The sequence below is a fragment of the Astyanax mexicanus genome, chromosome 13 (genome assembly GCF_023375975.1).
Source record: "Astyanax mexicanus isolate ESR-SI-001 chromosome 13, AstMex3_surface, whole genome shotgun sequence".
NCBI lineage: Eukaryota > Metazoa > Chordata > Actinopteri > Characiformes > Acestrorhamphidae > Astyanax > Astyanax mexicanus.
Window position 1 is genome coordinate 2510875 of NC_064420.1, and position 72089 is coordinate 2582963.

The following is a 72089-nucleotide window of genomic DNA, read 5'->3' on the forward strand; positions in this document are numbered from 1 at the left end:
ATGGTTTGGAGAGACATGTCCATCATCTGCTGGCAGCTTTTATGGAGATGCGGATTTCATTTTCCAGCAGGACTTGGCACACTGCCAAAAGTACCAACTGATCTTATATAATATTCTAATATAATTTTCTAAGATACTGATTTTTGGGTTTTTTATTGGCTGTAAAACATACTCTGTGTGTAATAAATCTATATAATATATGAGTTTTGAACATTTTGAACTGAATTACTGAAATAAAGTAACTTTTCAATGATAATCTATTTTTTTGAGATGCACTAGTACTAGTAGCACCGACATATATGCTGTAGCATAAATGCCTCCATATGCAACACATTAGAAACAGTGTTAATATCATTCCCATTTATTCTGAGGTACTTACAATATAAAGAGAAAACAAAACGCAGAGTGTTTCAGTGAGCAGAAAGCTTTAACTCAACATGGACTATATAAATATTGTTAATTATGTAACATACACTGGAAAGTATAGGATGAAATGTAGTACAGAAACGCACTCTATTGACCTCGGGGAATTTTAGGAAATAAATAGTCTTTCCTTTAATCCGTTCTTACTGTTCAAAAAACGAAACAAAAGCAAAAAAAAAATAGTAATAATAATAATAAATCCTCAGGAAGTGAGTCAGTCTTCAGCGTGGGTCCGACAGGTTTTCATTTGGTACTTGGTAACAGTTCCAGGATGAAGAGTTGTAGCGTTTCTGATGTAAAGGTATAAAAGGTCTGTGCTTCCTCTCTGCGGGGAGGATCTGCGGTAGTGCTTCTGTGGAGGGGCATCTCTGGGGACGAGTCTCTGAGCGGCTGCTGGAGGCAGTCTGAGGAGAGTCTGTGACGGAGGAGCAGGTGGTGCAGCCGGGTCGGGTGCAGCGTGGCTCCTCCGTCCTCGGCTTCGTCTTAAGATGCTCCGTCTTTGCTCTGCTCCGGCTCCTGGCTCCCCGACGCCTCGGCTTCAGGGGCCGGAGCCCCGGCGGCATCCGCCTCTAAAAACACAACAGAACAAAAAACTTACTCTTCAGATCAGTTTCTTCACAAAATTATATTTAAAAAATTAAAAAACTTTCAGTAAAGTCTTTCAGGGTTCATACAGTTTATAACCGAGAAATTTACATGACTTTTATTATGGCGTTGTTAAAACATCAGTAGACAAAAAAAAGGACAAAAAATCAAAAGTCAACTAAAACTATAAACAAAATTACAAGATTACAAGTAGGCCTAAAATTCGTTTGATTAAAAAAAAAATAATAATCTTTAAGCAATGTTCAATAATAAATAAATTGTGTGTCAGATCCTAAAGAGCTCCATTGTGTAGAGATTAAATTACTGAATTAACTGAATTAATGAGCTGATTGATGTATTTGTTGCTTAAAATAGATTTCCTCTATCGAAAAACGTTCCAAAAACACAAAGTTTTTCCAAAAGTTTCTGGGTATTTTTATTTTGCCAAAACTTATCCAGGCCTTGAAATTGCTATTTTCAAATTGGAAATACACTGGTCTTTGTTTCTTTTGTTTCTGTTAAAATAATTCAATCAAAAAATAAATAAATAAATAAATATATTTAAAAAAATTATATATATATACATATATAAAATATGATGTAATATGTATGTATAACACTGTGATAAAAAAAAAGGTTGTAAATGCTTGTATTGCGTCAGTTACTTAGAAACTATATATATATATATATATATATATATATATATATATATATATATATATATATATATATATATATATATATATATATTAAAATAGAAGTTTAGAATAGAATAGCTGTTTAACACACTCATCAGCTATAAAAATCACTATATAAATTTTATTTGACTGGATAAAATCTGACTTGATGGCAGGATTAAGAAAGAACATTAACATGTAACACAGTCTGTCATGTTCCTCCTTATGAAACCTCTTGGCCGAGGGGAATTCCCAGCTCTATATAATGCCAAATGTTGTGGGATATTTTCCTGTTTTTTTCCTCAAGAACACAATAAAAGAGTCCAGCTGAGGCAGTCGAGGCTTTCTGCTCAGCCATTCATCATTCTCACGAGTGCATCTGTTCCCACGTGGTTCGGAAACGCTTAAGGAAGTGGGAATTGTTCCGAGTGCTGATGACAGAGCTGTGTGTGCTGGTGGTGACAGCATCTATTCAACCTCTCCTTCAACTCGCTTTGTGTTTAAAACACACTGACAAACACATTTGACCTCAAGAGAGTGAAGAGGGAAATGCACTCTTAGGTATGAGCTTGTGGTTATTAGTACAGGAACTCTTAACTCTCCCAGATTGTCCCCCCTACCCAATTGGACTTACTTTATATGTATTGCTTCATTACTCCACATGGTGGCGCTATAATCTAATGAATAGGGTTAATAAACCTGCATTAAAGAATAATAACCAATTAATCTATAATAATAATACATCAAGTATCTTACAGCACTTCATGCTTCCCTCTGTTGACAACAACAGATTTCATTTTCCAGCAGGACTTGGCACACTGCCAAAAGTACAAATTGGTTATTATATAATGTAATTTTCTAAGATGTTGATTTTTGGGTTTTTATTGGCTGTAATCATAATCATCAACAATAAAAGATAAAATAAATGCTTAAAATTGATCACTCCATGTGTAATACATCTATATAATATATGAGTTTCACATTTTTCACAACTGAATTACTGAAAAAAAGTAACTTTTCAAAGATATTCTAATTTTTTTAGATGCATCTCTTTACTACAAGCCCTGTACAATAGTGAGAGGAGCTGCTGCTGCTGCTGCTGTCAGATCAGGTAAGATCACGCTACAACTTCACACACACTTCATTCTCAGAGACGTATCTACCTCCAGCTTTCAGGTCCATCTGCGCCATGTCTTTGGTCAGTTCGCTGGTGCCCACCCCTTTTTCTTCACCTTTAATGTCGGGCACTGCATTCCTGCGGCCTGTGCGATCACAGTTAATAAAATCCGAGTATGATGACTCAACGTCCATCATCTGCCCATGACCTGTCTTCTCATTCCACCTATAAAAAGACAGAGAGAGAGAGAGAGAGAGAGAGAGAGAGAGAGAGAGAGAGAGAGAGAGAGAGAGCAAAGGGGTTAGGGCTGGACGATATGGACAGAATGCTGCAGTGCAATTATATTATTATCTACACACTCTGACAGCGATAGGCCTCGCAACGTACTAAAACATTGATGAACACTTGATGTCCATCAATATTTGAACACTTGAGACATGATCCTCGCTTGTGTTCAGCTGCTGATAGTGGTGGCACCATCACAACTCCAGTGTAAATGTAGTAAAACATGGTGAACTCTGTATAACAGGCGCTTCAGCATCAATCGATGCAGAGTCTATGTATATATATGTCTATGATCATGACTTAACTTTAAGACGGCGGCGCCTGGAGCTGATTCTAGCGTTTAATAAGCTTCTTGTGCACTATTAAAGTTAATATTGCCGGGTAGGGGTGGGCAATATGGCCCTCAAATAAGATCACGATATTTTATGGTATTTTTGTGTTAACGATAGTTTTTTTTTTAGTATATGACACAACATTGAATTAAATTGAATTATTTTTAATAACACTACTGCAACAAAATAAAAATTACATTTTATTATTGCATATTATGATATGATATGGCACACCCCTAAATGAGATATCAAAAAAATATAAGAATTTTATATCGTTCATGATATTCAAAAATGTTGGCAATGGCACGTACAATACTCCGGATTCTACCAATGAGGTGTGGAGCTACTTTGAGCCTGAATATATCAGTGTAGAAAAGTGATTTATCATGTTTTTCTACACCAAAAGTCAATTTTACACCAGATTTCTCCTTTAAAAAGGCAATGTAAACTACTGAACCGCTGTTTCAGTAGGCTACTGGCCCTGCTTTTCTTATTTTACCATTTCCCCATCCAAGCAATCACTTAACCATCTTACTGCCACTCCATCTGTCCGTCAGACCTGCAGCTCTGAGCCAGCCGAGCTCTATACAAATGAAAGTGAGACGAGCCAGAGCCCAGAGTTCAGCTGAGCTACAAGCTGCTGTCCTGTGAGCCACGTCTCTCACACAAGCTGCTGTCTCTCCGAAACTTGTGTTCTGATGCTGGTGTGGATTTGAGTCTGTCATGCCTCGTCCTGTACCAGACCTTCCAGTTTTTATTTTCCAGTTTCCAGAGTCTTTAGATTCTTTAGGTGGTTTATGAAGCTGTATTCAGCACACTATACACTTTAGAAGGGAGATTTAATGCTGCATTAATGTGTTTGTGTTGCTACTGCGATGTCAATTGCAGTGTTCTCTAAATACTATGTTAAAGAGTGCAGTAACAACACTGTCTGTTCCAAGATTGTACAATTTTAACCATTTATCTGTATGAAAGCTTTTAGTTTTTAGCATCTTTTTAGCATTTTAGGGCATTTTCACATCTGTAATTGGATTCTCTGATCTAAATCAGTTGATGAGTCCTTGGAGTGTTTTCTCCCTCTGTTTGGTTTGGTTTCACACAGGCATTAACATGAACAGCTGTTTTAGCGCACATGTCTGTGCAGTGTGAAGCTGCTTTAAAATCGTATCGCTGAAAATTTGCTGCTGCGCTTTTTTTAAACAGTGTTTTCAATGACAAGGCAGTGCAGCACAGATGTACACATAGTAAACGCCAGAGTCACTCGGTTACAAGCAGTGAATGCTGCACATACTCCATGTGTAAACAGCATGGAGCAGCAGAGACAGCGTTTGTTCATAGCTGTGGTAATTAGCATCGTCTAATATATGAGATTAAACTGCACTTCATCAACAGTTTATCTCAAATGTAGAATATAAAATGTTATCGCCAGATTAATCGACTAGGTTGCAGCCTTAATACTAAAGGAGCATGACCAAGGATTTGAACTGCGTTGTGCATCACTATGCCCTTAATAAAGTATAGGCTAATGCTTTCAAATATTGGCCCAATCCCTTGGTTAGGAAAAGAGATAGAGCTTGTTCGCCCTTCAAACTGAGATTTTTCAGATTCAGCACACTTCAAACGAAGGGAAATGAGAATCACTAATAAGAAATCCAAAAATTGTATTTATTTTTGTATTTTTTTTCCTTGTTAAAAGTGACAATTAGCACTATATCACCATCGTTTATTAAGTAGTTTTAATGTTTTATGGCTGAATTTTTCATAACAAGCATAAAAAAAAGATCGCTAGCTAGTTAGCTAACTTTCCCGTTCCACCTTAAATGGTGCAACAGATGGCAGGGGCTGCAGCATTTAAGGTGGAACGGAAAAAATAAAGTAACCATAATAAAAGATACCCAAAGCTCATTTCAGCTCCTCATCACAGAGAAATTAAGAAACAGACAATAATAATTAATTTCTAATTAAAATCTTTCCCCTTTCTGAAGACAAACAATAAAATTCGCCCTAAAGTTAACTTTAAACTAGTTAACCAGCAGCTGCAGCTAGGTTACTGAACTTTAGTGCTTCTGATGACGTATCAGGTGCTTGTTGAAGGGTTTCCCAATTCTTAAGGGGAGAATTTCACCCCTTCGAAAACAAAGGGGTAGGGGTAAGTGGTTGGGCCAAGGGGTGACATAGGATTGGGCCATACTACTTTAAGAAGGTCCCAACAATTACAAAGTTCAATGAAGCGGCTAGCTGAGGCATTTTGCACTTTGCTAATTGAATATTTGGCTACGAGACTTTCAGTTCTTTAATATCTGTGACAGGACATGTTAGCTGATGAATTAGAGTAATTATTGCTCCGGAGGTTCTATTTCTATACTTAAGTTAATAGAGCCAGCTCCTGAACTCATTTCATGGCCTAATTATAACAGAGAGGCGGAAGCACTCATCTGAGACCATCGACTGTCACGAAACATTCGCCGAGCGTTGTCTTCTCCCGTCAGCCGGGCTCTCGCTGAGGCCTGGCGAGTACGCATGCCGGGGAGCGGCCGCAGCTTTACTGGCAGCAGAGGAGGAGATAAAAACTTAAGCGATCGACAGAGAGACACTTTCAGAGTGCTCTGCAGCACCATGTCTGTTGGCACGGTGCGTCGAAGTGCTTTCAAGAAGATGGAGGGAGGGAGGGAAGGAGGGAGGGATGGGGGCGGAGGAGGGTCAGAGCGCATTCCCAGAGAAGAATGCACAGCGCTCTCACAAACACACACACAAGCTATTCAACCCCCTTTGTGCCTCCTCTTCTCAGTCCATATTTAAGTGGGTCATGGATCCTGCCAGCCAGTACGGCTCTACGGAGCAGCCCGAGCTGAAGAGCCGAAGAGCTGAAGAGCCGAGGAGAAGAGAACCGCGGGAACGGGAAAAGAAAACGTGGATATGAAAGAAAAGAATAGAATATTAAATTTTTTTTACATTGCGATATTATGTATATCGCTATATTAAACAATGCAGGTCCCATGACATCACCAGCCCCGCCCCCTTCCGCATGCTCGCGTCCGGACAGATCAAGAGCTGAGTCAGCACCGAAAACACCGAAAACAGCAAAACAACAGTAATCTGCCCTTTAATCAGGCATTTAAATGACTTTTTATAAAAGGTAAATAAGAGCTAGTGAATTCAGCTGTAACTGGAAATATCTGCACTGCACCTCAGTGCTGGACTGAGGTGGGTTTACAAGCACGTGCCCAACCATGTGGATGATGGAGGCCATGCGTGAGGTTACCTCGAGTTTACTCTTGCCCCTCCCCCTCGCGCTTCTCAGGCAGCAGCAGGCTGTCACTCATACAGACACAGAGACAGCGCTGTGTATCTACTTCTTGTGTCAAGAATCAAAACAATTGCAACATGGCGTGTTTGATTTAACTCCCTTAAGTGACATTACACGTCCTGTGATGTGACGATTCCACATGTGCATATCATGATGATGCTGATGATGCTTAAACGATATATCGTGCAACCCTACTGTGGAGTTCCAGAAAAAAAAAAAAAAAAACCACACACACACACACACACACACACAGAAACATTAAGCTGCATCTGCGGCTCTAAAGCAGAAGATATGCATCCCATTAACAGCACTCGCGCCTCCACTCTCATTCTCATTAGGACTGAACTAATTGCAGCTAATAAAGCAACAGGAGACCCAATACCGCTGACTCTCATTTAATCAGCTTAACGAGAACATGCACACCGAGTCCACGCTGCCATAAGCCACACCATATGGGCTGCAGAACTGCAAAGATTTTTTTAAAGCAAAAATAAGGAGTGGCTGCAAAAGAGCCTCTTGTTAATGTGTGTTAATGAGTTGACATTTAAAAACTGCAGTTTAAAAAAAAAAAAAGAAATGTATCTATGCAGATTTCTCTCCTGAAAACCATTTATTTGGGTGAGTTAAACACTTCAGTTTATTTACAGTAAGCTTAGATTTCCGAAATTTTGTCTTAGGGTGAGTTTTCAGTGAAGTTTCTCCAGCATTAAGGCTGGGAGCAGCAGCATTAGCATTAGCCACTCACTGCACAGCTAGTGGGATGTAAATGCCGTCCAATAGCACTAGACTGAGGAGTCCTGAGTGTTTATTCCCGCCCGAAAAGACTATGTACGTGTTTTTCTTCTCTTGTCTCGTCCTCTGAGAAAATTGCAGGCTGAACTATCTACTGTTTTTAGCTGAACTCCGTGCTCCTCCAGTAATTTTAGTCCCGTTCGGACGCACATCTCTGAGTTTCGTCTCCTCGTGTTTAATTAATAAGCTATTTGTTCACTGCCGTGCACCGTAATTACTCTTGGGGCACACGTTTCCACGGAGATCCATGTAAAAAAAAAAACACAACAGTGAGTGGAAATGGAGGAGCTACTGAACGTGATTATGCCATGTAAATGAGAAAGCCAAGAAAAAACTCACTGGTCCTTCTGTTTTTTTAACTGCAGTCCGGATGCATAAGTTATATTACTGAGTAGAAGTGTGAAATATTTTTCGCAGCCTAGGCTTTGGAATAGTATGATTCTTGCACAACTATTTAAGAATCATCTTTGTACCAAGATGCACTCAGAAAACCCAGCCCAGTGCAGTTAATTTAATCACTATAGTGAGTTTGGTCAGGCCACAGCGTGACTAATAACAATACGCTCTTCTCAGAAATCCTCTCTGATACAAAGGAATCAAAAAGCAGTGATTCATCAATGTTCTAGCGAATCACAGACGTTTCTGCTGAGTAAGTGTTCTGTGTAAGCAGCGTGGCTAATCCCAGGCGTTCCACAGCGATGAACTGAAACACACAGCCTCTGTTCAGCACAGTTAATGACTGCAATTAAAATTATCTGTCACAACATCCACAATTATTAGGGGTGTGAATCACTTGTTTAACTGAATTGAATTCCTTTCATGATTCAATGGCTGGTGCTGAGATTCAAAAGGCAGTTTAGTTTTGTTTGGATTGATTCCGTACAGTTTGATTAAATAAACTGGAGTCTGATTCAGTGAATTTCCCGGTCCTGCTGGGTCTGTACTCGAGACTGAGACTGAATGAGAGGCAGAAAAACATCTGTAGAGGCAGAAACACTGGTCCTGGGAATAGAAGGGTCTCCAGCAGCCAAGTCTGCGCTGGCCTAGCCACACTGGAGAGGCTTCAGAAAGCAGTATGAGTGTTACTGTGGATCAAATTAATAGAACCCAAACTCAATGGGGGGTTGCCAGTGGAATACATAACCCTCACTGAAGGGATTGTGACAATAGTTGTTTAAAAAGGTATAAAGAGGCTTATTTAAGATGATACAGGAGTAAAGTTTTTGAGTTTTTGAGCCAGCTGCAGTATTTAGATACTGTTCTGTATTTTACTGCATATGATAAATCATGCATAATTCATAATAATAATCAGATATTTTCTATCATATATTTATAAAAATTATAATCCATCAAATCTACCAGATTACAGAACATTACAGCATCTACCCAATATGATCTATGGTATCGTATTTATGGACTGTAAGGCGCACCAGCAACGAACCTCTATTTTAACGTCTAACGAACCTAAGGCGCATTAGATTATAAGGTGCATTTTAGGCGACAATAGTAAGGAACAAGGGTGTCTTCATGTAAACAAAACTGTAATTCTTAAAAAAAAATATTTCAAAGTCAACCAAGGGCGCTTTCACCTAGCAGTTCGTCCAACGTAGCTTGTTTTAACACGGTAATAACGCAGACTACAGTCCGATACATATTCCCCTCTGAACTGCAAGAGAGCTATTGCTGCAATTAGCAGCTAATGCTGATGCACCCTGCCTTAGTTTTGGATTAGCTTCAATAAAAACCCTTATAATGGTGTGCTTCAGCAGAGGGGCTTTACTGCTCCTTCATATCTGACTGATAGACTTATAAGGATATAATGATTTTTGGGAAAATTGAAGGATTATTAGTGTGCCTGCCAATTTTTTATGCATTTTTTATGCTTTTTCCAATATCATGAAGCCCTAATATGTAGTAGTGATTACATTTAAGGCTCCAGATATACATTCTGTTAATTATGCGTTCTAATTTGTTCGAAAAAGAGTGGAAAATGCTGGAGAAACGTAGTGAGGCCCGAGACAACAGGGTGTTAAATCCAGCAGTCCTCATCAGATGCCAGAGCTGCCGCTGCCCTCTAATGGAAGCCTCCAGTATCACAGGTAGCACACAGGCAAGTATATCAACAGTTACGTACATTTACAATGCAGCCATTCGTCTACACGAAAACGTGGCCAAACAGTAAGCACATCTCCAGCCTAACACAACCCCTCCATCTGCCATCTCTACATCTCTACACTATCACATAACAGCTTCTGGAGTCAGATCTACAGCAGGATCCACTGGCTGCTCTACTGGACACCTGTTCTATCAAATGCTACCTTTACAAAACCTAATGCCAGTATCAGCACGCGAGTTACCCGACACTCGCCAAACAGAAACCGGACACGTACAACACTTCCACTTTATCGCTGAGGAAGACCTCCTGACCAGCGCTCAATAGACTCGACAGGCTCGCTCACGTTTCTGAACACAGCGCTGTGTCCACACTGAAGCAGCGGAGAGCTTTTGTGTGGGTTTGGGAAGCAGAGAAAGCAGAAACAGCCCGGTTCAGAGCGGGTCAGTCACAAAGCACAGCAGCAGCCGGTGGGGAACGCTGTGGCCTGCAGAAATCCAGCACTCAACCTCGGGAAATGTCAAGCGCAGTGCAGGACTCCTTGACCCATTTTAAAACCAGCTCCCATATTTATGTTTAAGGAAAAAATATAAAAATATTTAAAACTACATTTTAAAAGGCTAAAGAAACTTGTATTAAAAATGTATTAGTGCTTTAACTAGGGCCAATAGTCTTCCATGTGCAATTTGACTGTTAAAATATCTGATGCAAATGCCAGGAGGAGTGAACCAGGATTTGCATGACTCTTTGTTGTCTAAATCCCTTTTTTGCAAATGCAATTCATTAACATTTAAAAGCAGGAAACGCCTGAAAGTACATTAAATGAGGGAGAGAAAACTAAAAAAAAAATGTTAACAAAATGCAGAAGCACTGCATGGTACTGTGTGTGCAACACTTTCTAGGTAACTAGGAGCAGCATATGTTTAAGTTAGTGTTATATTTAATAGTATTTTACTCTGTCTTCAGATTGCAGGTAAAATTTGATTTTGCATACAAAAAAAAGTTTCCTACAATTCCTTAAAAAATAGTCACAATTTTTGGAACTGTTTACAGAGCTGCATCTGACTGGTGGTATTGCGTCTCAATCATCTGCCTCTCCTCTGCTATTGTTAATTTTTTTTTTTTGTGAGTGTGAAACTGACCAATAGACACTCAGGAAATGATAAAGGACACGCCCATCTCATCAGAAACCCGTCAATCTTCATCAGAGAGAGGTGTGTTTAAACAGTTTACAGCTGCTGGAGTTTCTGCAGTGGTTTAGGAAGGCAGATGTAGTCTGCTGCTAACCCCGGCTAGCACTGCTGGAGCAGTATTAGCATTAGCCATTAACCGTGCTAAGCGCTAACTCTTTCGCCATTCAGAGGCAAGTATATCAGTAGAATGTAGTCTGCGCAACTACAGTGTTAAAACAAGCTTTCAGGAGAAAAATCTGTGTAGATTAGCATCCAGCACTGATTTGACTTTAAAAGAATTTAGTTTTTCAAGAATCACAATTTTGTTTACTTCATTTAGCTTAGCTTTACAGGTGTTGTCACCCAGCGGTGAGACCTGCTGAAGTAGATGGAAAACATGGCGACACCCCTTTTCCTTACTAGTGTCTCATAAAATGTGTCTTATAATCTGGTTCGCCTTATTTATGAAAATAGACCAGAAAACAGACGTTTATTGACAATGCACCTTATAATATAGTGCCTTATAGTTCTATCTACCTACCTATCTACCTACCTACCCATCCATCCATCCATCTATCCATCTATACTGTTTTCTGCAATTAACCTACAATAACTGATGCAAATGCCAGAAGGAGTGGATAAGCGTTTTTCTAAAGCAATTATAATGTTTTAACAGTAAAAAGCAGGAAATGCACAAAAGTACATAAAATGGTGAAAAACAAAACCTAAAATACATGTTCTGTCCCTTTAAAAGTTGTCTGCCCACAGGCATTCCCTGTTGGCCTGCTTTATGTTGCAGTACTCTCCAGGGAACAGCCATGCATCTTGTTTATTTGGTTTCTTGCCATCAGCTCTGATTATTCTGCGGCTGTGGTAAAGATTTTGGTCGAGCTTTTAAAATAACTACATTACTGACATGCTGTAATTTATATATATGGATATGACCTCAGTCATATTTGATGACCTCAATTTTTTTGTATATTCTATGTCTACTTTTGTCCGTAAAACAGTGCTTTATATTTTATTATAATTAATTTATTTGCTTATTCATGTATATTTAAATGTTACATATACCACTTTCAATATGTGTACACGCAGCTTGCCATCAGCTGCCAGAGCGCTGAGAGAGCACAACTGGCTTTGATTTCTCTGGATGGGTACAGTAGATGGCGCTCTTTCCTCTCATCACTCCTAGGGTGATGTCGATCAGCACAAGGCTGCATCTGTGAGCTGTTGTATCAGAACCGAGTCGTTGTGCTTTCCACCGAGGGCACTGGCTACAAAACCAAATCAAATTCGCGATATGATACAATATCGATATTTTTTTATATCCCTAGTTACTTCAAAATATACAGCTCTGAAAAAAAATTAGAAAGCATCTAAAAATTATGAGTTTCCTTGATTTTACCAAATTAAAAACCTCTGGAATATAATCAAGAGGAAGATGAATGATCACAAACCATCAAACCACCAAACTGAACTGCTTGAATTTTTGCAACAGGAGTAAAGCAGCATAAAGTTATCCAAAAGCAGTGTGTAAGACTGGTGGAGGAGAACATGATGCCAAGATGCATGAAAAAAAACTGTGATTAAAACCAGGGTTATTCCACCAAATATTGATTTCTCATTTTCTGCAAATAAATGCTCTAAATGACACTATTTTAATTTGGAATTTGGGAGAAATATTGTCTGTAGTTTATAGAATAAAACAAAAATGTTAATTTTATTCAAACATAAACATAAGCATAGCAAAATCAGAGAAACTGAAGTGATGTCTTAGTTTTTCCAGAGCTGTATCTACTCATCCATGTGAAACATCTCAACCAGAGTTTTCTGAAACCTTAAGCATGCGAAAGCAAACAGGCTGGCTAAACACAACAGGGCAGGCCTGTTGTTTTGTTTGGCTCAGATGTCCAGCATTCGAGTCCTGTGTGTTTACTCTCTGAATTTCAGTTCAGTGCAGCTACAGTAGTCACTTCTGTAATCTGATGCTTCTTAATGAAATGGAGCCGGCCTGTGTGATGAGGAGACGTGGAAACAAGAGTCTAATGGCACAGGTGTGTACTCAGTGCTGACAATAACACCCCACACAACACTCAACCCAACACACCCACCCACCCGAGGGAGCATGGTGGAGACCAGGGACTCAGGAGTTCAAAACTCGCCCACAAGAAAACAAGAATATTACCAATAGAAAAACATTAGTTACCACAAACCCTGCACCATTCAGACTTCAGAACACACAGCATTCTACAGGGGTTTTGATTCAATATATTGTGATTAGGGCTGCAACGATTAGTCGATATAATCGACAATGTTGATTATCTAAATTTGTCGACTAAAAATGTCATTGTCGATTAATTGTTCATTTGTAAAAGTATTGCATTACACAAAGTGCTGGGAACAGTAAATGGCTCACTCAAACATTTTAAATTCAACTCAGACACAACAGATTACAAATTTACTTACTAAATTTAGTACTTCCCATGTTTAAACAAAATCTAGACAATTAAAACGTCTTTTAAATCTCATGTTCAGCTGTTTCTGTTGTTTTTAGAGATTGAGGACATGGCAGAAATAATCGTTGACTAATCAACTTATTGAAAAAATAATCATCAGATTAGTCGACTATCAAAAAAATAATCATTAGTTGCAGCCCTAATTGTGATACAAGATAATATGATTTTTTTTTACACACAGAGTGATCTATTTTAAGTGTTTATTATAAGGTTTACAGCCAATGAAAACCCAATTATCAGTGTCTCAGAAAATTAGAATATCATATAAGGCGAATTGTTACTTTTGGCAATGTGGGCAGTGTGCCAAGTCCTGCTGGAAAATGAAATCCGCATAAAATTTCATAAAAGTTGTCAGTAGCAGAGGGAAGCATGAAACGCTTCCTGTAAGATTTTGTGGGAAAACAAAACTGCACTGACTTAAGACTTGATAATAAAACACAGTGGATCAACACCAGCAGATGATGGACATGTCTCTCCACCAAACCATCACTGATTGGTGGAAACTGCACACTAGACCTCAAAGAAGTTTAGACTGTGTGTCTCTCCACTCTTTCCTCAGAAGTCACATTACAAGTAACAGTCTTGCTTTTCAGGGTTTCTACACTAAATATCTCCTAACGAATAAATCAGATTATTCAGCTAATTAAGCTACAGTGAACCCTTCAGTTAAATCAGCAGGTTTAAACATCATGTAAACGCCTCAGTTCATCTCCTTTACTGTCACTGAGCGTTTGGATATGGACACAGAGAGTCTAAACAGACTGATCCAGTGCAGTGAGAGCAGTAGAGCAGTATGTATGGCAGACTCTGAGCCATCAGTTATCTCCTTAAAAGGGCAAATGAGATCCTCCATCATCAGACCGAAATACAGCAGCCCGGCGCACTCCCCGGGGCGCCACTCCGTCAAAACCTCAACAGATGAATTCTCATTTTCACTGGAGAAAAAGAAACCCAGATGCAGTGGAATAGTGAAATAGTGAAAACAGAGGCTCCTATAACACACAGAGCCTGGATGACTGATGTTCAGACAGTATTTGTAGGGATTAAACAAAAAGAAACAACCGAAAACCTTATTTTGCAGGTTTTCATTAACATTCCCACTTTTTTATTCATTGAATAAATACAATATGTATTAAATGTATTAGGACTGCACAATAAATCTATTTTTGTACAGCAGCTGTTTTGTGCACGCTTGTCACCAACACTGAACGAAGCATTCAGATATCAGGTATGTGGGCGCTGAGTGGTCCTGCGTCCTAAAGCGCCGTCACTATGATCGGGAGATCGCTGGTTTTGCCATTAGCTGCCAGAGCCCTGAGAGAGCACAATTGCTCTTGCCTTGCTCTCTCTGGGTGGGTACAATAGATGGCGCTCTCTCTTTCCCCTCATCACTCCTAGGGTGATGTGGATCAGCAGAAAATGTGGCCTACTTATCAGATATGTTGTTCAAACAGTCAAATATAAAATACTGGATTTGGGTAAAAAATATAAATAAATCTAAAAAATAAATACAATTATGTTTTATAAATTTTACTTGCTGTGTGAACTGTGTGCCAACCAGGCCTGCACTGAACCTGGTTAAAGATCACACAGATATATTGTGCACATTTAGCCTATAAACAGCTTCCCCTTTAAGCCAGACTGGGCTAGTTTAAACCAGAGATGTCAAAACCCAGTACTTCCCATTTAACATTTTAATGATTCAAATTTAACACTGTGTGTTTCTGGTCCGCACCATCTAAACACATTGCTGGCAGCACAGGAAACTGTCTCTCCTACTCGAGGAGATATTGGACGAGAAGGACGAATCCCCTGGGACAGGAACTCCCATAGTTTCCAGCAGACTTGAGATTTATTGAATCATAAAGACATGAGAGCTGAGTCATTCAAAGAGACAGAGGCCTTGGAGCTCGGCGACTCATGCTAGAATGTCAGACATGCATGAATTTCCACACATTCAGACTGAAAGCTCCTGAGGCCGGACGGAGGCGACCTACCAATATTCCTTCCTGGTCATTAATTATGTTCAGTTGGTTAAAACTAATATAATAGGTGGTCACTGTCTGCTCCAATTGTCTCTTTTAGGTAGGCCTGTCGTGATAACTACGTTATCGACTTATCGTACAATATTTTTTTAAATCGCGATCATTTTTTAAATGCCGATGTCAATAACAGCCATTGTGTGTGTGTGTGGAGATGTTTAAGCATGCAAAATTAGTCGAGGCTAATAGGACTTTCTCAAAACTAAACAGCTTTAGAGAAGGTTTAGTAGGTTTAGAGTAGTCCAGTAGTCTGTTTTAAAGCCGCGTTCCAAACAACTACAGACAACATTTCTCCCAAATTCCAAATCAAAATATTGTCATTTATTTGCAGAAAATGAGAAATGTCTGAAATAACAACAAAAAAGATGCAGAACTTTCAGACCTCAAATAAGGCAAAGAAAACAAGTTTATATCCATAAAGTTTTAAGAGTTCAGAAATCAATATTTGGTGGAATAACCCTGGTTTTTAATTAATTAATGCATCTTGGCATCATGTTCTCCTCCACCAGTCTTACACACTGCTTTTGGATAACTTAATGCCATAAAGTTGGCTCCGGGAGATCTTATTTAAAGCACAAACATCCAGCCCAATTTTCCAAGCTGAATATTAAATATGAATATTGTTTCTCCAGAGAGATCCTGCCTTAAGCTCCACACTCTACACATGTTGGTGTTTGTTGCTCTGTATTTGTTTTACATTAAAAAATACATTTATAGCAAGAGCTATAGCTGAGCCATCTGTGTCTTTGATCATATGGACACTTGATTTTGAGCTAGTTTGCATTTTGTGTTGATCAGAACAAGGAATCTGCAAGTGTCTGTGTGTTATGAACAGAGTTACAAAAGTTAAATTAATGTAAATGTTACTTTAATCTATTTGTTGTATTTTTTTTAAAGGTTGTTTAATATTTAGTGCAGTTTTCTCAGAACGGGTGTGCTTGTACTTTTTTATTTATTATTAAATATATATTCAAATATTTTTAAATTGGAAGCCCAATGTCTTTTCTTAAGAATAAAAAGTTAGTTTAACTGTAAAATGGTGTAATAGTATTATAATGCTGGTATATTATTACTGTGGCACATTGTAAAGCTCCTTAAAGAAGCAGGAAAACAGCATTTTCTATAGTGGCGCCTTAAAATGACATTAAAATGAAATTTTGAGACAATATATTGTCCTAAAAGTGTTGTTATCGTGACAGGCCTACTCTTAGGGAAACATTGGTCAATCTGATGCTTAAATCATATCCCAAAACGCGACAGCAACAGCAGTAACTCATTAGAACAGCAATCGCAGATCTGCTATTGTTGTCCCTCCATCCTGAAGCTCATTGTCGGCTTGTGAATGGAGAGGATTCTGAATAATACGTAACAGGAGCTCTCAGCAACCTTCTGAACAAAGGCCAGAGAGCTTGTGGAGGAATATGACTCAGCGGCTGTCCTTTTATTGGGTCATTAGAAGAGGACTAAAGTGGGGCTAGTGCTGTATCAGTCCCATTGGGACACTTGGTGCTTTTCTAAACGTAATGAAAACATATCATCTACAGTTCTACAGTGATGCTCCGTACAGGGGTTCATTAGGGTAGACTTCAGTCCAATTAAAATCAGAAGAGAGCCAGGGTCTTTTATCTAAACTGTTGTAAAAAACGAAGTTTGCTGGATGAAGAGACTTTAAATCACAATCTGTTTAAAATAATATGTTTTTTTACACATTAGCTAACTTTTAATGCATTGATCAACCAGTCCTTCATTAGATATTGACTAATCATAAAGAGATTGAGAATCAAGCATATGATTCTCTTTATGATTTGAAAAAAAGAGATGTACTCTTGACAGTGATATCTGGTTAGTGGTCTGTGTAAATTACTTTGTTTCTCCCAGTTCTGGTTAAAATTAAAAGAAAGGTAAACACTACTCAGTCTGGTTACACAAAAAATAGAATGAAAAAGAAACCAATCCTTGATTAGAAGTTAACTGATCAGAGGTTTTGGGGCAGATATTGACTGCCAATCATCTTTTAGTACGATCGGTCAATCAATAGCAGATACTGATTAACGGTGGGATCAAATGCAATATTAACCTCTCCAAGCAAGCTTGTTTCTGTAAAGTTCAATTTCTCAATTTCTCTCACAATGAAACATACTTCGGATGTATTTTTGGTATCAATCACATATAAAACACTGTGCAACTCTAAGCACTAGCAGGGAGAACCCATAAATTCCCATGCAGAAATGTGCTGGGTAGCTTTGAGTTTGGTTAATGGTGTTTGTAGCAGACCCTGATGTTTACTAAAAGCCGCTGTACTAAAAAAAAAAAAAAAAAGAGAGATGCACTCTTGAGAGTGGTATCTGGTTAATGGTGTGGGAACTGGATCAGGCATCATAAAACAGTGGACACCAACTGCATTAAAAATGGTTGTAAAACAGACAACTGATTGCGCTTCTTTGTCGCCTTGGCTGTATGTTTTAGGTCATTGTCATGCTGGAAGACCCAGCCACAATCCATTTTACGCTACATGGCTCCATCTTCAGTTCCTCCAAACTTGATGAGTTGTTTTGCCTTTTTAAGTAGGGGGACCTTGCGGGCACTGCTGGATTTTAATCCATTGTTTTAATCATAATGTGTTACCAATGGTTTTCTTGGTGAATGTGGTCCTAGCAGTAATTTTTCTTTTTAATTTAACAAAATGGGAATACACCGAACAGATGATATTCGATTTTTGATATTTGAAACAACTGGACTTATTCCTTGAGCATACTTATTCTCTTCTATGGATGCCAGGCTGGATGAGTTTTTTTTATATCATTTTTATTATTATTGTGTGATGTTCCAGACTATTCTGTTTAGTAGTTTTAAATGGATATATATATATATATCCTGTGTGTTTATATAAACCTTTTAATACGTCTGCAGCAGCGGCGGCGGCTCCACTTTCATACACTGTGAGCCATTATATAAAAAATAAAGTATAAGCAGAAACACAGACCTCTTTCTGCTAAGAGCGTATAAGCTAAAATAAGACACAACCCTTTCGTAATGTTCCCATTAGACGACAATGAGCATCTCTGGTGACTACAGGCATTTAAACCACACGCATTCAACAAAAATAAAAAGCCCAAAAAGAAAGCAAGCAAGCAGCACCATCCACAGCACATTTACTACTGGCTGAATCAACGATGCCACAGTATAGCTAGAGATAGAGTAATAGAGTACAGGATTAAAGGACGTGAAGGTCCAGAAAAAAAAGAGAGAAAGAGAGAGAAAGAAAAGGGAGACATAAAGCTTGATTCACTTGCCAAGAAAGATATGGGCGAGCTGCTCCTAATCAAGTTGAATAGACTCCAGCCAGTCTAAAGACAGAAGTCCATTTAGCTGCTCTGGAGATAAGTGCACAGGGCCCGGCTTTACCCTATTCAACCCTCCATATGCAGCAGCTCTTCTGAAAGAACCGACACATTCAGCCCTCCTCTTCTCCTCCAACAGCACTGAGAGCGCTGCCGGCTCTACGGCTACAGGCTGGCGTCCTTCTTTGGTCAAACCGGCCCTGCTGTTGTTTTTCAGCTTTACTGGCTTTGCTTTGGAGATACGAGTTAAGCAGCAGCAGCAGCAGTGGTGGTGGTTTAAAGCTTGTGCCCCATGCATATCCTTCCTCTTTCTAAAGGGACTGACCTCAAGACGTTAGCACGCACTTCTCACGCGGCATAAGAGTGAAAGAATAAGAGAGAAAGAGAAGACTAGCTTGATGTTTAAGAGGCTTCAGGTTTCAACACCTCCCTCCCTCCCTCTTGACCACTTTTTAAAACCCTAGGCAACTTCTTGGCATCTCTGGAGCATAAAAAAAAAAAATAATAATAATAATAATATATAAAGTGACTCCACCCTCCAGCAGACATTTCCAAACTCATAACTTTGCATACTCCCCATTATTAATAATCCACACAAATTGAAAAGTTACTTTATTTCAGTAATTCAGTTCAAAATGTGAAGCTCATATATTATATAGATGTGTTACACACACAGAGTGATCTATTTTAAGTGCTTACAGCCAATAAAAAATAAAAAAAAATCTGTGTCTCAGAAAATTATAATATTATATACTGTAAGACCAATTGGTACTTTTAGCACTTTTTGGGCAGTGTGCCAAGTCCTGCTGGAACATGAAATCCTCCAAACCATCACTGATTGGTGGAAACTTCACACTAGACCTCGAGCAGTTTGGACTGTGTGTCTCTCCACTCTTCCTCCAGACTCTGCTCCCTTGATTTACTTTAAATGAAATGTAAAATTTACTGATGATCAGTGATGGTTTGGATAAAGAGACAAGTCATCTGCTGGTGTTGATCCACTGTGTTTTTTTTTTTATCAAGTCTAAAGTCAGAGTAGTTTAGTTTTCCCACAAAATCTTACAGCACTTCATATCTTACAGCTTCCCTCTGCTCTAATTGCTCCAAAAGTACCAATTGGTCTTATATAATATTCTTATTTTCTGAGACACTGATTTTTGGGTTTTTATTGGTTGTAAGCTTCATAATCATCAACAATAAAACACTTAAAATAGATCACTCTGTGTTTAATACATCTATATAATATATGAGTTTCACATTTTGAACTTAATTACTGAAATAAAGAACATTGGTAATAAATAAACTGGTGCTGTAAGGAGGTAAAGCAGGATGAAGGACAGTGGCTGCCAGGCTCACGGTCACGCCTTGAGCAGGATGGGATTACTGAGGTTTCGCCCACATATGACTCACTCGTGTGCCGTGGACTCGAGTGCTTGGAAAGGTAAAAATGTTCCATTCAAACTTTTTATAAAAAATAATATAATTACTTCTTGTTAAGCATTGAATACACCATGACAAGAAGACCCGGAGCGGAGAAGACGAGGTTTAGGCTTACATCTATTAATTATTAATGATTATTTTTCCATTAGTTGATTAATCCAATGACTAATTTATTTAAGATTGTAGGAGAGTTGTGTGTGAGCACTGGTTTTGTTTGTTCTGTGTTGGTTAATATATTGCCGTATCAAAAAATACAGAAATTAACACCAAATTTTGCTGAAAAAAGTCAATGATTCAACATATTGTGATTTTAAATCAACCTGTGTATTCATGATTATATAATTGGATTAACATGAATGGTATTGGGTATTTATCATCTGTACATCAGTAGATGTCTAAAATATATATTTCATGTAAAAAATACACAATGAATTTTTCATTGTGATAAAAAGCCTTAAGCCAGATAGGCAGAAAGTTAGATAGATAGAAAGATAGACGGCCAAAGTGTGCACTTTATGCTTTAGCCTACTTACTACATTATTAAAAACACATATAAATGGTGGTCCACTATTTTAACAATCTATCTAGTGGTAAGTTTGGGACACAGCCCATAAAAAGGTTTTTAAATTGGTTTAAGGAAGATTAAAATCACTGAACTGTAATTTTTTACCTATAAAAAGCAGCTTAAACCAATGCCTACATTACAAATCTTGGTTCTTTATTAGAACAAAACTCAATTTAAGTGCTCAGAGCTCAGGATATGATGTTTCTGCCTCTGGCATTTAAGTGGGTACAGTATTTCAGGTGCCTAGCCGCGATTAGCAGCAGCGCTAGCTGTGGTTAGCAGCGCTTAGCACTAGTAAATGTAACGGAAGCATGTTCTAGTAAGCCAGAGAGTTATCAGCTACCACTTTGTCCCACGTAACTTGTTTTAAAACGGCAAACATGCAGACTACAGCCTTATATACTCATCTCTGAACTGCAAAAGGCTAGGGCTGTAGCTAGTGGCTAATGCTAATGCTGCTGCACCCAGCCTTAGTCGAATTCATACATAAGACACACTGGATTATAAAGGCACCCTGCTGATTTTTGGGAAAATTAAATACAGTAAGAGATCTGTAACTATCTGTAGTAAAAACAAGCCCAGATCTAAATGAATAAAACATACCCGCACCACGTGCAAAAACATCAAACCACAGATCCAACAGAGAGCAAAAATCACAAATTCAACCCCGAAGAGTTTACTGTGTATCCAGCTGTATCTGTGCACATGAACTGAATCACAAACAGCTCTTTGTTCGACACAGAGTACTGTGTGAAAGTTTTAGGCATCTGTAAATATGTGAATGAAAAAGCTCTTTATCTGTGCAGGGAGTGCTGATTTAAATCAGTAAAACAGTAAGATAAGAATAAATACAAGCAACAATCATACAGAAAGACACTGTTCATTAAAACATCCCCAAAGCTCCCCTCAGGGGAGACAAGTATTATTTATATTTATCAGCATATTAATCACCACTGCTGGAGCAGCTTTAGCATTAGCCGCTAATTGTGCTACGCGCCAGCTCTTTCTCCTTGTAGAGGTGAGTATAGCAAACTGTAGCCTGCTGCTTATCCTGGCTAGCACTGCTGGAGCAGTATTAGCATTAGCTGCTAACCACAGTGCTAGCTCTTTCGCCGTTCAGAAGTGAGTATATATATCAGACTGTAGTCTGTGTGTTTACTGTGTTAAAACAAGCTACGTGGGACGCATCGCTAGATAATATCGCCCTGGCTTACCAAAACACTCAGGGTTCATCTGTGTAGCTCTGTCGGGCAGCATTAGCCGCTAACTGTGGCTAAGCTAAGCTTACTGTAAATAAAAGGAAGCGCTTTACTCATCCAAATAAAGGGTTTACAGGAGAAATCTGTTTAGATTAACATCCAGCACTAGTTTGAAAGAATCTGTATTTTTGTTTAATTAATTTGCTAAGTTTTAAAACTGAATTTAAAGGAAAACATGGTGACACCCCTGTTCCTTACTAGTTTCTTATAACATGCCTTATACTCCAGTGAAATGAAATAGACGAGAAAAGCCAGATAGACAGATATCCAGCCAAATTGTGCAGAAAAGAGTGCAGACCAGAAAATAGACTTTCATTGATAATGCAAAAAATACAGTTTTTAGATTGGCACCTCTTTAAGCTGGTAATGTAAACTTAGGCTACAAAACCTGAGAATATGGTCTTTAAATGGCAATAAGTCAAAAAATACATAACTTACAATAGTAAGAGGATTACTGCAGGTAACACTAGAAGGTAATTACTCATGGTAGTAGCAAACCTGCCAAACTTGTAGCACGAACACTTGTTAAGGATAAAGACCATGTGGTTTTGGGGTCAATCCAAAAGATACAAAAGAAAAGTTCACTAGCGGACAAATATTACACAGCGTTTCAGATACAGAGGGCCCATTTATTGTGCATTAAACTTCTATGGTCTATTAGAGCCTGTGAATCCCCATCACTCTCCCACCCACCCATCATCTCCCTAGTGAAAATGCTGCTTCTTCACAAGCAGAATCTTCTTAAAGCCAATGAAAGCAATTATCAGACACTCTACAGCAAACCAGAACGTATCTGTGAAACTCAAAATATTCATCAGTCGATCAATCTGACGCACTGTTAAGCCTTTTAGCTCATAAGGCCATTAACACAGCAGGACAGAGGCACTACCTCATACAACAAAGCCTCGACATATTAAAAAAACGGAGACGGAGATCAAGGCCCGCCAGAGCTGCCCTTTTACTAATGCACGAGCTGATAGTTCACACAGGAAAACTGGAGCCCATCAGACCTTTTGATATCGGATCAAGTATTAAATAGTAATGAGGATGCTACTGGGAACGCCAGCCCCGCGAGAGCCAGGATTTAGCATGCTTAACCCATTCGCAGGGCCAGAAGCCACGCTTTCATGGATGTTGGGTTCATTTCGTCAACATCCAACGTGTGAAACGTCAACGTCTGGCATCCTAAGGCCTGTTTCAGGTCGCTCCCCTCAAACAACATCAAACATCCAGCCCAGCCAGTTCACCAGACTCATCAGAAACATATACAGCACTGCTGGAAAAAGACTTCAGACAGAAAGAGAGATGAAAAGAGTGCATTGTTCCCTCCTGCATATATATGCAGTGAGGTAATGGGAAAACAGAAAGGGTGTTGTCCTAAGCTCATCTACAGCATGCCGGAAGGACAACAAACCTAAAGGAAGTTCATTCAAAAGCCCATTTACGATACATTATCCAGCGACTGCCCTCTCAGCACTGGCTTTCCATAAAACGAGCCCGTAGCGAGATTAGCTTCCAAGTAAGCAGAACACAAAAAGGCCACTTGTTGTAATGCACAGTTCATCAAAAAAGCAATTTACAACAGCCACAGTCTGACAGTGAATAAATCACAGCTCTGATCTGTTGACAGACATTTAGTATACGTAATCATACCAGGCTGAAGTGACTCAAATCTTGTTTTTTCTTTTTTTTGGCTCTGTGTGACAAAAATCAAGATTTGCTTCAGTGCTGTGTTGATGCCAGTTCCCATTTATTAAAACCATATTTAAGATTTCATGCATCTTTTTGCCTGTATGCATTTGCTTAGCATTAATGGCATCAGAGGCCTAAATAAAAAATAAAAAAGACTGATTCCTCGACTGCCATCTTTAAAAGTATCCAGGCAATTTGGACACTTCCTCATCACTCCCTTAAACAGCTAAACTGTGTTTAAAACTCAATAAAAAACATAAACTGAGCGTTAGTGAAGCTCTGAGCTGATTATGGAGTAAACAATAGTAAGTGGTAATCCCTCTGACTGTTACTTTTACCCTTATTAAAAACATAATCCTCACATTAATGAACTACACAGAGAAACATCTAAAAATTACATCAGAAGTGTACACCAGCTTGCGATGTTGCCAGATTGGGTGGTTTTATGCCAAATGTGGAGTTCTGTCTGAAATTTTCTGGAGGAAATGATGTTCTGGAGGAAGCTTCCAGAGCCCTGAGAGAGCACAGTTGTCCTTGCTCTTTTTGGGTGGGTACAGTAGATGGCGCTCTCTCTTTCCCCTCATCACTCCAAAGGGTGATGTAGATCAGCACAAGGCTGCGTCTGTGAGCTGATGTATAGGAACCGAGTCGCTGCGCTTGAGACTAATGATTCCTAGTGAGTGGGTTGGGTAATAGGCCTTGTTAATTGGGGAGAAAATGAGATAAAAATTGAAGAGTTTTTCATTTCTAATGTGTTTTGTCACATCGCCAGGTACATTGCTATTTGAAAAAAATACCCAGACACATTGTGATATTATTTTATGGCCATATCGCCCACCCCCAGTGGGTACGGTCAATTAGATACTCAATAATTAAATCAGTTCATCCCAATCCAATTGTTTTTCTGTTTTTTTTGGAACAAACCCACTCTCTGAACATTCAATTTATGTTGGACATTCCCCCAACTCTATGCTTTGGCTCTGTATTTATACTGTGTGATTGAAGACATTTGTAACAACAGAGCGTATAAATAAATCATATCCACATATTTAAGCTGAGGAAAACTTGAACCGGTGGCGGTAAAAACTGTTCCACATTATTTTTCAAGAATAAATGACTTTGAAAAACTTCCACAGGAAATGCCAAAGAAATGAAACCACGCGCCAAAAAACTGTGCATCTGTCCAACTGCTTAATGCACTATAGAAATTTGTAAAAAAACAGCATTAGGATCAAGTATTTGTACCCAAACCCATTTTACTTCTTATCCCTATTTTCTGGCACATTATGTGACACCAGTAAGGAACAGGGGTGTCGACATGTTTTTCTTCTAATTCAGCAGGTCTCACCACTGGCTAAGCTAAGTAAACAAAACTGTAATTGTAAATAAATCTAAAAAAAAAAAATAAGATTTCTCTCCAGAAAACTGTTTATTTGGGTGAGTTAAGCACTCCCATTTCTTTACAGCACGCTTATATTTCCAGATTTCCACTAAGACTGGGTGCAGCAGCATTAGCAATAGTGGTTAACCGCTAATAAATGCCGCCCGATGCAGCACTACACTGAGGAACCCTGAGTGTTCCAGTAAGTCAGGGTAATATTAGCTAGCGGTTCGTCCCATGTAGCTTGTTTTAGCATCAGGTTACAGGCCGATAATACTCACCTCTGAGCAGCGAAAGAGCTAGCGCTTAGCGTGGTTAGTGGCTGCTCCTTAGAATCTGAATAGTAAAATTCATACACCGGATTATAAGGCGCACTGACGAATTTTGGGAAAATGTAAGGATTTTAAGTGCACCTTATAGTAGGAAAAATATGGTAGTTAACATAATTGACGAGGTCAATTGAATTCTTGAATTTCTGTGTTGATTAATCGTTAATTATGGCTAATCATGGCGCCTTTTTAAGGAAAAAATCCCGCCCTTCAACAAAAACAGCCAATTAGCTTGCTGATTGTGCCGAGAGCAGAGGAGTGTCAGAGTGCTAGTGGGAAACACCCTTCACTCTGTGGAGATCTGCGCAGGCGCAGCAGTAATATCAATCCAGAAAAAATCATATATTTATGCATTTCTGAGTCAAAAGCTGGTAATGTAAGATATGATGATTTAGAAGTGATTTAAAATCTGTTTCTTTAGTTTTCAGTATTTTAGTCTCTCCCCTTTTAAACAGATAAATAGCTGGTTTGAAGAGTTGTCCTATTTTGTTCCACTTTTTTATTCCGGCAACTCTGGCCACACCATGGACACACTCCCATTTTTGCAGACACACTCTCAGAGATGCCCTGTTACCTATTTTTGCACAAGCTTGCACTGCAAATTTAAATTATTTTATTATTATTATTATTATTATTATTATTATATAACTGTGTATTTGCACTTCCTGTCTGGCATCAGTTACCCTCACAATATGCACATTAATCCATCCATCCGTCCATCTTTCAGGGGGACGATTTCAACCAAACAGAAGGTGACACTCGAAAACAAGGGGTAAGGGTACATATGAGAAACTTCCAAACAAATGCCATGCCATTAGTACCATCCTGACACTGAGTTTACAAATATGGATATACCCAGGCACTTGCTGAGCACAAGCTGGTGGGAACACATTCTAAATACATTAATGCTAAAATATGTTCACCATCTCCCAGTAATATATTAGGGCCTGTAGTTTATACCAGGCGCAAGAGGCTCTGGAAGTCTTTGAGTTTGTTTAACACAGTTACTCCGTGACATCCGCAAATATTTAAAGTCTTCTTGGACTTCTCCGCGGCTACAGAGGGAAGGACGGGAGTCTGGTGTAGTTAGACCTCGTTACTCTTGTCCGTTTCTGTGTTTCTGCTTTTCCAGCAGACGACACGCTGCCTTAACAGGAAGCAGGTGGGCCGTCTGTCTGCACTGTTTGCGTGTCTGTCCAGAGGCTGCAGTGAGACAGGGGAAAAGAAGGAAGACCACCGTGGGCCCGGTCGGAAAAACAGGGTGTGGAACAGCGAGTGCAGGGCTTATGGATGGGTACTGAAATATGGATTAACAAAACTTACTATCACCAACGTCGAGAAATATTTATAATACAGACTGTTAAACTAGTCACTTTAAATGACATTTCCTTATTTTACAATACAGTTTTTTTTATTTATTATGACATAAAGGCCAGTGAATGCACCCAGAAAAACACTATATACACCAAGAGACATAAACCCAAACTAAACATACAAAAAGAAAGGCTTTCTTGTTAATTTAGACACTGGATGCCAATACAGGCCTACTAATCACCAATTTAAAGTACTATTTATGAGCTAACAATAAGCCTTGGTTTGGTAGTTTGTTCCAAAGTTTTTGTAATTTATTTCATTTTTTTCCATTTCTCTATTTTTCTGCCAATTTAGCTAGGCCAATTGTCCCATCCATTCAGCTGTCTCCTCCAATACATGTGAAGTCAGACTCCGCCTCTTTTCCAACTGCTGCTGATGAGGTAAAACTTCAATTGCCTATTTTAACCAAACCCAACAGAAGAGGCCAATAAAAATAATACTGCTAGACAGCTTTAGCAAGGAATTTCCTTTTTCCTTGGCCCTGTTCTACCCCAGTTCTTACTTACAGTATAACTGTCCACTGACGATTGGCAAATTCCCTCTTTAGGGCTTTAGCTAATGCACTTTTATCAATAATCAATACATTCAAAAGACCTAATCCAGTTCAAATCTTGACTAAGATTGGTAATGACTCAAATCTTTCAAGAACAGAGAAGATAAAGTCTATATAATAAAGAAAATTAAGGCCATACTGACCTCTATGCTTGTGGAGGACTATTTCTCTCTCTCTCTCTCTCTCTCTCTCCCTCTCTCTCTATCTATCTATCTATAGTGAGCTTATCCTACACAGCTGCAGCTCTCTTCTCTCCCACTGATGGCGGAGGATGTGGGCGTAAAGTGATTTGATTTGCTCTGAGTTGAGAGCGGAGGACAACAGGCCGAACACATTCTGAGAGGAGCATTACAACCTTAAACACGGTAACAGTCCTTTCATTGAACCTGCCCAGCAGCCCTGGATAAAGGCTACAGGTGTACATACACTGGGCATGCACACACACACAAATACACACACACAAATACACACACACACACAAACGCAAATGTAATAGAAAGAATGTAGGCAGAAAGCTTTAGAGGTTTACTCTGTTACTTTAAAAACAGGTTTGTTATATTGACACAGCCGCGTCACTCACTCATCACTGCAGTAACGGCTGAAAAGCACTTTTCTTCCTGTGCATCATATTATATTTCTTATCGACAACAAGCATTGTTGAAAAAGTCCTATCTGAACAGGATTAGTTTTATTTGGGGGTGTATTAATGTAATTTTAAGACGTCATTAAATCATATAACTGATTCACACAGAATGAAAAAAAAAAACTACACATAAATGACTAAGATGGGAGTGGCTACTCGATTTACACACAGCTTGACTTTTTTGTATTTTTAGACATTTCCTTTGAAACTGAACTATTTATATAGCAGTTACATTCCCATTGTGCCGTACTGACTCGTTTTATGGGCTTAAAACATTGAGAAACTTTACCCAACCTCCTCATGTAAAGCTAATCCTATCCAAATATAGCTTAAAACGTTAACTTTTGTTTTTATTTTTGTATTGATTCTTTTTGTGTATGTTTAAAATGAACAAAAAAGCTAAATCCCAACCGGATACTCCTCTCAAGAGAACATTACTCACTCTACAGCACAGTAGAGTGAATATTAGCAGCATTAACACAGGAATTCATGGAATCTTTTAGCTCTGTGCTTCGAGAAACAGATATCAGATACCCCTCTCAAGAGTACACCACTCAGCCTAGTACAGTGAGTAATAGCAGCACTAGCTAAAACTGGTAACAACTGTGAGCGCTTAGTACTGACAAAACTACAACAATTTTACTATTATAGTTATATATATATTCCTGAATACAGTATAATGTACAAAAAAAATTTTTAAAAATCTGATTTCAACTGAATATTTAATTTGAACCCTTATTTAAAGGTACAAACAAATGTTCAAATACTCCTCAAATATGTTTTGGCGCTGGGCTGTTTTTTTTGCCTTTTTTTCCCAGGTTAAGTATTAAAATAGTTTGTGGTTTAAGTAGTTTGGCGTGTGCATTCACTGTGGACCTCTACCTCGCTCTACCTCCAGTTTTATTGCATCACATGAGCACAGTCTGCAGTGTAAACGCAGGTCATGCAATTTAAGTTTTTGGTTATTTACACTGTCAATGCACCGCTTTCTATGTGTTCACCATAAAGAAAACACATTAAAATAACAATAAAAAAATGTATTTAGCTTTACTAGAGTATTACATCCCCTTTTCAAAGATGTTATGTGAGATTTACAGGACAGCTCATGCACTTGTACAACCTGTATTCATTTTACAACCTACTCAGTTACAACTACTGTATTCTTTGAGTTATAACTGTATATGTTATGTAATGTATCTTATTCTGGTCAATGTATCTCCTATAGGTTTGTCACACAACAAGGTTTCTGGTTTAAAATAAACACCCTAAAGGAATAAAACATGTATTTATGTTTCTTACGCATGTACAGTATCATCTGACATTTTTAAATCCACCTGGATCAGGTAGACCCATAAATAAAACATAAAACAAGTATTTATATGAATTACAAATGTGGGACAGCACTCCTAAACATTCAACTCAGGTACTGGATTTAAAGTATAAATATAATTTAATCCGTTGCAATATCAACCAGGTTGCTTTTAATCCTGTTATTATTTTGATATTATTATTTTCAGCTGATATTTGACTTTTTTTTTTTTTTTTTTTTTACCTTTTTACTGTTTATTTATGAAGCTGCCTCAAGGCGGAAGTGACCCTTCTCATGACCGGTCCAAACGAGTCACTAGCTACAAATAGACACTTACAAATGTCCCTCTTACAGGGTCCATATCCTGCATTTTTCTTGTATTTTTATTTTCCCCCTGAGCTCCATTTATGGCATCCCTGCTGAAAAATCCAGCTGAAGACCGGCTTTTTTTTTTTAAGCTGGTTCCAGGTGGTGCAGCATGATCAGCTCATTTTTTAAAAAGGAACTTTTGCGGGTTACAAAGTAAAATTTTTCCAGATAACTCATCGTTTCTTTCTTTATTTTTAGCTTTTGCGGCTGTGTGATAAAAAAAATGATTTGCAATTGACATATATATTCTAACTGCCTGTATAATAAAACAATCAGATTTTTTCTTGGAAACTGGATTAAAAGAACACAAGAGTGTGTTTTGGATAGTAAGAGTATTTAAATAGAATTGTACCACAGTTATGCATTGTGATTGGCTGAGAGGTGTTCTATGAGTGACATTATCAGCTGGTAATGCACTGTAACTGAAGCTCTTCATGTATTATTCTGCCACATACAAGTAACCTAGCAATGATGCAGCGCTTACAAACCAAACACGTTATAGCACAAACCTTAAGTGTATTATTGATTAAGTTCACAATGTTATCCAGAAAATCCTAACAGAACTACCAAATATTTCATTTAGTTTTGAATATTCCTCAAATTATCCTAATATATAGTAATTTAGGCATGCTTACAGCATTACTACTACTGCCAGCTTAGAATGTGGTGCTCACCGCTTACTATCAGGTGCTCACCGCTTAGTACGGGGTTGGTCTCCTCCCCCTCCTCCACAACAGGATGGGAAGGCAGCTAATATCCAACATCAGCCAACACACACACACACACACACACACACACACACACACACACACACACACACACACACACACACTTCCCAGCTCTAATCTATTCCACTTAGTATGTGGTGCTCACCACTTAGTATGTGGTGGTCACCACTTAGTATGGTTTTTGTCTCCTCCTGCTACACACCAGCTAGTATCAAACATCCAACTTACTATGTAGTGCTCACCACTTACTATGTGATGCTCACCACTTAGTATGTGGTGCTCACCATTTAGTATGGTGCTGGTCTCCTCCTCCTCCATACCAGGATGAGAAGGCAGCTAATATCCAACATCAGCCAACACACACACACACACACACACACACACACACACACTTCCCAGGGTTCTGTGTCCTTTTTTATAAACGCCCATAGGAGCTGCCTGAACCTCCAGCAGCTACAGTCTATTCTATTCCTCCCACTCTCTCTCTCTCTCTCTCTCTCTCTCTCTCTCTCTCTCTCTCTCTCTCTCTCTCTCTTCTATACTGTCTCTTATTAAACACACGTCTATTAAATGTTATCGTAGCTTCGTTACCCGCTAAATAACGTTTACTACACATTTTCTCCAGCACCCCCTCTCCTCCTCTCTCTCCCCCCGGCAGCGTCGTGTTCGAGCCCCGCTATCTCCGTTACCGGTTAACCGCTGCTCGGCTCCAGCCACCAACCTTCGTTCTCCCGGATTCCCTCCACTTGTTACCGCCGCGCTGAGTCCGTATCCCGGGCTCCCTCCGCTCACACGCCGCCTCTCCTCCCCGTCATGTCTCCGCAGTTACCGTCACGCGTCGAGCAGCTTCTGCCGAGCAGCCGCACCAGCATGTCGGAGCCCGTCTCTGTGACAGCGCCGCTCCACACAATGAGCGAGGCGGCGTCCCGAACAGCTGTTTCCAAAATGGAGTTTTTTCCCTCGCAGCCAATCACGCTCCGCTCTGCGGGAGCTCGAGCTCACTCTCTCCAATAGGGACGGGCCGCTACGCCGCTCATCTGCATATGTTCGCAGCGTAAATAGGGGATGCTTCCAAACAAACAAACAAACAACAAACGGAAGGGTTTTTTCCGTCAATAAAATTGAATTTTTTAAGTTGAAACAAAAAAAACAACGAAAAATCCTAAAGATTCTTAGTCGTAAGTACCACATACTACTAAGTGGTGAACACCACATAGTAAGTGATGAGCAACAGATACTAAGTGGTGAGCACCAGATACTAAGTGAAGAGCAAAAGATTCTTAGTGTTAAGCACCACATACTAAGTGGTAAGCACTAGATGCTAAGTGGTGAGCACCAGATACTGAGTGAAGAGCAACATATTCTTAGTGGTAAGCACCACATACTGAGTGGTGAGCACCAGATACTAAGAGATGAGCTGTTTCCAAAATGGACACCAGCACTGATTAGAAGACGCTATTGTGGTGAGCACCAGATACTAAGTGGTGAGCTGTTTCCAAAATAGAGTTTTTTCCTCACAGCCAATCACACTCTGCTCTCCAGGAGCTCGAGCTCACTCTCTCCAATAGGGACGGGCTGCTCCGCTGCTCATCTGCATATGTTTGCTGCTTAAATAGCGGCTACTTTTAAACAAACAAAAAACTGAAACAAACAGAATGGAGGGATTTATCTGTGGATAAACGGGAATTTCTAAGGTAAAAACAAGAAGAAAACACAAAATGATTGTCTTTTTTTAGTTGTGAATATAGTTCAGCTGAAATATCATTTTGGAAGTTGAAGTGTAGAGTTTACAGCCCTTCCTCCAGCCACTTAGGAAGTCCAACAATCATATGTGCTCCTTTATTTTATTTGAGCCAATCGGCTGTTCAGGTGCAGTTTAATCTGATATATTAGCCAGATAGCCAGAAGGAAAAAAAAGGATAAAAAACGTTTCTAGCAAATTCATCCAGTGTAACTCTAGCTGTGACTCTTCTGGACAGCCAGCCTGCCTCTAAATATTATACATTTTTTGTTATGTGACAAAGGAGTCTACCCTGCATTACACATCATTCAGAAAGCAATCCAGACTGAAAAACTCATTATAACTTATAACGCAAAAATGGGCGTGGTTAAATTGCTGTGTACTGAATATATCAACATGTCTAAATGCATTTATAAGTTTATTGTGACATTTCCAAGAAAAAAAAGTGTTTTTTTAGCTTAGCTTCCATAAATAAACTGAAGTCATGATTGTAAAGATGTTTATAAATATTTATATTCTAACTCAAACTCTTTCATTGAATTGGTCTTCAAGGAAACACCCACCTAAATCACTTCCCCACGTTTAGCAGTTTTAATATCCTACAAAAGCTCAGCCTCAGACAGTAAAGTGCTCTGTGTGTGTGTGTGTGTGTGTGTGTGAGCTGCTCAGCTGTTTATTGAGTCTATAAATCTCAAGCCTGTCTGAAGTGCTGTATAATGTCTCCATCTGCTGGAGAGGAGATAAGAGGTTTTGAAGAGGCTCTTTTAAGTCCAGAAATTTTTTTTTACAAAAGACACAATGAGTGCAAGATTCATTATTTGCTTATTAAAACGGCTATTTTGAGTATAAACATAATAGAACAGCTTTATAAATACAGATAAGATAAGCTACCTGAATGTGAAATTATGATATTTTACATATTTTAACATAATTAATGTGATGTAGCTACTATGCTATCTGATGTTTTGCTTTGATGTTCAGTTTAAAAGAAGATACAGGCTTGTAAATGCATGTTTAGCTTGTTTGTATGTAAAAAATTGAATATATTTTAGTCTATTGGAAAAACTACAAATCATAATGATAATTTTGGTGGAAAAAACATTTTTTTTTTTTCAGATTAACACACATTTTGATATCAGACAAAGCTAACCCGAGTACATATAAAACTGTTTTAAATGCGTATTTATCTGACCCTATGTGCAAAAGTGTTTGCCCCCTAAAACTAATGACTTGTTAGTGCCACCCTTGGCAGCAAAAACTGCAATCAAGCTTTACTGATATCTGGATATCTGGCAATGGGTCTTTTACATGTCTGTAGGGGAATTTTATTTTTCTCTTCTTTACAGAATTGTATTAATTCAGCTACGTTTGGAGGTTTCCAGCATGAACTTCCTGTTTACGTCCTTCTGACCTGGACTTGCTGGTGAGCTTCGGGTCATTGTCCTGCTGCAGAACCCAAGTACACCTGAGCTTAAGCTCATAAACCGATGGCAGGATACATTTTTTCTCTTAATAAATAAAATCATCATTTAAAAACTGCTTTTTATATTTACTTAGATTATTTTTGTTTGATATTGAAGTTTGTTCAATAATCTAAAAAAATTGTACCTGTGATTAAAACAAAAAAAAGGAAGAAATTTGTAAGAAGGGTGAAAACTTTTTCTTGGCTAAACTTAATAGCCTGGATAAATACATTCATGAAGTGAAAAGACACAAATTGACTGTATTGTAAAAAACAAACAAAAGACATAATAAATACAGATTAATATTTAAAATTATGTCACTGTTTTCTAAAGGCTTTTTCTTCAAGTTTAACTTTCAATCTATCCTGGGTAAACTGATAGATAAACGCACAATGCTCCACCTAAAGCTACTTTATTATATTTTGAAAGTTTAATACCATACAAACTAACATCTACATTCATTTATATCATCTAAAAACATTACACAAGCCTCTCTGAAGAGCTGTATAATGTCTCCATCTGCTGGAGAGGAGTTAAGAGGTTTTTAAACGGGCACAATAAGTCACCTAATTACCTTATTATATTATATCATCCCAATATAATTTATTTACTACCACAGTCTTATCAATCGTACATAGAGTATATTATTAATATCCAAAAAATGTTGTATCATTGACTTCTGAAGAAATTAAGACACAAGCAATGCAGGTTAATATTGCAAATTAGGTCATTGTTTATTAAAATGGCAATTAGACTATTTTGACTTTAATATATTGAACAAAACAGGATAATAGCTTTATGAAGACAAGGCAAGCTACAACACTTGAATGTGAAATCTTAAGACAATAAATGAAACCATATCACCAAATATTGTGAATACAAATATCACAGCATCTAATCTACAGATTTATACAATATTATAAACAGATTTATTATTGAACCCCATCAGTTTTGGCAACGAACAACATGGTAAAAAACGAGAAATATGGATTTTTATATTGGCCACTTAAGTGTAAGGATGTTTAGCATATTATATATGTAATGCAGTGAAACTATACTTTCTGATGGTTAAAGCTTCTTTGTAGGAACAATAGCTAAATAGCTACATAGTGTACATATACAGGTGCATCTCACAAAATTAGAATATAATTAAAAGGTTATGTTGTCGGATTTCATTTTCCAGCAGGACTTGGCACACTGCCCACACTGCCTCAAAGGTATTATTATTAGGTTATAATAATAAAATATAGTGTTTAAATGTTCTGAGATGCTGATTTGAGTTTTCATTGGCTGTAAGCTTCATAATCATCAACAATAAAATAAATAAATGCTTAAAATAGATGTATCACTCTATGTGTAATACATCTATATGAGAGTTTTGAACTAAATTACTGAAATAAAGTAACTTTTCAATGATATTCTAATTTTTTGAGATGCACCTGTACACATAAAATATCGTCAACAAAAATATGTTGCACACAGAAGGAATAAAACAACTGAAATAAAACTTGGTGGGTAGTTTGACTGGGATATAAGGTCAATGGGTCTGAATGGGCACATTAGGGCACCTTATTACAGGGATTTAATATACTAGTGCATCTCAAAAAAAATTGAATATCACTGAAAAGTAACTTTTTTTTTCAGTAATTCAGGTAAAAATGTGAAACTCTTATATTATATTATATAGATGTATTAAACACAGAGTTTGGCTTACAGCCAATGAAAACCCAGAAATCTTAGAATATTATATAAGACCAATCGGTACTTTTGGCAGTGTGGGCAGTGTGCCAAGTCCTGCTGGAAAATGAAATCTGCATCAGAGTATTAAAGCTGCATGAGATGGATTATTGCAGGACGCCATTAGGAACCTCTACAACTCCATGCTGAGATGTCTGGCATGCTTGGTGTGTTGTTGTTTTTTTAACGCAACTAGTATGAACAAGGCAAAAAAGAACAATGGAAGGCTGAAAACATAACCAAGGAAAGTTTCAGATGATCTAAAAAAAAAAAATAGTAAGAAAAGTGAGTCTTGTAGCTTCAATGAACTGGTGCAGGAATAATCACATGAAAAATGAGGCAACAAAAAAAGAAAGCACATCACTATTGCTTTGGGTTTAACGTATCGGGGCCAGACCTCGACCGCAGAGTCTACACCTCTGTCCCTTTTTCATCGATTAAGGCAAAACTTACTTACGCTGAAATGTACAAATTAATTAGCGTTAAGGACAAGCCATTAGAATGCTTTGTGTGCGTTTGTACAGGAATAACAGTAAACTACAGCAAAAAGGCTCTACAACCACAGCTCTGGGGATAAATCACTAAACTCTACTGAACACTAGTCAAATTCTGCCTTCATTTCTTATTGGAAATATTGTATTTATAAGATGAGTGTCCCCACAAAAGTGGAAAACTTTTGGAGGCATATTAATAAATAAATGCTGATTACATGTTAAAACTGCAACTGCAGTCAGCTAATGCTATTTCTTTACTTTTTGTTTGTTGTGTAGTAATTTGCAGTAATTGTAAATATATTTATATTATAAATACGTATTTATAATGAACATAAGAATTAACATTGTACTAACAAGCTCCAAAATTAAATGTACAAGCTTCCAATTTGGACGTGAAGGCAGCACTACACTAAAGGACCTACTAGTGCATCTCAAAAAAATTAGAACATCATTAAAAAGCTACTACTTACTAATTACTACTAATTACTTTATTTCAGTAATTCAATTAAAATGTAAAATGAGAAACTCATATATTATATAGATGTATTAAACACAGAGTGATCTGTTTTAAGTGTTTATTTCTTTTATTGCTGATGATTATGTATGGTTTAAATTATTTTTAGGATATTATATGAGACTAATTGGTACTTTTGGAACAAATCCTGCTGGAAAATGAAATCCGCATCTCCAGATTTCATTTTCCAGCAGGACTTGGCACAATGCCCACACTGCTTACCAAAAGTGCCAATTGGTCTTATATAATATTCCTAATATATCATTTTCTGAAACAATGATTTTTTGGGGTTTTCAATGGCTGTAAGCCATAATCATCAACAATAAAATAAATGTTTTACATTTTGAACTGAACTACTAAAATAAAAAATAAAATAAAATAATACATTTTCCATATAATTCTGTTTTTTTGAGATGCACTAGTATCTGACCCTAAACAGCATTAAATAAAGATTTTTTTTTCTACCGAAACTTAGCTTAGCGTACTCGACAGGGCCAGCCCAGGCCTCACACCCCTTCAGCTTTAATGACACATTTAAGTAAAATTAAAATTGACCCGAACGGCCACATCAAGCGGACGTTTCTAAAGAAACAGAGGCCGACTGCCGGAGCGGCGCTCAGTAACAGTAGTAGAGCTGAGAGCGCAGGCTTCTATAAGAGTCCTCAGCCTGATCGCCCTCAAACAGCATGGAGTCTGGCAGGACCACGCCCTCCAGAGGGTCCGGCTGGCAGAACTCCACCACAAACTCCTCCTCCGCCTCCAGCAGGGTCCGCGCCCAGGCCGACATGTCCAGCCGGCCCGCCACCCCGCCGTACTCCTCCGGCAGGACGGAGCGAGGGATGACCCGGTGCAGGGACGACAGGTCCGAGCCGTGCAGGACGTACTGTGAGAAAATGAGGATTTGTGTTAGCTGTCCACAGAAGAATGTGGTTTCTAATGATTTAATATACAGGGGTTGGATAATGAAACTGAAACACCTGTCATCATTCTAGTGAGGGATTTTAGGTTTCATGGCTAAATTGGAGCAGCCTGGTGGCCAATCATCATTAATTGCACATTATTGCACCAGTAAGAGCATTGCACGAGTGTAAAGGTTCAATTAGCAGGGTAAGAGCACAGTTTTCTCAAAATATTGCAATGGACACAACATTATGCACATGACATACCAGAGTTTAAAAGAGGACAAATTGTTGGTGCATCAACAACGTCTTTCTAGAGAATCTACGACCAAGACAGCAAGTCTTTGTGATGCATCAAGAGCCACGGTATCCAGGGTAACGTCAGCATACCACCAAGAAGGACCAACCACATCCAACAGGATTAACTGTGGATGCTGTAAGAGGAAGCTGTCTGAAAGGGATGTTCGGGTGCTAACCCGGATTGTATCCAAAAAACATAAAATCACGGCTGATCAAATCACGCAGAATTCAATGTGCACCTCAACTCTCCTGTTTCCACCAGAACTGTCCGTCACCACAATACATTATTGTGCTCTAAAACCAGGTGTTTCAGTTTTATTCTCCAACACCTGTATAAATGCATCACTGTGACTTACCCTCTCAGCCATCTTCTCCTTTAGAAAAGGCTTAATAATCGCAAATATTCCCTTGAAGATTCGGGGCTCGTTTATGATGTTTACAGCCTTTATTCTGATGGGAAATCCATCCTGGAATGCAAAATCAGTCAATTAAAAATACAGTAAAACAAGATTTAAAGACATTTTCATGATGCACAACATTTTCTGCAAGATTCTGCAGCACAGAGAAACTGATTATAAGGTGGCAGATTAATTCATAGAGAAATAAAATCTATTTATTTTTTATTTTGGCTCTGATTCTATTTCACTGGATTGAATCAGGACATTTCTGATATGTTTTGTATCATGAAAACATAATTGATTAGAATACTAAACTAATATTTCTCACATTTGGATCAATAATCCTCAGCCTCACCTGAAGGATACTAACAACTTTCTTGGCTAGGAGAGGGCCGGGGTTGGAGGCTTGAGACAAGCCCACTCCAGTGTAGTCCACCAGGATGACTATTCCATTCACCTGGGTCTCCTCCGGCTGAATCAGCTTCTCCAGAGTTAAATAAATGGCTCGTATGTTGTCCACAAAATGATAGTCGTTGGGTTTCCACTTGCCTGTGCAAATCAGAGCACAACATGCAGATCAGTCAGTCATTACAATGATGCTTGTTCTTACAGCCTACAACACAGAGGCCAGGTAGCCCTTTATACAGAGATTTTTCAGATTCAGCACACTTCAAACCAAGGGGTATGAGAATCACTGGCAATTTATCAGCACAAGCGACCAAAGAAACACACAAATGTAAGTATTTTCCTTTGTTAAAAGTGGTGATTAGCTATATCAACTATATATTACCATAGATTAATGTGTAGTTTCAATATTATATGGCAAAATTCCTTATAACAAGCATAAAAAAGATTGCTAATAGTTTGTCTCAGTATAGCTAGCTAGCTAACTTTTTCTGTTCCACCTTAAATGGTGCAGCAAATGGCAGAGGCTGCAGCATTTAAGGCGGGTCGGAAAAATAAAGCAAAATAAAATAAAATAAAAGCTAATCAAAGCTAATTTCAGCTTGTCTTCACAGAGGAACTAAGGAATGGACAGTAATAATTCATTTCTGCACTATTTTCCCCTCCTTTCTGAAGACATACAATAAAATATGACCTAAAGTTAACTAGCTAGCTAACCAGCTGCAGCTACTGTAGGTTACTGAACTTTAGCCTTAGCGAGCTTTAGCTAGCCAATTCTTAAAGGGAGGATTTTACTCCTTTCCCTTATAACTCTGTTCCAATAAGAAAGGTTACACTCCAAAAATGTTAGGGGTAGGTAGTAGGGCTAAGGGGTGAAATGGGATTGAGCCTTATTCTTATGTAAATTAACATGCAATTAAACACAATGGACGTTTTATTAATATCAGCTAAAATAAATGCTAATCGTCTGCCGCTAAACAAACCAACCTGGCCGTAAACACAGGATGTATCGGCCCTGAGGGTCGGGCCTCGGCAGGACAGTGAGGAAGCCCAGGTCGAGCACGTGCTTCACCGTGGAGGGCTTCAGGTCCTGGAAGACCTCAGGCCAGGCTCTCCTGCTGCCGTGGTAGTTCAGCAGCAGCTGCATGGCTCGGTCATAGTCGAACTTCCTGGCTCGGAGGAAGCGCAGGAGAAAAGCGTCGTCCAGACGCGTCCTCAGGTTGGGCTGCTCCTTCAGAATCATATCACGCAGAGCTTGAACATCTCGGAGACGCCACTCCGGCTTCTCCTGCAGCTCCTCTCGCGCCTTGGCCACTAGCTCTGGGGTCAGAGTGCAGGAGTAGATGGGCGGAGGAGGCGCAGGGAAGCCGGCACCTGCCACTTGTTCCATTGGCGGGCCGGCAGGGCCAGCATCAACGTGACCGTTTTGATCAGCCATGAGCTACCTGTGTGTATCTGAATGGAGGTGAAAGGAATAAATCCGTTATACATTCAGCAATCAAAGCAACAAAGCAGCTTTAAATAATCCACTTATAAATTACTAATCAATTAAAGAAATGCACTTGACCAAGCTCGACCATATATAGTGTGTATTTATTTATTTTACATCTGATTATTATAGCTTACAGCCAATGAAAACCCAAAAAATCTGTGTCTCAAAAAAGGCAGTGTGACAAATCCTGCTGGAAAATGAAATCCGCATCTCTACATCTCTAAAAAAGTTTTGTAAAGCTATTACAAAGAGCTATAAGACTTATATATAGATATAACACAGTGGATCAACACCAGCAGATGACAGACATGTCTCTCCAAACCATCACTGATCATCAGTAGATGTTAAAATTTACATTTTATTTGTAAATCAAGGGAGCAGAGTCTGGAGGAAGAGTGGAGAGACACACAGTCCAAACTGCTCGAGGTCTAGTGTGAAGTTTCCACCAATCAGTGATGGTTTGGAGAGACATGTCTGTCATCTGCTGGTGTTGATAAACTGTGTTTTATTATCAAGTCTAAAGTCAGTGCAGTGTTTTGTTTTCCTGCAAAATCTTACAGCACTTCATATCTTACAGCTTCCCTCTGCTACTGACAACTTTTATGGAAATGCAGATTTCATTTTCCAGCAGGACTTGGCACACTGCCCACACTGCCTAAAGTACAAATTGGTCTTATAGAATGTTCTAATTTTTCTGAGACACTGATTTTTGGGTTTTCATTGACTGTAAGCCATAAACATCAATAATAAAATGAATAAACGCCTAAAATAGATCACTCTGAGTGTAACACATCTATATAATATATGAGTTTCACATTTGAGAGAACCTGGAACTAGTTATAATCTAACCAGATTAACCAGCTTGGGTTGGCCAGGCTGTTTTTCTTTTGTTTATATAGCAGTATAAATCACACAAATCCAACATTAAGAAACTGATCAGCAGAAAACAGAAGCTGGAGAAGCTGCTGAAGAGCTTTATCCTAAACCCCACACCTGTATCAGCTGATAAACTAATAATAATGATGAATAATGTGAATTAAACAGCTGAAATATGAATAATCAGTAGCTTTAATGAGATATCTGTGTATTCTGTGTATCAGTCTGATCAGAGGAGGCTCTTCTGCTGCTGCTGCTGCTGATCAGCAGATCGATCAGTGATCAGATCAGTAAAGGCTGTAAACCCGCGGGTTCGCATGCAGTTCAGTATAAATACAGTATTATATATATTTAACTCTGTGTATCAGATATTAAACTGAAGCAGAGATAACCCACCTGCCAGCAGCCCGCAATCAGTTCCGTGTACAGGAGCAGCGCGCCCTGTGATTGGCTGCGCCCGCTTGCGTCACACGTTACACCAGCCCCGCCGGAGAGCTCCGGGGTTGCCATGTTGGAGAAAACCCCGATTTTGTGTTTTTAAGCATCTTTAAAGCTTTCCACTACAATACATACATTTGATATATTTTTTATTGAGAACTTTTACACTTAATATTAAATTATTTCAGAATGGTTAATAATGAGAAATATTTCTAAACATTCAGAATTTCTGATAATAAATCTGTTTTTTTTTGTTGTTTTTTTTAAACATTACAAGCCACATTGCTCAAATCCGATTTTTTTATATTTAAATTTAATTTATTTTAAAGTGTTATTTTTTTAATAACACTCTAGAGCATAGCTTAAGTTTTGAAGGCTGATTTCGTTCATCTGTTTGTATAAAATATGAAAAAATAACCTGGAAGAATTCTGTAGGCAAGAAAACATACAAACCATAAAAAAGATATGTAAAAGAAATGTAATATGTAACTGAAATAATTAATGATCATAGCAAAGTGATTGAAATTATTTTTTAGTAAAAACTGTATAAAAACGATATTGAATGCATACATTTTTCTTAAATGCCTGAAAATCAGTATAAACTAGAGAGTAATCAACATCAGATTGCATGGATTCCATTCAATATCAGCAGATTCTTGAAAAAAAAATAAAAAATCAGTGAAAAAGATGACGTTAAAGCGTTGGGGCTGGGTACTTCAACAAGACAACGACCCTAAACACTAAACACTAAACACTGCTCAAAATCTACTAAAGCACAAAAAAATTAATGCAGAGGAACAAGTACAATGTTCTGGAATGATCATCTCAGATTATCTTAGTCCCCAGACCTGAATATTATTAAAATATAATCTGTGGTGTGATTTAAAGTGGGCTGTTCATGCTCAGAAACCTGAATCAAACATGACTGAACTGTAGATGTTCTGTAAAGAAGAATGGTCCAAAATACCTTCAACCAAAAGCCAGACTCTCATTGGAAGCTACAGGAAGCGTTTAGAGGCTGTTATTTCTGCAAAAATGAGGATCTACTAAATATTGATGTCATTTTTCTGCACCTGCCTAATTTAGTTTAAAGAATTATTGCACTTTCTGTAAATCCTATAAACTTAATTTCATTTCTCCCATATCACTGTGTTTATCTGCTATATGATATATTTAACTGAAATCGCTCATCTGAACAACCAATGAATTATAAAGAAAAGTCATAAAATCCTGTTAGAAAACTGCTCAACGCTTAAACTCAACACTAGAACTGTATGTACTCAGCCCGTGTGGGGTCGTGACCTATTGGCAGGTCATGTCCCAATGAGCGTGTTATTCTCTCATGATGGCTGAGGATTAGTGAACTATTAGCCGTGCCAAAGTGGGAGCTCATTAATGTATCACAGATAAGGCCAAAAAAACACGCACTGACACCGATACCCTCCGCAGGTCTTCAGCAGGAAGGCGCCTGGCTTTTTCTTAAGCTATCTGGAATTGTTTTATGATATTTATCAGTCCAATACACACCTAGCACTAAAATCCTTGAGCATGCTCTGCCACGTAGGCCGTCACTCTTTATTATATTGTTTTAAAGCGTTTTTACAGCCGGTGAAGATTAAGGAGATTGTATGTGAACTCCTCCCACATCATAGTTTTCCTTTAAACTTTCATACATTTTAGATGCTTCTGTTAATACAACTCTGGAAAAAATTAAGAGACTACTTACGTTTCTCTAATTTTGCTATTTATAGGTTTATATTTGAGTAAAATGAACATTGTTGTTTTATTCTATAAACTACAGACAACATTTCTCCCAAATTCAAAATAAAAATAAAAGTCATTTAGAGCATTTATTTGCAATGAGAAATTAAATGAGAAAAAGATGCAGAGCTTTCAGACCTCAAATAATGAAAAGAAATCCAGTTCAAATTCATAAAGTTTTAAGAGTTCAGAAATCAATATTTTTTTTGATGCATCTTGGCATCATGTTCTCCTCCACCAGTCTTACACACTGCTTTTGGATAACTTTATGCTGCTTTACTCCTGGTGCAAAAATTCAAAAGCAGTTCAGTTTGGTGGTTTGATGGTTTGTGATCATCCATCTTCCTCTTGATTATATTCCAGAGGTTTATAATCTGGTAAAATCAAAGAAACACTTTTTAATTTTTAAGTGTTCTCTTATTTGTTTTCTAGAGCTGTATAATCAACCTTGTTAAAGGCTGATCTAAGAACTGATCTATAAATAAATCCAAATATATTTTTGACAGATATATATACATCTATACAATGTTGGGTTTTTGACATCAACCCAATTTTTATTTTAATTCAACTTAAGTGTGTATGTAGCTTTGAAGTCAAACTATAATTTTTTTCAAATATACTTTTGAAAATGTATTTTTGACATATATATAAATATCTACGCAATGTTGGGTTTTTAACATCAACCCAATTTTTATTTTAATTCAACTTAAATTAAACATCTGTCTAATGTTTGAGCTTGTTTGTTGCTTTTTGATGTGTATGTAGCTTTGAAGTTCAACTGTAATTTAAATGAAATATATTTTTGACAGATATATAAACATCTATACAATGTTGGATTTTGACAGCAACCCATTCTTTTTTTATTTTAATTCAACTTAAATTAAACATCTGTCTAATGTTTGAGCTTGTTTGTTGCTTTTTGATGTGTATGTAGCTTTGAAGTCCAACTATAATTTAAATGAAATATATTTTTGACAGATATATCAACCCAATTTTTATTTAATTCAGCTTAAATTAAACATCTGTCTAATGTTTGAGCTTGTTTGTTGCTTTTTTATGTGTATGTAGCTTTGAAGTCCAACTATAATTTAAATGAAATATATTTTTGACATATATATATAAACATCTACACAATGTTGGGATTCTGACATCAACCCATTTTTTTATTTACCTTAAATTAAACATCTAATGTTTGATGTTGATGTTAACCCTATATTTATTTTGACAGATGATATTACAGAGAAAACTGAATAAAGAGACTGCACACGTTTATGTAAAAATATAACCTTGGCATTTAATACAAGTTCACATTGCAAGGCTGAAATCATCCTTCTCCCTGAAGGCTGTGATGCATGAAAAGGCACTTTTTTTTTTTTAAATCATGCAGAATTCACCAAACAGACACACACACTCCCACACACACACTCACACTACACACACACATACAGTATGGCTGTTTACCTTAGTGACAAAACACATAAGACCTCTTTTATATTCTCACAGAAAATAGACTTTACTCATTATGGATGCTGGTGTGTACGAAGAGGAATTGCTTTTCATAAAAAAAAAAAACTCTTCAGTGGAAAAATCCACAAGATGCATTATTTTTCTTCAGTAATATGTGTAAAATAACACACAAAAATGTACATTTTTAAAACCAAACGCTGAATTTGAGTCAGAATTGCACTAAAAAATGCTTTAAATCAGCTCAACTGCATTGTATTCCACTGTGTGGCTCTGAAAGCAAATCACAATGCACAGGATTGCATTTCGTCTAGGAGCATTGAGGTATTTGTGGCTAAATGAAATGTCTGAACTGTCCAATCAGAACCCACTTAAAAAATTGGGGTGGAACTAGAGAACCAGTCAGAAGCGAGCACTCACAGCTGTACTTTAAACCAGAGAAAATGTCTTTCGCGACAGGATATAAGAGGAAATAAACACTTTAATTCTATAAATGAAGGCTGGGCTCCTAGACGAAATGCAATCCTGTGCACTGTGATTTGCTTTTAAACATTCACAGTTGAGCTGATTGCATTTTAAGTGCAATTCTGACACAAATTTAGCGTTTCTGAGACAAATTCTTGTGTTTTTACATTTCCTTTTGGCACATATTCTGCATGTTAGTGTTAGAAAAGTAATGCATCTTGTGGATTGCATGTATGTATTTTTTCCATTGTAGAATTTGCTTTTTAATTTGGCACCTATTCCTCTCCATCTCAATACACTTAAAAACTGGATGCTTTTATACTTTTATAAAGTGTATCACAATATATATATATATATATATATATATATATATACACATATATATTCTGTTCACATCAAATACAAGATGCACATAATGCACATAAACTCTGAACTCCTAATAATAATAAGCAGTCTAGACAAATTATAAGGGCACAATGTCATGCAGCCTCAAGTACTGTTGTAGAGATGATTTCTATCATGTTGGTCATTAAAAATACTGTACAGCACAAACGAAAGGCCTTGTTGTAACATCTATTACACGTTAAAATAAAGTTAAAACATTGCTAATCTTTCTCTTTTTTTCTCATCTCTGAAAACTGAAACCTCTACGTCTCCAAAGGGAATATAAATATGTATCACTACTTTACAAAAACACATTAGCCTGTTATTAAGTCTTAAGTCATAAGGCTGAATTAGTAAAAACAGGCTTTTTAACAGTACTGTTACTGTACACTCCTGAGGTTTTCATCTGTTTGACTGGGGGGCTTTTGTTTGTTTCTTACTCATAACTTAAAAAAGAATAGAAAATGACAAATGAACACAAATCAAAATATAGTTTACATATATAATGTTTTTTTCTCAGATGCTCTTAACTAGAGTAAATGTGGGAAACATTCAAAATCACCATTAAAACTGTTATTGGCTGTTTCTATAATGGCTGCTTCAAAATAAAAGTATTTAATAAAACCTTTAAAAGGTTTTTCTATTTTATCTGAGAATCCATGAAGCAGCATCTTGGTGCCTCTTGGTTTTTATTGGTTTTTGACAGATCAATGGCTTTTATTTCCAACCAAATAAAACATCTGTCTGATGTTGGAGCTTAATGTTATCTCAATATTGTTTTTTTGACAGATCTGAGATTGTAATTTTGAACCAAAATTCAAATTCTGTTTAACAAAACTTAACATCAACCCAATATTTGTATGGAACTTTTAATTCCAACCAAAATAAAACATCGGTCTAATGTTGGAGCTGAAGAGTAACTCAATATTTGTTCTTGACAGATCTAAGACTGTGATTTTAAATCAAAACTCAAACTTCTGTCTAAAAGAGTTGACATTAACCCAATGTTAGTTTAGTTAATAAGTATGCAATTTTGATTTCCAACCAAAATAAAATCTGTCTAATGTTGAAGCTTAATGTTAACTCAATATTGGTTTTTGACAGATTTGAGGCCGTAATTTTAAACCAAAACTAGACATCAACCCAATATTTGTATGCAACGTTTAATTCCAACCAAAATAAAACATCTGTATAATGTTGGAGCTTGATGTTAACTCACAGTTTGTTGGAAACTGCTGCTGTTTGATGTCAATCCAATGTTGGTTTTTGACGGACTGTGATTTTGATTTCACAGATCCAGAACCAAAATACTAACTTCTGTCTAACAGAGCTTGACATCAACCAAATGTTAGTTTTAATTACTTTGATTTTGAACCAAATAAAACATCTGTCTAACATTGGAGCTTAAAGTTAACTCAATATTGTTTTTTGACAGATCTGAGACTGATTTTAAACCAAAAGTCAAACAGCTTGACATCAACCCAATGTTAGTTTTGTTAAGTTTGCAACTTTGATTTCCAACCAAAATAAAACATCTGTCTAACGTTGGAGCTTGATGTTAACCCAATATTGTTTTTAACAGATGTGAGACTGTGATTTCAAACCAAAACTCAAACGTCTGTCTAACAGAGCATGACATCAACACAATATTAGTATGCAACTTTGATTTACAACCAAAATAAAACATCTGTCTAATGTTGGAGCTTAAAGCTAACTCAATATTGGTTTTTGACAGATCTGAGACTGTAATTTCAACACAATGTTAGTTTTGCTAAGTTTGCAACTTTGATTTCCAACCCAAATTAAACATCTGTCTAATGTTGGAGCTTGAGGTTAACCCAAAGTTTGTTGGAAATGTATGCTTTTCTAATGCTGAGATCAGATCTAATGCTGAGATTCTAATGTCCAGATCAATACCTTGAAAATGTTTTACTATTTTATTTTAAGTGTCTCTGGATGTCTTATTTTTCTAACTTTGGAGCTTGATGTCTATCCAATGTTGGTTTTTGTTGGACTATGATTTAGATTTTGAACCCAAATTCTAACTTCTGCCTAACAGAGCTTGACATCAAACCAGTGTTAGTATGTAACTTTAATTTTCAACCAAAATAAAACATCGGTCATCGATGGTTGGAGCTCCAACATCGGTCCAACATCGGTTGGAGCTAAATTTTAACTCAATATTTGTTTTTGACAGATCTAAGACAGTGATTTCAAACCAAAATTCAATCTTCTGTCTATCAGAGCTTGACATTAACCCAATGTTAGTTTAGTTAATAAGTATGCAATTTTGATTTCCAACCATAACAAAACATCTGTCTGATGTTGGAGCTTAAAGTTAACTCAATATTGTTTTTTGACAGATCAGAGACTGGGATTTCAAACCAAAATTTGAACATCTGTCTAACAGAGCTTGACATCAATCCAATATAAGTTTTGCTAAGTTTGCAACTTTGATTTCCAACCAAAATAAAACATTGGTCTGATGTTGGAGCTTGATGTTAACCCAATGTTTGTTTGACAATGGCAGCTGCTGCTGATTGTGCTTTCTTTAATGGCTGTGTCCAAATAACTACCTTGTAAAAGCCTTAAATGTTTTACAGATGCACTCTACAATAAGGGCCACAATTAACAGTACTGATGACAGCAATACATATTGTTAAATGTTGTTTAATGATTCACTAGTTAAGACTAGTAATCTCTTAATGTCTTAACTAGTGTCAATTAGTAATTAGTTGAGACATTCTGTGGTAAGTACTGTTAATTGCATGGACCCTAACTGTAAAGTGCTAAACTAAATTCATGGTGTTCTTTGTTAAGTGACGGCGTTTAGATGGTTTAGATGGTTTAGATGGTCTCCTGCTTGGTGATTGTGGGCTGCTGGATGGCGGTTGGCTGTTTGGGCACCGTGGCTATAACCCCCTGGGCCAGTTTGTAGTGCTCAGAGCTGGAGGCTGGTGGAGGGGAGGGGATTGGAGTTTCGGGAGTGGCTGTGGGACAGAAAGCAAGACTCGTGTAAGAAAACAGAACTGAATAACGCTGGAAAGAAAGAAAGCATTGGTTGTGGGGCAGTAAGAGCTCTTGTGAAATTTCTGAAGGCATTAGGAAGGGAAGGAAAGAATAACAGTACGTTTCTGTGACTAAATAAGCCTGATTAACTCACAAAAGGATTAAACTCCAGCAAGCTTGTTTGTCCCTTCAGTTACCTGACTCTGCCACAGAGACCTCTAGCCAAACTGGTGAAGACTGTGGCCAACCTGCTGTAGGTTTTGGCCAAACTGGTGGTCAGTGTTTGGGCTCTGGAACTTACACATCTGTCCGTTGTGAACTGGAGTGGCCATGTTTGCCGTCACAATGACGTTGCTGAGGTGCTCCTGCACCAGGTGGGGGTGTAGAGATGGAGGTGCGTGGGGGGCTTCGTTTGCAGAGCCTAGGACAGGAAAACATCAAGGTTATTAATGGGTCACGCAAACTTTTAGGGTCTTAAGATATAGGGTGTACTCATACTAGGTACTTCCCACTCTTTCGCTGGCCTGCACTCACACTATGTTTAAACAATCCGTGCCCGAGCACACTTAAGTCATTACTCACTGCTCTGTGGGCTTGCTGGTGTTGTGCCGAATTCGACAACCCCCGCCATGAAAAGCACCTTCTCTCAGAAGCACATCTTCTTGATAAAAGCTGTGATAATCCACTTTAATTTACTTAGAAATAAGTGCCAAAATCACAGGTATCTCAGTCACAGTTACGTACATAGCAACATAGCGCACACTCCAGAGAGGGGGTGCTTTTCCTGATGGCGATTCTGAATTGGGCACAACACCGCCATGTTTGTGTACTAGTCATCATACTATGGTTCACTGAAAGACCTTTTTTAGCTAGTTTGCTAAGTTTTCCAGTTTATTCAGTCTACTTATATGTACACAAGTTTGAATTATGGATATTTAAGTATAATCAACTTTGACACTTTAATCTGTACTAGATGCTTTATGATTAAAAACTAGCCAGTATTAGTAATTAGTATGTAATTGGATGCATCCATTGACTTTAAAGTGATTTTTAGACTTGCATGGTTTCAGAGTCATAGTTTTAGAGCACCAGGCCATCGATAGCAGGGTTGTGGGTTTAATACTCATGTTTTAAGCGTTGGGCAGCCATTGTTGTGGCACCTGTGGAGGGCTACCTCTAGGGCTAACCTCTAGTGGTTAGCCGCTAATGCTAATGCTCCAGCCTTAGTGCTGGAGACATTTGGGAATCTAAGCTTACTGCAAAGAAATTGAAGCACTTTACTCACCCCAAAAAAAATGTTTTCTGGAGAGAAATCTGTGTAAATTAACATTCAGTGCTCGTTTGACTTTAAAAGAAAGTCTTTTTTGATCACAGTTTTGTTTCATTAGCTTAGCTTTACCTAACTTAGTTAGCTATGCCGCTAACACCACCACCCATTAGACGTTAATTGATAGTGTGCATTAAAATCCGGTCCACCTTAGTGCGAAAAATACAGTAGTACTATATAGTACTATAGTATTTAGGGTAATTGAAAACTATTCGTCTAAGTTTTACAAATTCTTACCTCCTAGAAGCATCTCCTGCAGGAGGTTGTCTATCTTGGCCATTCCAAACAGCTTAACGAACTGGATTTGCTCGATCATCTGCCAGGTGATGCTCTGTAGCGTGGGCAGAAGCAGAAGAAGCTCGCCGAACCGTCCCCTCGAGTCGTACTGCCGGTCGTTGATGTAATCCTCTAAGCTAACCTGAACCTGATACCGCATCCGCTTGATCTTGCTTGGATCACTCAGACCTTTAGCATCTACCAGAGAAGAAAGAGCCCAAGAGGAGTCATGATTTGCTCAAATCAAATCAAAACAGATTGAAAATAAAGTTGGGTGACATTGTATGATCATCTCAATCTGATTTCTGAGATCAGACCCGGTACACATACCTGGATCAAAGAACACGATCGCCTTCAGACAGGCGTATTCATTATCATCTATCTGGAGCTCCTGGAAAGGAAGGACCAACTCATCGAGGATCCTCACCGTTACCCGACTCACTTCCAACTCGGGGCAGTTCCGAGCAATTATGTGATCATTTCCTGGGTAGAGGAAGAGATTGTAATGTAAATATGCTGAGCTTTATATTATCAGGTCGTATCATCAGATATAAAGGAAACATGCTGATTAAAAGCACAGTCAGCTCTTGTCAGCAGAGCTTCAGCCAGTATTTTCTTATTTGAACTGTGCAGTACGTCACAAAATCTGCCCGCCGTCATTTTTCCAGTCCTGTCTCCACATTCAGGGTTTAGAAAAAGTGTGCTACAGTCATGGAAACAGGTGAGATTAGCTGTTTTTCTGATGAACAGGTACTCACTGAGCTTCAGCAAGGCTGCTGACCATTGCTGGGTAGCAATGTACTGAGGATACATATATTCATACATATATTCACCGATTAGCACTTTTTATTGCTTGCCACTGCATGCCAATCTGGCAACCCATGTGAGTCTCTCATCTGAGGAGGAGCAGGTTGGGCTAAAAACTCTGCACTAATTCCTAATTCCTAATTCCTAGTTACTAATTCTTCCTTTAAATTCTGAAATGGAATATCCCATTATCTGGCACCCACTTAAACTCAAACTCACTTAGATAACACAAGATAACACCTCACAACTTAAGCAGGTATGAGCTTTCACAAGCTGTCCTAAAGTTATTTTTTATATATTCATTTGTGTACTAACCCTTTTTAGGCCTAAATTATCTCCAGTGATGGAAGATAATGTAATATATTCTACTATAAAATCTATGCAGCAAAAAAATCCAATTAATTTAGTAACTAAAATATTTAATAGTTTTTTTTGAGCCTGTGTGTAATATTTTATATTTCATATTAACCTTTTTACTTCGCAAACTGTGCTGAAAACATAAAAAAATGAATAAAAAGTGTTCTTAATCAGATAAAATTAGTTTAAAAATGAAAACTTATATTAATTTAGCTCCCTAAAAAAGTCCTACTGTTTTTCCAGTGTAGTGGGCGGGACCAAGTTACTGTTTCATTGATTTATAAAGGTGTTCACTGGCTGGTTCATTCATAGGCTGGTCTATTCTGATATACAACAGCTCTCAAATCGTGTTCTGTGCAAGAAAACTTTTAAAAATAAAAATAGAAAAAACACATGATGGGCATTGTAATGAATGCAGGCTCTTAAAGGGTTAAAACCTTTATTATATATATATATATATATATATATATATATATATATTACATATATAACAGAAGCTCTTACCTAATAGCAGCAGGTCCTTGTACAGCATGGAGCGTTTAGCAGCTCCGAGCAGGAGATGTTCTCCCGCGTGAGCTCGCAGTAAAGCCACCTGCAGAAACAGAGTGAGATATGATCTACATCACCTATCCATTTCTCTTTTTTTTCATGGGAACGCTCGTGAATGTGAGAGTGTGCTACAGCGCAGTAATTACAGCATTCAAAGGGTCAGGGTTCAAATCTGAGGTTCCCACAGATTTCAGGCCTGGTGAACCGGGGAACCGAGCATGTGCATGTGCACAGCGTGAGAAGATGCTCTGTCATACGTGGCCACTGTCCGCAAATCAGTTACCCTGTCCTGGTGATTGCACGGTTAATGATTCTGGAGGTCTTGAGGAGAGATGTAACTTTAAAACCAGCTCATCACTTTCTAACCTGAGACACTCGAACACATTAACCAGCAGCAGTGCGGATCTTCTACAGCTCAGCTCACCAACATCTCACCATCTTCATCTTCACTATCTTCACTATCTTGGTTTTGAACTAGACACATTTCTGTAGGATAAAATCCATTTTTACTAGGTTTGACCTTCTATTACTCCAAAATGCTACATTAATATCACTTGGTACAAGAATTAATAGTATGTAAAGGGTTCTTCACAGAATTAATGGTTTCATTTGATAACTTTTTGATTTGCTGGTTTTGTAGAACTCTAAAATCTGCTTTATGCAGACATTTATGCAGACATAATAGACATTTTCCCTAAGTTTGACCTCTCATTACTCTAAAATGCTGCAGTATTATTACTTGATATTCATAACATTAATAGTATAGAAAGTCTCCTTTGAGGATGTATGCATGGCATTTGATAACAGTTTAATTGTCTGGTTTTATAGGACTCCAAAATCTGCTTTTTTCCATCTTTCCTAGATTTGACCTCAGAAATGGAATATGCCATCTAACTGGCACCCACTCAAATCAGACCTCACACAGTATGATAATTCTAAATAATTATACAAAATAAAGGGTTCTTCACATATTTAATGGTGTCATTTGGTAACAGTTTAATTTGCTGGTTTTATAGGACTTCAGATCCTGATTTATGCAAAACCGAATAGACATTTTTCCTAAGTTTGACCTTCTATTACTCCAAAATGCTACAGTAATATTACTTGATATTCTTACCATTATTAGTATATAAAGGTTTCTACAAGAATTTACTGATATCATCAGATAACAGTTTAATTTGCTGGTTTTATAGGACTTCAAAATCTGGTTTATGCAAAACCGAATGAACATTTTTCCTAAGTTTGACCTCCCATTACACCAATATGCTAGAGTAATATTACTTGATATTCATGTCATTAATAGTCTGTAATGGGTTATTCACAGATCTAATGGTATTTTTTGATAAAACTTTAATTTGCTGGTTTTATAGGACTTCAAAATCTGGTTTATGACATTTTTCCTAGCTTTAGTTTCCTATTACTCCAAATCCTTACAGTAATATCACATATACTATGAATACACACTAATCAGATATTTAGGGATTTAGTGGTGTGATATGATAACTTATCGATAATTTTTTAATGTTTTATATAACTCTGTAACTGAGAGCAGATTTTACATGCTGTAACTCTTACCTGATCGTCGAGGGGCAGGTCGCAGAAGGCCGGGATGTATTTAGCCCACTCCACCAGAACCAGCAACTGCTGCTTCATAGACTCGCACACATCCGTGATGGTGGCCATCTTTTTTGTTCTGATGTCACCATTAAGGATAGGTCCTGGAGATGAGATCTGTAGAATGGCAAAATATTTTGTTTAATGAAAAATGTACTTTTCCCGCCGTTATGATAGCAAAGACACACTTAACTCGACAGTTGATGCTTCGCCTAAAGATAACTAAATATACGACTAAAGTACTGTATGCTGTATATAAAGAGCGTTCAGTTCTGTTCCAATATTCCCAGAGTCCAGAAGACTTGGGGACAGGTGAAGACATCTACCACATCTGGAAACAAACTACTATAGTCCAGACTGTGGAATGGGACCAACACCACTCAGGACCAGAGCTGGACACCCCCTGGTTTAAGATTAAGACCATGCTCTGACCTGTCTGGAGAGGACGTCTGCTTGGATGAGTGCGTTGATGGATGGTAAGCTGCTGTCCTCATAGCTCGACCTCCTGGTGCTGATTCTGTCTCGTTCATTCTGTACAGCTGAAGCAAACAGAGAGTGAGCGAATGAGTTGAATTAGCCTTCTATCTTTAAAACGGCAAATTCACAGGAGAAGAAAAAACAAAAACATCTTAACCCTTATTATAACCCTTTACACTATCTGTTTATTCACTATCTATATCATTTATTAATCCTAATGCAGGAACTATTGTGAATTATTTGGCAACAGCTTGGTTTAGCATTTTTGTGTTGTGGAGTCCTGCAGGGTTCTGTGTTGGGGCCTATGAAACTGATGCTAATTATGACAATACTAGGCAACCTACACAAGTAACTAATCACACGGCATCGGCTAAGAGCCGAGCACAGAGGGATGGAAAAGAGCATTTTCCGCTCATGATCTGTTACAGGGCTGCTGTGATTATCATCAGTTATCTTCATTTCTTACTTGTTGCTTCTTATTAATGCTCTAGTGTTAGATAATTGCTAATTTGGCTCCAAGTTGAGGTTTGTGACGAAATAATTAAGTGTAATTAAAACTTTTACTAGTAAAATGTCATTGCAGATATCTGTAATTGGAGTTTTTACTGGTAAAAATGTAATTTTAGATAAAAAAAAAAGAGTAAAAGGATTTTATTTCATTTATTAAGTCATCTTGTAGCACTTCTATTGGTTCTTTCATCAGGAATTCTCGATAGAATATATAAAAAAAACAACTGCCTGATACAGAAAATGTCATAAAGTAAAAAACATCAAAAATAGAGATGCTTAGTTTTGGCCTGACACTGATGAAATAGAGCCTTATCACAAATACAGCTGCTATCAGTGGAATCTCTGCCAACTGATATGTGGATATGAGAGGAATATTAGCACTGACTGTGGGGAAAATCTCAAGGTTGGTTTGTTTATCAGAGTCTATCAGTTATGATTCATCTAAACGGTCTGTTCAGCACAAGTCAGTCATATACTGTAGGAACTTCAGTGCACTGAGCGGAGTGAACATTAACAAACTGCTTTTCTCACTCTGATACTGTAAAATCACGCCAAGACCTGATGGTAAGCTGTTTTATACTAAAATGGCACCAGAGATACAAGGTTTACGAATTTTCTGATCTATTTAATGCAGGTTTACTAAAGGAAACAATGAAATGTTTAGTAGAAATAATATCTACAGATCTATAACATCATTCTGACTTGATTTGTAAACAAAAGGACATATATTTAATATAACCTAATGAACTAATGAAGCATTTTCTGCTGATGATCTGTTACAGGGCTGCTGTGATTATCATCAGTTATCTCCATTTCTAACCTGCTGCTTATTAATGCTCTAGTGAGTGTTACAGTTAGATAATTGCTAATTTGACTCCAAGCTGAGTTTTTTGATGGAATAATTAAACAAAATTAAAACTTCTACTAGTAAAAAAGTCATTACAGATATCTGTAAGTGGAGTTTTTACTGGTAAAAATTAAATTTTAGATAAGAAACAGTAAAACTTGCATGTTAATCTTGCATGTCTAATCAGAGTGTGTTTGTAGATTTTTAAATCTGGCATTTTTACTGCTAAATATTTTAGAGCTGATATCTAAAAAAAAATGACTTTTTATTCTAAAAAAACTACATTACAGCCTGCTAAAAGGTGTTATAAAAATCAGGGAATGGATACAAACCTTCTTTCTTCATTCCGGCCCGAAAACATTTTTTTAGTCTACAGTATCTGCACTGGTTTCTCTTATCTTTGTCCACTATGCACTGTCTGTTAAACCTGTAACCAACATAAAGAGAACAAAATAATTAGAAGTATTCATATTTAAGCAATCATAGTTTAAGTAGGGTAAGTAGGGATGCACAGAATACTTGGCAACCAAAATTATTCAGACAAAAATGTGTCAAAAAGCCTTTTTTTGTGCCAAATAAGTAAAAAAAAAAAATAATTATGGCTTAAAAAGGGCTTATTTATTTTAAGTCATAATGTGCTTTGTTGGTACTTACAATTAATATTTTTATTTTAAATATTTTATTTTTGTAAACTTTTTTCCTTTGAAAAGCAAGACAGAAATACATTTAGGCCTTTAGGTGAAAAATATGGCAAATGTAGCAAAATTAATAAAAATATTATCAATAATCATTTCAGTATATCCCTATAATAAGATCTGTAAGAGCTGTTTATGAAGTACAGTTCTGACCTGCAGGAGTACATGTGGTTTTTGCGGACGCTGCGTCTGAAGAAACCCTTGCAGCCGTCGCAGCTGGACGCCCCATAGTGTTTGCCGGTTGCCCGATCCCCACAGATGGCGCACAGGCTACCTGCACCCAGGTGGCTGGCAGCGTTCATGTTGGCACTCTCAGCTGGTGAGGAGTCTGAAACAATAAAAAAAAAAATATATATATATATTAAAAGTTACACAGTGATCCTCAGGTGCAGTCGTGAAGACCTTAAAAAAAAACGTTATGATGAAACTGGCTCTCATCAGGACAGCCCCATTGCACAGGACAAGTTTAGGAGTTACTACATGATTCCTGATGTGTTCCTTCGTAGTTTAAATGACTTCCCTATTCATTTACTATTCAATGTAGGTAAAAAATGAAAAATAAGAAGATTGAACGCAAAAGTGTTTCCAATCTTTTGAGTGGTAACAGTGAGCACACATGTCTGAAGCAGTGGGCACCCACCACTGCGGCATATAGAGAGGCTTTGCTTTAGAACAGTGGCTTGGGTATCAAACCCACCAACTTGTTTTTTTAACAATCCAAGGCTCTGATTATTGAGCTTCTTTTGGCAAATCTTAATGTAAAGCTTTATGTAATAGGTAGTCTTTAATGCTAAATTGTAACTGATATTAGAAAAAATGGCAGAAGTTTTTTGGACTTTACACTACATGGATATGAAGTGCATGAACAGACAAAGTGTTTTTTTTTTTACTTCAGATCAAAGCAAATTGAAAAAGTGAAAAAAGCTAAAGAATGTATCTGATGTCCATTATCTGCAGTACTTATAAAATGAACATCAACTTCATAGGTCCAAAAACGGAGCCTTGTGGGACTCCAAAATGTGCTATAGAAGTTTTAAAAGGTGAAAAAGCTTCTTTATTATGATTAACAACAGAATTATGAACCTAATGTTTAAAAACTTAACATATAATGGCTTTTAAATCAGTTTAAATCTAATTTAATCTCTAATTTTTTTCTTAATTACTTGAGTTTATTTAGTGTTTTAAATGATAAAAAAGGATATATGTGATCCTCCAGTAGATAACGGAGATTCAGCTCCAGCAAATTTAAAGCGGAAACGGGTTAAAGGTCACGGCCAGGCTGTAAAACGCTTTGAAGAGACCAATTTCACGCTGCAATCAATTAGCCATAAATCACTCTCATGAAAATGTGCAGTGGAGGAGTGTTTGCGGAGTAATCCAGATGTGATTATAAACTGCTAAAACTGCAGGAACTGAGCGGCAGCAGAGCTCTGCTAATAGAACTAATCATTACTCAAGAATGCGTGAATAAACGTGAGCGTGAGTAAGACTTCAGGAGCTTAATGACTTGGAAAACACGGAGACGGACATCTGAAATAAATACAGCTCGAGTGAATTAACTGAATTAACATGCCTTATTAACATAATCCATAACATAGGCCTCAATCCTGCTGCTGTAAATACAATTTTTTTTGCTGAGTATCTCAAAATATTGAAGGAAGAGCAAAATTTACACCTATTTAAAGTCTTTTAAATGACCACTTCTTAGCTTATTCAATGGATTTTAACTATATTTTATAAGTTTATAAGTTTATATATATATAATCAAAAATGCTTTTGGTTAATGAAGCTGTTTTTTTACACTTTAAACCAATAGAATTTTTAAAATGCAAATTAAAATATTATAATATATTATATTATATTCATTCAGTCTAGATTTTTAAATAGTTTTACAGATGGTATTTTTGGATTGTATTAGTTAAAATTATTATTAAATATTTATTTTATTCTCTTTTTTATTTTTTGCTATTTTATTACTGATAAAATTGAATATTTTAAATAAATTAAAAAATTAAGAAAAATTTACTTAATGCAATACTTAATTTCTTAATCTTTGTTTTTATTGTTTGTATTATCTTAACTGTATTATTTAATTTTTATTTCTATTATTTTACTATCCTTCTTTTTATCCATCTCCATTTTTTTGGAATTTTTAGAATATTTCTTATTTTCTTGTGAAGCACTTTGAATTTTAACATGATTTATCGAAAAACAAATACAAATTCAGCTTGATTGATTCAATGATTAATTAATTGTATAATATTAAGTGTAATATGTTCTTATTACGTCTTATTCGATGTAATAGTCTTAAAAAGTGCTTAAAACCCATTAAAACCAAAGTACTTGATCAAAGATGATCAAAGGGAAGCACGATAGATGTGTAGATGTTTCAGTTGATTGATTTGCGATTGACTGATTATCTGAATGGGAGAAAACAACAGCAGTGTGAGAGGATTGGGAACCAGAGTAATTAAACTCAATTAAATCATCATTCGTAGCCTAATTAAAAACTAATCATCTAAGAAATCACTGTAAATCCAGTAGTTCTGGACTTAAGTATATATATGATTAAATCTCGTATTATCTTTGGGGTCAATTTGACCCTATATAGTGTTTAAAATCCCCTATAAAGTGATTAATTCAATGAATATGTAAAAAATGTAATGTTTCAAATGTTTCAATCCCAATGTCTTTGTTATTAAGGCTGTTTTATATGAAATATCAATTTTTTTACACACATTTTTGTGGTAATGTTCAACACATGTTGAGGTCTTTTTCTAAACGCCCCCTAACTTAACACTTAAAATAGACACAACACTTTAAATACTTATGTAATACTATTATACCATTATAATAATGATACAAGTGCTGATAATTCATCAAATAAACATAAAGTAAGGAGTTTTAAATTGCTGACATCATACTGATCGAGAGAAAAGTATCAGTATTTACTTACTTATTTAACGTGAAAAACAATTAAGTGTGATGTCATTAAATTACATTATTTTTACAAGACTACTCTCATTTGAGTATCATTTCTTTGGGAACCAAACCGTTTCCACGTTGCACAATCAATGCATATTATTATTTCTTTTTTTATTAATCCATAATAAACACATATTTTAACCAGCAAAGCATCAAAGCAATCTTTCGATATAGTGCAATATATGCAAATATTTCATTATAATAAATTAATAATATATTTTCCAGCCCTAAAACCCCATTAAAGTTCCTCAGAGCATCCAGATGTTCAAGCACCTTAAAAGAAGAAAGGCTAAGAAATGAATTGTTGGTACTTTTTTAACTTATTTAACAGATTTTGCAGATACTTATATAATCGAGTCAGTTTCTCATGACGTTCAGACATGGGAAACTAAGCTGTGAAGTATTTCCACAACATCTTCTACGCTTGATGTCCATCTATCTAGCTGTCAGCTATCTCTGGAAACTCAACCCTGAAGAGACATTTTATCCTCAACCGACCAAAGAAAGCGGAGGGTAAAGGGAGCTGGACGGAATCACAGTGGGACTTTTAGTGGTGTAACTTTGACACGGAATGAAAGATGAGCCTGTCCACCTAACAAGACAGAGCTTGCAGTTTTCATCTTTCCCAAAGCTTCCAGACTCTCAGTTCAGATCTTCAGTTCTTTAGTTCTTTGCTTATTTAATCCTGTCTTGCTTCATTTCATTTTTATACCTTGGGGAACTTTTAGGGAATCTACAAGATCTGAAAGATGCTTTGAGGAAAATGCTTTAGGAAAGCTTGGGAACATTTCCTTCTGAAAGACCTTCTGGAGAGCCATTGACATTTAAAACAAGGCAATGATAACTTTAAAAGTGCACATTTTTAATGTCAGGCGTTTTCTACCAATGTTCCTATTCAACCAATGAGGTGTGGAGCTACTTTGAGCTGGATAACTGTTTAAAAAAAAAAGATTTATCTGCAGGGGCAAGTGGATGCCCCATTAGCGGTCGTTGTAAAGAGTTCTGGGCAAAAAAGCACAAATTTGATGGATCTTGGAAAGCTGTAGAAGAGCGCTGTTGGGCTTTAAAACAAAGTTTAAAACTCTTTATCATGTTTAACTACACTGAAAAGTTTTAATTTTACACTGGAGTTCTGCTTTAAGCAACTTCAGGACTGGGCTAAGCATATGTGTATGCATAATATCATATATTAATATAATTTTGTGGTGTTTAAAGGTGACTTAAGGAACATTTTCTTCTAAAAAGTCCTATAAATTTCACAGCACTTTATTCTTATTGTGGTTATTGGGTTCCTCCAGTGCATTAAACTTTTTAAAAACTCCTGTTTTTAAAAAAAAGTTGGCAGTATAAACACTAAAATAAGAGTATAAAATAATAAATATAACTCAGTATAAAGCATACTGTTCTAAACAGGTCATCCCATCCAGAGGCATCTCTAAGGAATGTATAAGGAATCTATAAAGTCTATAAACCAGCCCAAAACCCATTAAACCAACCTCATCATCCTACGCTTGACCAAACATTCTCCAGCCTATATAAAAAGTCTCAGGACTCAAAGTTCAGCCCGGGACCTGAACTTTGTCTGCAGGGTGACTCACCTGTGCTCATGGCGAGCACCTGCATGTTCTCGAACTCCAGGGTGGTGTAGGCTGGGTCCAGGGCCTCGCTATAGTCTGCCATCTCCATGTCTGCTAGAGCTTTGGACAAACGCATTCTCAGCTAGCCTGACACTGAGGGGAAAGACTTGTCCTCTCGCCGGAGTCCGGACCCCCCCCTCTCATAGAGCAAGCCCCGCCCCTCGCAGAGGTAGACACCTCTGAGTGACACGGGACATGTCCTCTGGGGCAAAGATGAGGCTGACTTTGACTGACAGGTCAGACCCCGCCCCCTCGGCCACGGCCCCAGTTCTGGAGCGGGGTGGCCCTTGGGTTAATCATTGTCTGGCTTTTTTTTCTTTAGTGCTTAATATGGATTGTTTTTTTTAGAGATAGAGATGAACAAGGCCTCTCTCTCTCTCTCTCTTTCTCTCTTTCTGTGAGTCTCTCTTTCTCTCTTTTTAATATCAGATTTTATCAAAAAAGCAAAAAAGCTTAAATAAGTTGACTTTTGTCGAATAGCACACCTCCGCTCTCCCACAGCTTTCCAAGACCCAGTAATTTTGTGCTTATAAGCCCAGCACTCTTTACAACAGCCGCTTCAGGGCATATTTTGCCCCGATAAATCGTTTTTTTCCACCGTTATCCAGGCTCAAAGTAGCTCCACACCTCATTGGTAAAATCTGGAGAGCTCTGAAATATAAAACGAGGCATTAATACCTTTAAAAGTGCATGAAAAACATATTAAAACCACTTTTTACAACTCTTTTGTAGCATTAGATGCTGTGCATCTCTGGGCTTAAAGTTAAGTCATGATCAGTACAGTGATGGCGGCGCCCAGAGATCTAACGTATCTAGCGCTATGGAGCTTTCAGACCTCAAATAATGCAAAGAAAACATAAAGTTTTCATAAAGTTGTAAGAGTTCAGAAATCAATATGTGGTGGAATAACCTTGGTTTTTATGAATCTTGGCATCATGTTCTCCTCCACCAGTCTTACACACTGCTTTTGGATAACTTTATGCTGCTTTACTCCTGGTGCAAAAATTCAAGCAGTTCAGTTTGGTGGTTTGATGGTTTGTGATCATCCATCTTCCTCTTGATTATATTCCAGAGGTTTTCAATTAGCTAAAATCAAAGAAACTAATAATTTTTAAGTGGTCGTTTATTTTTGTCTTGTCTGTATTGTATTTGATGGGGAATTTCTTCTGTAGGTACTTCAGCTTTCTACATATTTAAGACTCAATCCTGTACTCAATCCAGTACAGCAGCAGCGACTCGACTTTTCACCCAAAACTGCAGTTTTTAGTTATGACTAAATTTGGCATAAAGTATAAATGTTGGCCATTCTGTTCTCTATAGTTGGAACTTTGAGTTTTCTGTAGAACAAAGAGTTCTTTTACATAAAGGTCAGCATTTTTCCAGCTACTCAGAGTCACTGCTGTTGTTTATTGTGCAAGAATTAACAGAGACTTAGCAAACACATCATTTAAGCATGAAAATCAGGCTGGCTGGCTCTCAATCTGATTCTGTGGCCACGTAATATAATACATCCTGAAGAACATTTCTGTATTTTCCTTTAAGAAGCCTACAGTACATGTTCTCTGTATTTTAATTACGATTCGGCTGAAATCTGCTTATGATGGCTGTGTGGGTTCATGTAGTGAAAACAGTCACATTTCATTTTAACATGAGAATTTCCCACCCATAATTCTTCCCTTAGAAGAAAACAAACAGCTTTCATAATTGTGAATTTCAGATATTTGTGTCTAAAACAAATAGAGTGGTGTCAAATTCTGGTTTAGGAAAAAAACGAATAGGCACTTTTCCTAAGTTTGACCTCCCATTACTCCAAAATGCTGCAGTAAAATCACTTAATACTCATACAACTGATATCATGTAAATTGTACTTCTAGGATTTCATGATGTCATTTGATAACAGTTTGATTTGCTGGTTTTATTTGGCTCCAAACTTTGGTTTGTGCAAAACCGAATAGGCACTTTTCCAAAGTTTGACCTCGCATTACTCTAAAATGCTGCAGTAAAATCACTTGATACTAATAACATTGATAGTTTGTAAAGGGTTCTTCTAGCATTTCATGATGTCATTTGATACAAGTTTAATTTGCTGGTTTTATTGGGCTCCAAACTCTGGTTTACGCAAAACCGAATAGGCCTACTCCATTTTTACTCCAATTAGTCCGAAATGCTACAGTAATATAACTTGATATTCATAACATTGATAGTATAGAAAGTCTTCTTTAATAATTTAATGGTATCATATAAAAAAAACTCTTAAAAACCTCTGTTTACATCCTATAATGCTAGCTTCAGCTCAGAGCACCGCCATCACTGTACTGATAATGACAGACATATATACATATATATACATTATACATAGACTCCAGAGTCTATATTTTTTAATAAGCTTCTTGTGCACTTTTTTATTCTAGCAAGGAGGTGTGGAGCTACTTTGAGCTTGAATAACGGTGTAAAAAGCAATTTATCGGGGCAAATTATTATGCCCCGTGACGCCCAATCTGAATGGTTTTTGGACAAACTGTTACAATTTCTGGATCTCTGAACGCTGTGGGAGAACGGAGGTGTGCTAATCATCAAAAGTAAGAACTTTTTTATCAAGTTTTACTACAACAAAAAGTCAATTTTACACAGGATTTCGCCTTTAATATGATTGATTACATAAGAAACCACAAATAAGCAGGTATTTCACGACTTTTGCATGTGAAATAAATCAAATAAACCTTGATTTGATTTGATTTGATATGCTAACACGCAGGTTATGTTTGTTATCTGAGGGAAAACCAAAAGTAAAGCATTGGAGCATTTACGTAAACAAGTGGAGCAAGCTCGCACACATCAGAGCCAAGGCAAACACAGCCCAGGAGATATTTGAAGAAGGGAAAGTGACAGTACAAAGCCACAGGTCAACGTTCTCCGGTTCATACGGCCACCAGGACAGTAAAACTTTACCTACCACTCATCCACCCACACGCCTGCACGAGGACAGGAGCTGCCCAAAACGGTGACCAAGTAAACTCTCTAAACACGCAGTAAAACCTCTTTTAACCAGGCTAAACAACTTAATTTACTGTATAACACATTTTACAGGCAGTTACAGTTAAGATATGGAGCTTAAAACTGACAAAGTATTGGATCTGTATTGTATATACTGGGAAAATGTGACATATATATATATATATATATATATATATATATACACACATATGTGGTAATTCATAAATTAGAATTTTATCTAAGATTTTTTGTTTTTTGACTTTGAAAGTGGTGAAAATTACTGTTTAAAGTTCATATATAACATATAACATATAACTTTTTTTTTTTAGATTTAAAATACTTAGATCCAAAACTTAGAAATACAAATTTAGGCTAAAAGTGACTTAAGATTTGAATTGATTTATTGATTTAAAATGTATGCATTAGATCTTAATTTTTTTTTTTTACATTACATTATAAATTTATAGTATTTTTTATCAATAGCAATTTTTTTGCCTCGCAAACTCAAATGAATGTGTATGAATTATGCCATTAATTACTGTATATCACTACTAAAAGACATGTACATTTAATTAAAAATAAATCCGATACCACATTAAAATAAGACTACCTTTATAAAGGGTTTATAAATGGTTTACAATTAGTTTATTAATGGTTACTAATTAGGTTGATTTTTTGTCAGTATGGGAATATCTTGATTAGCTTGTAAAAACATTTTTGATAAGATCTTGATTTATATGGCTCTGCAGATCCCCCTGGACACTATGCAGACTATATTTACTGTACAGTATTGTTTAGAATTGCTTGGAAAACACCTGAACTTACTTGCCGGACAACTGATAATTTAGATATGCATAAGAGACTAATCCTGTTTATGTGTTTTGTGTGTTTTAGTTATTATTAACATGATGATCATAAATGATAAATTTTAGATAGATATAGATAAAAAAAATTAAGAGACCACTTCAGTTTCTGAATCAGTTTCTCTGATTTTGCTATTTATAGGTTTATATTTGAGTAAAATGAACATATAGACATCATTTCTCCCAAATTCTAAATAGAAATATTGCAATTTAGAGCATTTATTTACAGAAAATGTTTATTTGAGAAGTTTTAAGAGTTCATAAATTAATATTTGGTGGAATAACCCTGGTTTTTATGCATCTTGGCATCATGTTCTCCTCCACCAGTCTTACATACTACTTTTGGATAACTTTATGCTGCTTTACTCCTGGTGCAAAACTAATTCAAGCAGTTCAGTTTGGTGGTTTGATGGCTTGTGATCATCCATCTTCCTTTTGATTATATTTCAGAGGTTTTAAATTTGGTAAAATCAAAGAAACTCATCATTTTTCAGTGGTCTCATTATACATATATATTTATATATATAGATTTATTTCTGAAAGTGCCTTTTGCTTTTTTGTGCACATTAAGATGCAAGAAATTCAAGTAAACTGTCTAATCTAAGCAAGTGCTAAGGTGCTAACTCTAACTTTAACGTGTCTTTGGGAATCTCTTCCTCATCTCCTTATTTGCTCAGGAGATTTGTTCTGGCCTCAGAAACAGTGAGGAGTGACTCACGTTCTGCAAATCTTATCTGGCTTACCATTAAAGTCTTTATCGTAGCCTAAATCTCAAGAGCCCTGTGAACGGCCTCCACGGCTCTATAAAATCTAATCCACAAGGTTATGGCTCTTTCCGTCACATGCCAAGTCAGAGTGTTCAATCCAGGTAGATCCAGATAAATGGAGAGATCGTTAGCTACATGTATCACATGGGAAAAGCCTCACGGTAACCCAGGCTAACCTTTATAAACCAGACTTTTCATTTCCAGATTATTCATAATGACAAATTACAGCCATTTACAGCTATTTAGTCCTGTATATTATAGGAGTCCACCAACTCTCAATTCAGTACTCTTAACCCTTTCAATCCTTAGTTTTGTCCCAGTAATGGAAAAAAAATATTTAACAAAACTTTTTTCAACCTGTAATGCACACAAAAGAAGAAACGAATACCATAAAATGAAATAAAATAAAATAAAATATTATTATTACAATTTTCATTGTCTATTACATTGGAAAGCCAGTGTTTAACATTTTTTGTTTTATATATGATATTGAACATTCCTACACAGTAAAATAAACATGATTAAAGTATCTAAATCACATAAAATCAGTAGAAAAAATGAGCTCTTATTACTTTAAAAGGTTTAATGAAAGAATGGGTCTCAGGCTCTCAGGAGCTCAGTGAACTCCAGGCCTGTGGTACTGTGATACTGTAGGATGCAGCACCTGTGCAACAACAAGTCCAGTCGTGAAATTTCACTACTCACTACTAAATAAAGTTTTAAGAGTTCAGAAATCAATGTTTAGTGGAAAAACCCTGGTTTGGTTTTTAATCACAGTTTTTTCATGCATCTTGGCATCATGTTCTTCTCCTCCACCAGTCTTACACACTGCTTTTGGATAACTTTATGCTGCTTTACTCCTGGTGCAATTTTTTTTAAAGCAGTTCAGTTTGGTGGTTTGATGGCTTGTGATCATCCATCTTCCTCTTGATTATATTCCAGAGGTTTTTAATATGGTAAAATCAAAGAAACTCATACTTTAATGTTTTTTTTTTTCAGAGCTGTATATACTACAATGGCTGCCAACTGGGCCATTAATTAATAGCCTATCTAATCCCTGACCAGCAGGTAACAAGAGAATCAGCTTTTCAATTAATCAATCAATCAATCAATCACTCCCTTACTCAATCAATCAGTCAATCTATCATTTCTTATTCTCATATAGCCTAGTTTTCTACTTAGCAGTGAAGAGCCTGTAATGATTTATCTCTCTCATCTCTGATCACATCACTCTTACTGAAACCTGAGAACTACAGAACATCTATCACAGGCCGAGTGAATAAAGGAATTTAACACACACAATATTATACAAATGAATATTGTGTTTTAGTAAAATAAGTAAAATTACATTACATTACATTACATTTGGCAGACGCTTTTGTCCAAAGCGACTTACAATAGTCAAGTACAATGTAAAATAAGTTTAAAGGTAAAACATCTTTGGATAGGGATAAGAGGAGGTCAAAGGGGAATAATAGGATAGAGGAGTGAAGGAGGGGAAGAAGGAAATGAGGTTAGAAGCAGTTAGTGTGTTAGAGGTGTTAGGAGAGTAAGAGCTCTTTGAAGAGCTCTGTCTTCAGGAGTTTATTAAAGATAGCGAGAGATTCTCCTGATCTGGTAGTAGAAGGTAGTTAGTTAGAGGTGTTAGGAGAGTTAGTGCTCTTTGAAGAGCTCTGTCTTCAGGAGTTTATTAAAGATAGTGAGAGATTCTCCTGATCTGGTAGTAGAAGGTAGTTAGTTAGAGGTGTTAGGAGAGTAAGAGCTCTTTGAAGAGCTCTGTCTTCAGGAGTTTATTAAAGATAGCGAGAGATTCTCCTGATCTGGTAGTAGAAGGTAGTTAGTTAGAGGTGTTAGGAGAGTTAGTGCTCTTTGAAGAGCTCTGTCTTCAGGAGTTTATTAAAGATAGTGAGAGATTCTCCTGATCTGGTAGTAGAAGGTAGTTAGTTAGAGGTGTTAGGAGAGTAAGTGCTCTTTGAAGAGCTCAGTCTTCAGGAGTTTATTAAAGATAGTGAGAGATCCTCCTGATCTGGTAGTAGAAGGTAGTTAGTTAGAGGTGTTAGGAGAGTTAGTGCTCTTTGAAGAGCTCTGTCTTCAGGAGTTTATTAAAGATAGTGAGAGATTCTCCTGATCTGGTAGTAGAAGGTAGTTAGTTAGAGGTGTTAGGAGAGTAAGAGCTCTTTGAAGAGCTCTGTCTTCAGGAGTTTATTAAAGATAGTGAGAGATCCTCCTGATCTGGTAGTAGAAGGTAGTTAGTTAGAGGTGTTAGGAGAGTAGGTGCTCTTTGAAGAGCTCTGTCTTCAGGAGTTTATTAAAGATAGTGAGAGATTCTCCTGATCTGGTAGTAGAAGGTAGTTAGTTAGTGGTGTTAAGAGAGTTAGTGCTCTTTGAAGAGCTCTGTCTTCAGGAGTTTATTAAAGATAGTGAGAGATTCTCCTGATCTGGTAGTAGAAAGTAGTTAGTTAGAGGTGTTAAGAGAGTTAGTGCTCTTTGAAGAGCTCTGTCTTCAGGAGTTTATTAAAGATAGTGTCGTTCGTGATGCTCTTCAATATCCTAAATTAGGCCCCACAATAGCGAGAGATTCTCCTGATCTGGTAGTGGAGGGTAGTTTGTTCCAGGTAAAATAAATTGTTTTCTTAATTTATTTTTTAAGATTATCTATTTTATTTTTATTCTTTTCACTATTATATCACAAATTACATTAATTTCCATTCCCATTTGTCATAAATATTAAGAGGCTCCACCAGACTCTCTCCCTATATGGCTCTATATCGAATTACTGGAACTCTGTGCTAGTTTAGCTAACATGCTAACCTTCTTAAACAGGTTTCTCTTGTAATGACACTTAAAATAAAATATAAAATAAAATAATCTACTGGCAAGAATCTAAATATGAAATGTGACATTTATAAAAGACAGTCGACTAACCCTCAGAATGAAACAGTGCTGATGCAAAATTATCCATTCAAAAAAGTAAAAAAATAAAACATTCTTCCAAATATAATATAAAAATACATTTGAGATTTGGCAGAACTTAAAATATAATGAATAACTTATTTAATCACAACATATTAAGGTAGAATATTTATTTATTATTTTAATTTATGTTTATTTAATAACTATAAATATATATTTTTTTGAGTGTATAGAGTGACCACAAGAAAATACACAATTGTTCACATTGGATCACTTGGTTTGGACTTGGAAAGCAAGTCCCACACTGTGCTGACGCAAAATTATCTATTCAAAAAAGTACAAACAAAAATGAAATAAAAAAATATATAAAAAAAATTGCCTGAACTTAAAATAGAAAAAAATATATTGATTTTTAATATAGATGTTTAACTTACTAATGCCCTCAAAGTTTTTAGAGTGACCATAACCAAGTACACATGTTCACACTGGTTTACATTGGTTCAAATTGGTTTGTATTTGGGCAGCAGGTCTCACACTGTAAACCTGTAATATAGTGTAGTGGTTACAGTGGTATTATAGAGACTCTGCTGCAGTTTGAATGGGATTATGGCCGTCTCGTTATATATATATAGAGAGAGAGAGAGGATCCGCTGTCCCTCCTCGATCGTCTCCTGCACCTGATATACGAGGTTGCCATGTCATGTCTGTGTCCTGTAATCAGTCACCCGTGCCGCCCGGGGCTAAAAGTCAAAGGACTGCTCCAAACTGATGTAACTGCGCTGCCTATTTCCCCCTTTCAAACTTCAAACTCCAGTTTGTGAACAAAGTCCTATCTATCTTCACAATAGGGATCTCCGACCACTGACCAAACTCCATTTGTAACCACTGCCTATTTCTACCTTCTCTTCAATGAGGCTTTTTCATTCCCACCGGACTGACCCAACAGGACACGGCGGCGGCAGCGGCGACGACGCCAGGGGCCCGAAAACCGCCAGCTTTTAAAAACTCTGCTTATCCCACATGGAATAACTTTAACTTTCTCTGGACAGTGGTGGAACTACATTGGAACTACTATATCGTCTGGTTTTGATAATGTGGACTACAAAAGCACAGGAATGAAGAAAATACAGGAATTAGGACGGACAGGGGGTCGGTGTGGTCATTCGCGTGATGCCAGTTGATCTGGTAAGGTAAAAAAAGACAGCGTGGAGTGAGTGACTGGGGGGAGATGGCACAGGTAAGTACGTAAGTATAGTGACATGGCGAAGACCTTGTCAACAGATTGCTATCTGCAAACCACACAGCTTATGCAAGCTCCCCTCAGACTGCTCAGACTGCTCAGCCTGGCTGCCGGGTGTAGAACGTCAACTTTACTTAACGGGAAAATCAGTGCGATTGAGTGCAAATGTGTTTGACTGCTTGGAATTTACTTCAACATTTTTTTGAAACATTTATTTTCGTTTAACAGTGTGTCAAATCAATAAATAGTAACAAAATGAAGAATTGTATAATAAGGTATAGCTGCTTTATATAAGAGACAATGATAAGCACATGCTCTCTCTACGCCCCTCCTCTCCTTAAAAAAAAACGAAAAAAAAACCCTAAAAAGTTCTTAAAGTTCTTTAATCCCTTAACAGGCCAGGATTTTTGTCAGACGTCTGCCTGACATTACACCACTAAATCTTGAGGATTTTTTTCCAATACTTAAGCATTACATTAAAAAAAAAAGCTTTTATGCAAAACAAGCATAATTTAATTGTAATAGAAAATCTAAAAATAAGTATTTAAGTAAATATTTAAAGTGCTAATGTCAAAATATAATTAATAAAATCATAATATCATTGGCTCTTTCCCGAACTTCATTTTAAAATCAATATTTTTACTTTTCTAAATACAAATTAAACAGTTCATGTTCTCCAATCCTTTAGTTTTTTATGTTTTTTTTTTACTTTTTATGTCTATTTTTAAACTTTCAAACAGAATTTGGGTTGATTCCTAAATTCAGATTTACTGATCTGTAATTATTATTAAGTGGAGTAGAGAGAGAAAATGAACAGGCAGCTTCTCCAAATGATCTGTTGGAAAATTCTAATTTTCAGAGTGGAAATAACGTATTTTGCTGCAGAAAATAAGGATGTTGTATCATCTACACCTGTAAAGCCCTACTGTTAAAACCTACTGTTTAAAAGGCCTCCTGCAGAAATAAAGGCCTTCTGGAGAAGAGTCAGTGATTGGTAAGAAATGAAAGTTATTTGATAAAGTAAAATAACGAAAAATAAACAAAAAAAAACGATTTATTTTAGCTTTAGAATCAGTAATCAAACATGCATTATGTGAAAAAATGAATGTATCTTTCATGTATAATCTCATCTCTGAGCTAATTTTATCGTCTATGCTGATTAAAAATGTCAGAATTCTCATTTTTTTAGCTGCGTTTTTTGAATAAACTCTTAAAAAAACTTTTAAAAAGTTTTTTAGATAAAATCAATGGTTTTAGATTTAAATTCTTCATGATGGAAGAAAATCCATCATAAATTACATTGGTGTATAAAAACTGAGATGTTTTAGAGAAAAAATACAAAGAAATATATATATATATGTTCTACTGGGTTTAATAAATGTAAAATATATATATAAATCTAAAAGATTACATGTGTTAGTGTTTATATGTACATATCTGTTTATATAACACACATACTGTCCTGATTAATCTGATTTTAATTGAATTTTTACTATCATTTATCATATTTAACTTAATTTATCTTAGACCCATACTGAAAAGAAATATGTAAAACGCATTTATAAAATTCATTTGAAAATGTATAAAAATGCGCAAAAATGTATTTTTTTAATTAATGTAGAGCAATTTTTTATTTTAAAATGAATTTAATTTTATTTTTTGAGTACATCTGCACTTTTCTTTTACTTTTAATAAAAAAAATGTAACAAAAGTCTGATTTAACTGAAAATTTTCTTGTAAAAAAGACTTTTGATAAAGTAAAATAACGATAAATAAACAGTATTTGCTCCAGAATCTGCATCAAACCTGCAGTATGTTAAAATTGATGGATCTTTGAAGTCTAATCTCGTCTCTGAGCTGATCGTATCGTCTGCGCTGATTAGAGATGTCAGAATTCTCTGTTGACGTAAAGAAACTCCTCTCAGTGAGCTGATTCCATCAGACGAGTTGAATGCACTCCAGTTTAAACCCACACTTATCAGCTCCACTGAGAGCAGCTCCATTGCTTCATATGACTTTCATGTGACGCTTCTGATGATCAAAACACGGGAGCTTTAAACACAGGGTCTGAAAGAATTTACACTTTTAAAAGTGAAGAATCATAACTGTAGAGTGAGAGTATATTCATTAACAGTACTTACAACAGAGAGAATTTCTCAAATAATCATTTTTTATTTTAATTTTTGCTATTTTGTATTGAGGAAATGAGTAAAGATATCAATACAACTGAAAAATTGACAAAAAAAAAATGGAAAAACTGACAAATCTAATGAACGGGTGATAGGTCTCAAACAAGACAGAAGAAAAAATAACCATTTTTTATATATTCCCTATATTTTCCCTCTTTTCCCTATTTTTTTTATTTCCTCTTACCTTTATTTTTCCCTTCCTTATTCCCTAGTTAAATTTTCCCTTCCCTAGTTAAATTTTACGTTTCTAAAGAAACACCAACTAAACAAGTAAATAAGTAAATAAATAAATTAATTAATATATAAATAAATACATAAAGGAAAAAAACTAATTGACACAAAGAATAACACATTATTAAAGCATTATTACTTATTACAATTTTTTTATAATGTTTAATTATGTAGTAAATAGTGTCAGTTAATAATTATTGTTAATAATTGTTTATAAAATACACATCATGTTCTGATTAATCTGGCCTAGAAGTAAAAGACCTTCAAAATAAAAAAAAAAACACATTTATAAAATTAATTTGAAAATGAATGAAAACGTGCAAAGGTGTGAAAATATTTTCTTAACTAAAGAGGTTCAGAAATCTGACAGAAAATATTTTCTTAACTAAAAATGTTTTTAAAAATCTGACTGAAATATTTTCTTAACTGAAAAAGTTAAGAAAAACCTGAAAAAATATATTATATTTATGTAAAAAAAAAAATCTGACAAAAATTTGACTGAAAAAATGTTCTTAACTAAAAACGTAACAAAAAATCTGACAAAAATATATTTTTTAACTAAAATGTTACAAAAAATCTGACAAAAATATATATTTTAAATAAATGTTGCAAAAAATCAGACTA

The 72089-nt window shown here is 36.7% G+C and overlaps 3 protein-coding genes across 4 annotated transcripts; all 3 read right to left on the reverse strand.

The window, feature by feature from the left end:
- Positions 1 to 345: 345 nt before the first annotated feature.
- pkig (protein kinase (cAMP-dependent, catalytic) inhibitor gamma) lies at positions 346 to 31297 on the reverse strand. Of its 2 annotated transcripts, none has more exons than XM_022677185.2 (3): positions 31069 to 31297; positions 2849 to 3027; positions 346 to 992 (listed from the first exon to the last, which is right to left on the reverse strand). In XM_022677185.2, exons 2-3 carry the CDS (start codon positions 2997 to 2999, stop codon positions 907 to 909), a joined length of 237 nt encoding a protein of 78 aa, XP_022532906.1. In that variant the 5' UTR covers positions 3000 to 3027; positions 31069 to 31297; the 3' UTR covers positions 346 to 906. The 2 variants fall into 2 exon arrangements, with proteins under 2 accessions (XP_022532906.1, XP_022532905.1); XM_022677184.2 differs by lacking the exon at positions 31069 to 31297 and adding an exon at positions 18658 to 18988.
- A 2963-nt stretch (positions 31298 to 34260) lies between these two features.
- On the reverse strand, positions 34261 to 41118 carry ttpal (tocopherol (alpha) transfer protein-like). The gene is made up of 5 exons (XM_022677177.2): positions 41063 to 41118; positions 39286 to 39753; positions 38249 to 38442; positions 37852 to 37962; positions 34261 to 37179 (listed from the first exon to the last, which is right to left on the reverse strand). Exons 2-5 carry the CDS (start codon positions 39734 to 39736, stop codon positions 36913 to 36915), a joined length of 1023 nt encoding a protein of 340 aa, XP_022532898.1. The 5' UTR covers positions 39737 to 39753; positions 41063 to 41118; the 3' UTR covers positions 34261 to 36912.
- Positions 41119 to 44133: 3015 nt separating this feature from the next.
- hnf4a (hepatocyte nuclear factor 4, alpha) lies at positions 44134 to 60387 on the reverse strand. The gene is made up of 10 exons (XM_049462904.1): positions 60230 to 60387; positions 55800 to 55974; positions 55284 to 55378; positions 53550 to 53656; positions 53079 to 53234; positions 51459 to 51546; positions 50121 to 50273; positions 49752 to 49988; positions 48489 to 48608; positions 44134 to 48168 (listed from the first exon to the last, which is right to left on the reverse strand). Exons 1-10 carry the CDS (start codon positions 60342 to 60344, stop codon positions 48026 to 48028), a joined length of 1389 nt encoding a protein of 462 aa, XP_049318861.1. The 5' UTR covers positions 60345 to 60387; the 3' UTR covers positions 44134 to 48025.
- Between the last annotated feature and the right edge of the window lie 11702 nt (positions 60388 to 72089).

Bases quoted from the DNA above. Each gene is read 5' to 3' on its own strand.
- pkig (XM_022677185.2), bottom strand. From the start codon at position 2,999: ATGATGGACGTTGAGTCATCATACTCGGATTTTATTAACTGTGATCGC. The intron at 993-2,848 runs GTAGATACGTCT...TTGTGTTTTTAG, and splicing joins GATGGACCTGAAAGCTGGAG to AGGCGGATGCCGCCGGGGCT.
- hnf4a (XM_049462904.1), bottom strand. From the start codon at position 60,344: ATGCGTTTGTCCAAAGCTCTAGCAGACATGGAGATGGCAGACTATAGC. The intron at 49,989-50,120 runs GTATGTGTACCG...CTTCTCTGGTAG, and splicing joins GATCGTGTTCTTTGATCCAG to ATGCTAAAGGTCTGAGTGAT. The intron at 48,169-48,488 runs GTAAGTTCCAGA...TCTGTCCCACAG, and splicing joins AGTTCACAACGGACAGATGT to CCACTCCCGAAACTCCAATC.
- ttpal (XM_022677177.2), bottom strand. From the start codon at position 39,736: ATGGCTGATCAAAACGGTCACGTTGATGCTGGCCCTGCCGGCCCGCCA. The intron at 37,963-38,248 runs GTGAGGCTGAGG...TTTGCATTCCAG, and splicing joins AAGTTGTTAGTATCCTTCAG to GATGGATTTCCCATCAGAAT. The intron at 37,180-37,851 runs GTAAGTCACAGT...ATTTTCTCACAG, and splicing joins AGGAGAAGATGGCTGAGAGG to TACGTCCTGCACGGCTCGGA.